This window comes from Triticum urartu, chromosome 3, assembly GCF_003073215.2.
Source record: "Triticum urartu cultivar G1812 chromosome 3, Tu2.1, whole genome shotgun sequence".
Lineage (NCBI taxonomy): Eukaryota > Viridiplantae > Streptophyta > Magnoliopsida > Poales > Poaceae > Triticum > Triticum urartu.
In genome coordinates this window covers 419,650,681-419,722,769 of record NC_053024.1, presented here as the reverse complement: position 1 = coordinate 419,722,769, position 72,089 = coordinate 419,650,681, and positions in this window count along the sequence as shown.

Below are 72,089 nucleotides of genomic sequence, written 5' to 3'. Positions count from 1 at the left end.
AGCCATGCCGCACACTATATGGTACCTATCATTCTTTGAAACAAACGTTACCAGCTGGGGACTTTTCAGGTTCCTTCAATGCGGCAACGGCAGCCCGAAGTTGGGTCTTGCATTCCTCCAGCTCCTGTGACAGTCGAGTATTCTTCTCTGCAAGAACCTGCACAATAAATGATCCTTAAATCAATTGTGCCAACTGTTTCAAGTCTCAGGGGCTACTGATATATATACTCATCAAATTTTCTTACCCGTACATCCTTTACATACTGGTCCGTGGCTCTGGCTAGACCATTTTGAGCAGCACGGATGTACGCATCTCCCGAGTTGAATGCATCAAACGCCTCTCGGGAGAAACAAGCGTCACGAAGTACAGCTCGGCGACGCCTGTGATTCATGGCGCTCTCCACTTCGGAATTCGTAGCGGATATCTTATCCACAACCTCTGTAGAAGGAGTATCTGGCATGTGCCTCGTGTTAGCTTCCGCCTCTGTGTCCGGCCCTGGAGCCCGACTGGTAGAGGCGTGATCGGCGACCTCTTCGGATATGGTCCGGCGAGCGTTCTTCCTTCTAGGAAACACGGGTGTTATTATGTTTTTAAAGACGACAACCACGGAGTGAGGTGTTGCATCATACCTCTGCGCCGGCGTCTCCGTCCGGACCGCCTTCCTTTTTAGCCTATCCGGCTTTGAAACCCCTTGTTGGCGAGTCGCCACGGGCTCGGCATGGCGTCCCGAGGGTCTTCCCTATAAAACACCGTTTGTATACGGTAGGTGAAGTGCATAAAAGGAAATCCTTTTCAAAGGTTGGGACTCCGGTCTCATTTACCTGCGAGGCTGGGAGTAGCCCAGGGTAGTCAGCTATAATGGCCACCATGGTGTCATCACAGCTTAGCTGATAGAAAATCCTATCAATCAGCTCCACGAATATGTCCGGATCCTCTTTGAGGCCAGGGTCGAGGACCCGTTCAGGATCCTCTGGTTGTGGAGGTGGGCTATTGATCTCCCCTACCGCCTTACGCACTTCCTGCGATGAAATGGCAAGGTAAATATTTATCACGAAAACAAGGGTAGGATGGAAGTAAAAAGAGCGGAAGCTCACCCAGCTTCGAGGGTTGTTCATGGAGAATCCATCCTGTGGGTTGATGCGGAGGAACTCCTCTTCTTCCCCCTTATACAGATCGGATAGAATTTTTGCTAGAGCAGCAACTGAGTCTGGTCCCTTCCGCCCGCGGCGAGTGGCATCATCTTCCCCGTTGAAGTGCCACATGGGGTGGCCTCGATATTGAAGTGGCTGCACCCCCCGCATAATGCATATTGCCATAACCTCGGTTATGGTCAGTCCTGATTTGGCCAGCAACTTTATCCGGCCCATCAGATAAAATACGTCTCTATCATCTTCCTCCTGTGGGCTCCGTGGGCGCCAGCTTAGGCGTTTCTTCAAAGGGGCGTTGTCGAACTCAGGAAGACCAATCCAGATAGGATCCGGGAGAGGAACATCCTCCATATAAAACCACTCCGAAGGCCAGTCCTCAGACGTATTTTTCAGGGTACCGGATAGGTATCCGGTCCCGGCGATGCGCCATACTTCGGCTCCGCCCACTTGATATATTGATCCCCTCTGTGTACGGGGCACAAGGCAGAACAACTCCTTCCACAGCGCGAACTGAGCTTCACAACCTAGAAACAGCTTGCAAAGGGCTACGTAACCAGCGATGTGCAGTATGGAGGCAGGGGTGAGGTCGTGCAGCTGGAGGCCGTAGAACTCCAGGAGCCCTCGGAGAAATGGATGGATTGGAAATCCGAGTCCCCTTAATAAATAAGGGACAAGGCATACCCGCTCTCCCTTAGAGGGGTTGGGAAAGCTCTCCGCTTGCTCCCCGCCATTATAGGTGGCGAGCCCGGCTCGAACCGGGACCATATACACTGGACGGAGGAATCCCTGGGTCTGTAGCTTCGCTAATTGACTGTGCGGGGCAGAACACCTCTCCCAATCTCTAGGCTTGGGGCTGCGGGAGCGAGAGGAGGAGCTGCGCTGGCTGGCCATGTTGGGATGGATTTTTTCGGGCGTGCTCCGATGAATGCTCGCTGAGGGAGGATGGTGTGGTTTGGATCTGAGGATCCTCGTCTCTTTAATAGACAGTTCATTCACATAGATGGGGTGGTAAATGTAAAAACACCCTGGCTCCTCACATTCGCTTGACACGTGGAAGATGTCCATTATTGGACGCAGAAGCCAAGAAGCGCAACGTTTATGAGAAGCCGGACACTATTTAGCACGTACTCAGAGTTTGAAGAAGAACCTGCCTTGCAATGCCGAAGACAATCTGCGCGCCGGACTCATCATCATTGAAGCCTGGTTCGGGGGCTACTGAGGGAGTCCTGGATTAGGGGGTATCTGGACAGCCGGACTATATCCTTTGGCCGGACTATTGGACTATGAAGATACAAGATTGAAGACTTTGTCCCGTGTCTGGATGGGACTCTCCTTGGCGTGGAAGGCAAGTTTGGCAGTATGGATATGTAGATCTCCTTCCTTGTAACCGACTCTGTGTAACCCTAGCCCCCTCCGGTGTCTAAATAAACCGGAGGGTTTAGTCCATAGGACCAACAACAACAATCATACCATAGACTAGCTTCTAGGGTTTAGCCTCTTCGATCTCGTGGTAGATCAACTCTTGTAATACTCATATCATCAAGATCAATCAAGCAGGAGTAGGGTTTTACCTCCATCAAGAGGGCCCGAACCTGGGTAAAAATATCGTGTCCCCCGTCTCCTATTACCATCCGCCTAGACGCACAGTTCGGGACCCCCTACCCGAGATCCGCCGGTTTTGACACCAACAGGCCTCCTGAGGTTGAGGCGTTCTTGTGCTCAGTGAGCTTGTGTGTGAGGTGGTCTCTCTTTTTTAGCTCAGCTCTTGTCTCTTTAGCTAAGCCCTCTTTTTTTCCGATCCCCTCTCCACTGTGGTGGCTAGTCCTATTTATAGAGGCCCTGGTCCTCTTCCCAAATATCGAGCGGGAAGGAAGCCAACAATGGCGGGCTAATTTGAAGGGGCACAGCTAGTACAAGCTATCCTGTCAAAAGTAGTCTTCGCCTGCACAAAGTTCTGGTGGTGACACCGTTCTGGGCTCCACAGTGACCTCTGTCTTGCAGTCCTTGGTCTTGGTCTTGTTGCACCGAAATGGCAACCTTTGCCTGATGCCTCGGTACTCCGTGGCTACGCTTGCCCCCTTTTGCACCAAAGAGGAACAAGGACGCTGTGCGCACTGGCGCGCCCGCCTGGCACCCGCTTAGTGTCGATCGTCATGGCTCATGTCAGGAGAACCTTGTGAGGTTCGCCTTGCCTTGATATCTCCACTCCTCGTGAACCTACCTGGCTAGGCCTCTCCAGAGGAGGTCTTGCGTCATCCACCTCGCGAGGCTTGGCCCCTCGCGAGGGTCTTGGGCGCTTCATTGGTGAGGATGGGTCGTACGACCTGCTGGCTTAGCCACGCGGCGGGCCGCAGGCAGGCAAGTCTGGGGACCCCCGTTCCCAGAACACCGACAGATGGCCAATGGATGTAATCTGTGCAATCACCTTAATAGCCTAGCGTTATGATATGTCTCCAACGTATCTATAATTTTTGATTGCTCCATGCTATATTATCTACTGTTTTGGACATTATTGGGCTTTATTATCCATGTTTATATTATTTTTGGGACTAACCTATTAACCGGAGGCCCAGCCCAGAATTGTTGTTTTTTGCCTGTTTTAGGGTTTCAAAGAAAAGGAATATCAAATGGAGTCCAAACGGAATGAAACATTCGGGAACGTGATTTTCTCATCGAATACAACTCAGGAGACTTGGACCCTACGTCAAGACACGTAACAGGAGGCCACGAGGTAGGGGGCGTGCCTACCCCCCCCCCTCCCCGGCGCGCCCTCCACCCTCGTGGGCCCCTTGTTGCTCCACCGACGTACTTCTTCCTCCTATATATACCCACGTACCCCCAAACGATCATATACGGAGCCAAAACCCTAATTCCACCACCGCAACTTTCTATATCCATGAGATCCCATCTTGGGGCCTGTTTCGGAGCTCCGCCGGAGGGGGCATCGATCACAGAGGGCTTCTACATCAACACCATAGCCTGTTCGATGAAGTGTGAGTAGTTTACCTCAGACCTACGGGTCCATAGTTAGTAGCTAGATGGCTTATTCTCTCTTTTTGGATCTCAATACAATGTTCTCCCCCTCTCTTGTGGACAACTATTTGATGTACTCTTCTTTTTGCGATGTGTTTGTTGAGACCGATGAATTGTGGGTTTATGATCAAGTCTATCTATGAATAATATTTGAATCTTCTCTGAATTCTTTTATGTATGATTGGTTATCTTTGCAAGTCTCTTCGCATTATCAGTTTGGTTTGTCCTTCTAGATTGATCTTTCTTGCAATGGGAGAAGTGCTTAGCTTTGGGTTCAATCTTGCGGTGTCCTTTCCCCGTGACAGTAAGGGCAGCAAGGCACGTATTGTATTGTTTCCATCGAGGATAACAAGATGGGGTTTTCTTCATATTGCATGAGTCTATATATCCCTTTAGATCATGTCATCTTGCTTAAGGTGTTAGTCTGTTTTTACTTAATACTCTAGATGCATGCTGGGTAGCGGTCGATGAGTGGAGTAATAGTAGTAGATGCAAGCAGGAGTCGGTCTACTTGTCTCGGACGTGATGCCTATATACATGATCATACCTAGATATTCTCATAACTATGCTCAATTCTGTCAATTGCTCAACAGTAATTTGTTCACCCACCATAGAATACTTATGCTCTCGAGAGAAGCCACTAGTGAAACCTATGGCCCCCAGGTCTATCTTTATCATATCAATCTCCTACTACTTAGTTATTTGCTTTGCTATTTACTTTGCCTTTATTTTACTTTGCATCTTTATCATAAAAATACCAAAAATATTATCTTATCATATCTATCAGATCTCACTCTCATAAGTGGCCCTATAGGGATTGACAACCCCTATTTGCGTTGGTCGCGAGGATTTATTTGTTTTGTGCAGGTATGAGGGACTCGCGTGTAGCCTCCTACTGGATTGATACCTTGGTTCTCAAAAACTGAGGGAAATACTTACGCTACTTTGCTGCATCATCCCTTCCTCTTCGGGGAAAACCAACGCAGTGCTAAAAGAGGTAGCAAGAAGGATTTCTGGCGCCGTTGCCGGGGAGGTCTACGTAAAAGTCAACATACCAAGTACCCATCACATACCCTTATCTCCCGCATTACATTATTTGCCATTTGCCTCTCGTTTTCCTCTCCCCCCACTTCACCCTTGCCGTTTTATTTGCCCTCTCTCTCTCTATCCTCCCTCTCTTTCCCTAATTGTTTTTTTCCCGTTTCTTGTTTGCTCGTATGGTTGGAATAGTTGTTTATTTATTACTAAACAGAGAACCTAAGATCTATGGATCCTCATCCACTTGCTAATCTTTTTAAAGATCCAATTATCATGAACCAATTGCTAGTGAGTTTTGTGCACTAGATTATCTTTATAAAGTTTTGCTTGAAATTCGTGAATCTGAAAAGTGTGATGAATTACATTATGAAGAAATTCACGATAGATCTTTGAATAAAAAGCATGATTGCAATGATTTTACTATAAATTCTCTTGATGTCAATTGTGCTAATAATATGCAAAACCCTAAGCTTGGGGATGCTAGTTTTGGTATGTCCACTACTTGTTGTAATGATCATGATTGGGGTGATTCTTCTTATGATATGGAAAATTTATTTAAGCCCCATGATGAATATGAGATTGATAATAGTGTTTGCAATATTATTGAAAGTGGGTTTGGAAGAGTGTAAACTTTAGATCCCACATATTTGTAGAATGTTCAATCTTATGAAATTTTTGATAAAAGTGGGTTTGGAAAGGTCATGACTTTAGTTAATGTTAATCCCACTATTTTGGAAGAGTGTCAACTTTTCATGCATATGGAACGTGTTGAAAATATTTTGTGTGATAGATATTTTTTTTAATTTGCTTATGATCCCTCATGCAATTATTATGAGAGAGGAAAATATGGTGGTAGAAATTTTCATGTTACTAAATTACCTCTCGTTATGTTGAGATTGCTATTGTTTCTTTCCGCTCCCTTGCAAATGCTAGTTTTTTCTTACCTTGACAATTTGTTTACCTATAAAATGCCTATGCATAGGAAGTATGTTAGACTTAGATGTGTTTTTCACTTGTTTTCTTATGCTCTCATTAAAATTATCAATGCCTAGCTTTAAGGATTTAAAGAAAAGTGCTTGTTGCGAGACAACCGAATATTTATACTTACTGTTATTTAATAAATAAATTATCTAGCCTCTGTTCTGGTTGTGTTTTTTGTGTTTAATTAGTGTTTGTGCCAAGTAGAACCGCTGGGAAGACTTGGGGAAAGTCTTGTTGAACTTGTTGTAAAAAACAGAAACTTTAGCGCTCACGAAAACTGCTGTCATTTTTATTTGGAGAGTGATATTTAGTTAATTATTTTTTCACATTATTAATAGATAAATTCCTCACGTCCAGCAATTTATTTTCGAATTTTTGGTGTTCCAGATCTTGCGCTAGCTACAGATTACTACAGACTATTCTGTTTTTGACAGATTCTGTTTTTCGTGTGTTGTTTGCTTATTTTGATGAATCTATGGCTAGTAAAATAGTTTATAAACCATAGAGAAGTTGGAATACAGTAGGTATAACACCCATATAAATAAATAATGACTTCATTACAGTACCTTGAAGTGGTCTTTTGTTTTCTTTCGCTAACGGAGCTCACGAGATTTTCTACTTTAAGTTTTGTGTTGTGAAGTTTTCAAGTTTTGGGTAAAGATTTGATGGATTATGGAACAAGGAGTGGCAAGAGCCTAAGCTTGGGGATGCCCATGGCACCCCCAAGATAATCTAAGGACACCTAAAAGCCAAAGCTTGGGGATGCCCCGGAAGGCATCCCCTCTTTCGTCTACTTCTATCGGTAACTTTACTTGGAGCTATATTTTTATTTACCACATGATATGTGTTTTGCTTGGAGCGTCTTGTATTATTTGAATCTTTGCTTGTTAGTTTACCACAATCATCCTTGCTGTACACACCTTTTGATAGAACCATACATGATTTGGAATTTGTTAGAATACTCTATGTGCTTCGCTTATATCTTTTGAGTTATATAATTTTGCTCTAGTACTTCACTTATATCTTTTAGAGCACGGTGGTGGATTTTTTTATAGAAACTAGTGATCTCTGATGCTTCACTTAGATTATTTTGAGAGTCTTAACAACATGGTAATTTGCTTAAAATCCTAATATGCTTGGTATGCAAGATTAATAATCAAACTCTCTTATGAGTGTGTTGAATACTATGAGAAGTTTGATACTTGATAATTGTTTTGAGATATAAAGATGGTGATATTAAAGTTGTCCTAGTTGAGTAGTTGTGAATTTTAGAAATACTTGTGTTGAATCTTGTGATTCCCGTAGCATGCACGTATGGTGAACCATTATGTGATGAAGTCGGAGCATGATTTATTTTTTGATTGCCTTCCTTATGAGTGGCGGTCGGGGACGAGCGATGGTCTTTTCCTACCAATCTACCCCCCTAGGAGCATGCGCGTAATACTTTGCTGTGATAACTTGTAGATTTTTGCAATAAGTATATGAGTTCTTTATGACTAATGTTGAGTCCATGGATTATACGCACCTTTCTTCCTTCCACCATTGCTAGCCTCTCTAATACCGCGCACCTTTCGCCGGTATCATACACCCACCATATACCTTCCTCAAAACAGCCACCATACCTACCTATTATGGCATTTCCATAGCCATTTCGAGATATATTGCCATGCAACTTTCCACCGTTCCGTTTATGACACACTCCATCATTGTCATATTGCTTAGCATGATCATGTAGTTGACATAGTATTTGTGGCAAAGCCACCATCCATAATTCTTTCATACTTGTCACTCATGCATCATTGCATATCCCGGTACACCACCGGAGGCATTCATATAGAGTCATATTGTGTTCTAAGTATCGTGTTGAAATTGTTGAGTTGTAAGAAAAATAAAAGTGTGATGATCATCATTATTAGAGCATTGTCCCAGTGAGGAAAGGATGATGGAGACTATGATTCCCCCACAAGTCGGGATGAGACTCCGGCCGAAAAATAAATAAAAGAGACCAAAGAAGCCCAAATAAAAAAAGAGAAATAAAAGAGGCCATAAAAAAGGAGAAAAGGCCCAAAAAAATTGAGAGAAAAAGAGAGAAGGGACAATGTTACTATCCTTTTACTACACTTGTGCTTCAAAGTAGCACCATGATCTTCATAGTAGAGAGTCTCTCATGTTATCACTTTCATATACTAGTGGGAATTTTTCATTATAGAACTTGGCTTGTATATTCCAATGATGGGCTTCCTCAAATTGCCCTAGGTCTTCATGAGCAAGCAAGTTGGATGCACACCCACTTAGTTTCTTTTTGAGCTTTCATATACTTATAGCTCTAGTGCATCTGTTGCTTGGCAATCCCTACTCACTCACATTGATATCTATTGATGGGCATCTGCATAGCCCGTTGATACGCCTAGTTGATGTGAGACTATCTTCTCCCTTTTGTCTTCTCCACAACCACCACTCTATTCCACCTATAGTGCTATATCCATGGCTCACGCTCATGTATTGCGTGAAGATTGAAAAAGTTTTGAGAATGTCAAAAGTATGAAACAATTGCTTGGATTGTCATCGAGGTTGTGCATGATTTAAATATTTTGTGTGGTGAAGATAGACCATAGCCAGACTATATGATTTTGTAGGGATAACTTTCTTTAGCCATGTTATTTTGAGAAGACATAATTGCTTTGTTAGTATGCTTGAAGTATTATTATTTTTATGTCAATATGAAATTTTGTCTTGAATCTTTAGGATCTGAATATTCATACCACAATTAAAAGAATTACATTAAAATTATGCCAAATAGCACTCCGCATCAAAAATTCTGTTTTTATCATTTACCTACTCGAGGACGAGCAGGAATTAAGCTTGGGGATGCTTGATACGTCTCCAACGTATTTATAATTTTTGATTGCTCCATGCTATATTATCTACTATTTTGGACATTATTGGGCTTTATTATCCACTTTTATATTATTTTTGGGACTAACCTATTAACCGGAGGCCCAGCCCAGAATTGTTGTTTTTTCCTATTTTAGGGTTTCGAAGAAAAGGAATATCAAACAGAGTCCAAACGGAATGAAACATTCGGGAACGTGATTTTCTCATCGAATACAACTCAGGAGACTTGCACCCTACGTCAAGACATGTAACAGGAGGCCACGAGGTAGGGGGTGTGCCTACCCCCCCCCCCCAGGCGCGCCCTCCACCCTCGTGGGCCTCCTGTTGCTCCACCGACGTACTTCTTCCTCCTATATATACCCACGTACCCCCAAACGATCAGATACGGAGCCAAAACCCTAATTCCACCGCCGCAACTTTCTGTATCCATGAGATCCCATCTAGGGGCCTGTTCTAGAGCTCCGCCGGAGGAGGCATTGATCACGGAGGGCTTCTACATCAACACCATAGCCTCTCTGATGAAGTGTGAGTAGTTTACCTCAGAACTACGGGTCCATAGTTAGTAGCTAGATGGCTTCTTCTCTCTTTTTCGATCTCAATACAATGTTCTCCCCCTCTCTTGTGGAGAACTACTCGATGTAATCTTCTTTTTGCGGTGTGTTTGTTGAGACTGATGAATTGTGGGCTTTCATATACTTATAGCTCTAGTGCATCCATTGCACACCCACTTAGTTTCTTTTTGAGCTTTCATATACTTATAGCTCTAGTGCATCTGTTGCATGGCAATCTCTACTCACTCACATTGATATCTATTGATGGGCATCTCCATAGCCCGTTGATACGCCTAGTTGATGTGAGACTATCTTCTCCCTTTTGTCTTCTCCACAACCACCACTCTATTCCACCTATAGTGTTATAGCCATGGCTCACGCTCATGTATTGCGTGAAGATTGAAAAAGTTTTGAGAATGTCAAAAGTATGAAACAATTGCTTGGCTTGTCATCGGGGTTGTGCATGATTTAAATATTTTATGTGGTGAAGATAGACCATAGCCAGACTATATGATTTTGTAGGGATAACTTTCTTTAGCCATGTTATTTTGAGAAGACATAATTGCTTTGTTAGTATGCTTGAAGTATTATTATTTTTATGTCAATATGAAATTTTGTCTTGAATCTTTCGGATCTGAATATTCATACCACAATTAAGAAGAATTACATTAAAATTATGCCAAGTAGCACTCTGCATCAAAAATTCTGTTTTTATCATTTGCCTACTCGAGGACGAGCAGGAATTAAGCTTGGGGATGCTTGATACGTCTCCAACATATCTATAATTTTTGATTGCTCCATGCTATATTATCTACTGTTTTGGACATTATTGGGCTTTATTATCCACTTTTATATTATTTTTGGGACTAACCTATTAACCGGAGGCCCAGCCCAGAATTGCTGTTTTTTTGCCTGTTTTAGGGTTTCGAAGAAAAGGAATATCAAACGGAGTCCAAACGGACTGAAACATTCGGGAACGTGATTTTCTCATCGAATACAACTCTGGAGACTTGGACCCTACGTCAAGACACGTAACAGGAGGCCATGAGGTAGGGGGCGCCCCCCAGGCTCACCCTCAACCCTCATGGCCCCCCTGTTGCTCCACCGACGTACTTCTTCCTCTTATATATACCCACGTACCCCCAAACGATCAGATACGGAGCCAAAACCCTAATTCCACCGCCGCAACTTTCTGTATCCACGAGATCCCATCTTGGGGCCTGTTCCGGAGCTCCGCCGGAGGGGGCATCGATCACGGAGGGATTCTACATCAACACCATAGCCTCTCCGATGAAGTGTGAGTAGTTTACCTCAGACCTACGGGTCCATAGTTAGTAGCTAGATGGCTTCTTCTCTCTTTTTGGATCTCAATACAATGTTCTCCCCCTCTCTTGTGGAGAACTATTCAATGTAATCTTCTTTTTGCGGTGTGTTTGTTGAGACTGATGAATTGTGGGTTTATGATCAAGTCTATCTATATTCTCTGAATTCTTTTATGTATGATTGGTTATCTTTGCAAGTCTCTTCGAATTATCAGTTTGGTTTGGCCTACTAGATTGATCTTTCTTGCAATGGGAGAAGTGCTTAGCTTTGGGTTCAATCTTGCGGTGTCCTTTCCCGGTGACAGTAAGGGCAGCAAGGCACCTATTGTATGTTTGCCATCGAGGATAACAAGATGGGGTTTTCTTCATATTGCATGAGTCTATCCCTCTACATCATGTCATCTTGCTTAAGGCGTTACTCTGTTTTTACTTAATACTCTAGATGCATGCTGGATAGCGGTCAATGAGTGGAGTAATAGTAGTAGATGCAGGCAGGAGTCGGTCTACTTGTCTCGGACGTGATGCCTATACACATGATCATACCTAGATATTCTCATAACCATGCTCAATTTTTTCAATTGCTCAACAATAATTTGTTCACCCACCGTAGAATACTTATGCTCTCGAGAGAAGCCACTAGTGAAACCTATGGCCCCCGGGTCTATCTTTATCATATCAATCTCCTACTACTTAGTTATTTTCTTTGCTATTTACTTTGCCTTTATTTTACTTTGCATCTTTATCATAAAAATACCAAAAATATTATCTTATCATATCTATCAGATCTCACTCTCGTAAGTGGCCCTATAGGGATTGACAATCCCTATTTGCGTTGGTTGTGAGGATTTATTTCTTTCGTGCAGATGCGAGGGACTCGTGCGTAGCCTCCTACTGGATTGATACCTTGGTTCTCAAAAACTGAGGGAAATACTTACGCTACTTTGCTGCATCATCCCTTCCTCTTCGGGGAAAACCAACGCAGTGCTAAAAGAGGTAGCACGTTACTTTCTGGCTTATTTATTTCCTAGTTTTCTTTTTCCTTGGTTTGCTAGTGGCCGCAACAACCATGGGCCATATAGGGACCATGGTAACCTTGAGCCTACTATATGCTGTAGGCTCCATGGGCCTTGTCGTGGTGGGCGCACAATAGATGCCAAAGGATGGCTAAAGAGAGGAGGAGGCTCGAGGGCACCGGCGGGCTCCAGAAGCAAGGTCGGCATGAGTGAGCGAGGGACGCAAGACATACCTAGGTTTGGGGCTCTCCGGAGAGATAATACCCCTAGTCCTGCTGAGTGTGGTTTATATGAAATAGTACAGAGTCGCTCCTAGAGCTGCTTGGAGGAGGAAGGAAGATAGGCCAAGGCTGAGGCTGCTCCTTCTCCTTGTGTATGTGTGTGTGCAACTCATGGTTGATGTTCTTCTTGTGTGATCGCCTAGTCTGTGTGCCCGTGTACATGGAGAGCTCCTGGGGTTTTATAGGTCAACCCCCTAGGGTTACAATGGTAAAGATACAAGGCCTTAGGGCCGGGATGTCAGCGCCTGGGAAGCCGGTGCTGGGACCCGTCGGGTTCTCCCGGCGCAGGCCCCATGCGCCAGACGGTACTGTTCTCCGTCTTGTCGGTCATCACGGTGTGGTTGGGCCGACTCGGCTACAATGGCACACTGCCTGGTCGCCGTCAGCTTGCGTCAGCAATGACATAGGGCACACTGTAGCCACACCGGCCTCGGTTAGCGGAGTATGTGGGCTACTATTGCCACGCCCCTGCTGGTCAGAGGAGTGGGTGGGGCACGGTTGCCACGTTCATCCCTTCCGTAGTACACATTGGATGGGATGGGAGCTGACCTGTGTCTGGGTTGAGGAAGACATCACAAGGGTGCTGGCTTGCTAGAGAAGTCTAGGCTCGTCGGGTTCGGTGGCACGCGCCAACCATCTTGGCCGGGTTGTAGTCTTGGCCGAGTTGAGGGGCTTGGTCGGGTTGAGGAACCCGGCCAAGTGCAAGTCGGATTTGGGGGCTCTGCTTGCCCTGACGTTTTTTTGAAAAGGATCCGGGTCCGTTGACTGCCCGGGGTTCACCCCCCCCCCCCCCGATAGTAGTCCCCGAAGTTGTGAAGGCTCGCCGGCTTCAAGCAGGGGGGCTTCGTAGTTCCCCCCATGAGAAGGCGGCTGTTGATGAAACTTGCGACCGCCGGGCCCGACACCACCCACTGTGTGCTGGCTTCCGGAAGCCGGATCGCGGCATCCCAGCATGGGAGGGAAACCAAGGAGTCTGTCGAATCTTGAGCACGATCTCTTGGGTTCGACACGGGCACCACGTTCCGCTCAAGAGCTAAGGGGGTCTGACAGGCCACGCGCGCGACGGTACAGGGTAACGGGTTGGGGGTTGTCACTTTGCGCCCTCGGCCCACACACGTGGATTTATTGCGGCGTCCGCAGGCGGTTGCCCTTCTCGAGGTAGTTAATGTGTGTGGTACATGCACACCTATTGTGGGGAAGTGAGAGGGGCGGGCACAACCGATCCCACTCCCCCACGTTTGGGCCGCGGCTTATAAATCAGGAGGAGGGGCGGCGGTGATCATTCTCGCTCGCGCCCCCATCTTCTTCTTTCTCTCTTGTCCTCGCTTCTGCAGCCGCCTGCGCCATGACGTTCTGCCGTTCTTGAGCGAGACTTTGCCGCCATTATTTCTTCTTGTCTTCTCTCTTGTGCCCCGCACCACTGATGGAGCTACTATCAGGCTCGTGGATGGGATCCACCATCACCACGGGGGACGTTTAGTACTTGCACGACACGCAGCGGCAGCCGTCAGAGACAGAGGTGGTTGTGCGCCTATGAACGGCGAGTAGGAGCCGCGGCCGGAGGGCTCTGAGCGCGTGGTCTTCTTCACGCACTTCAAGCGCGAGTTTGGTCTCCCCGCGAGTGACTTCTTAAGTGTGTTCCTTGAGTTCTCCGGGCTCCAGCCGCATGATGTCTACTACACAACCTTCTTCTTGTAGACGTTGTTGGGCCTCCAAGTGCAGAGGTTTGTAAGATAGTAGCAAATTTCCCTCAAGTGGATGACCTAAGGTTTATCAATTTGTGGGAGTCGTAGGATGAAGATCGTCTCTCTCAAACAACCCTGCAACCAAATAAGAAAGAGTCTCTTGTGTCCCCAACACACCCAATACAATGGTAAATTGTATAGGTGCACTAGTTCGGCGAAGAGATGGTGATACAAGTGCAATATGGATGGTAGATATAGATTTTTGTAATCTGAAAATATAAAAACAGCAAGGTAACTAATGATAAAAGTGAGCACAAACGGTATTGCAATGCGTTGAAAAAAGGCCTAGGGTTCATACTTTCACTAGTGCATGTTCTCTCAACAATAATAACATAATTGGATCATATAACTATCCCTCAACATGCAACAAAGAGTCACTCCAAAGTCACTAATAGCGGAGAACAAACAAAGAGATTATTGTAGGGTACAAAACCACCTCAAATTTATTCTTTCTGATCGATCTATTCAAGAGTCCGTAGTAAAATAACATGAAGTTATTCTTTCTGTTCAATCTATCCTAGAGTTTGTACTAGAATAACACCTTAAGACACAAATCAACCAAAACCCTAATGTCACCTAGATACTTCAATGTCACCTCAAGTATCCGTGGGTATGATTATACGATATGCATCACACAATCTCAGATTCATCTATTCAACCAACACAAAGAACTTCAAAGACTGCCCCAAAGTTTCTACCGGAGAGTCAAGACGAAAACGTGTGCCAACCCCTATGAATAAGTTCACGAGTTCACGTAACTCGCAAGTTGATCACCAAAACATACATCCAGTGTATCACGTGATAACCCATTGTCACCATAGATTAGCACATGCAAGACATACATAAAGTGTTCTCAAATCCTTAAAGACTCAATCCGATAAGACAACTTCAAAGGGAAAACTCAATCCATTACAAGAGAGTAGAGGGGGAGAAACATCATAAGATACAACTACAATAGCAAAGCTCGCGATACATCAAGATCGTGCGAATCAAGAACATGAGAGAGAGACAGATCAAACACATAGCTACTGGTACATACCCTCAGCCACGAGGGTGAACTACTCCCTCCTCATCATGAAGAGCGTCAGGATGATGAATATAGCCACCGGTGATGGATTCCCCCCCCCCCTCCGACAGGGTGCCGGAATGGGTCTGATTGGTTTTCGGTGGCTACAGAGGCTTGCGGCGGCGGAACTCCCGATCTAGGTTTCTTTCTGGGGGTTTCTTTATTTATAGGAATTTTTGGCGTCGCTCTCATGTCAGGGGGGTCTCCGAGTCGTCCACGATATAGGGGCCCACGCCTAGGGGGGTAGGGCGCGCCCCCACCCTCGTGGACGGCTCGGGACTCTTCTGGCCCAACTCTTTTACTCCGGGGGCTTCTTTTGGTCCATAAAAAATCCACAAAAATTGGTAGGTCAATTGGCCTCCATTGGGTATTCCTTTTCTGTAAAACTCAAAAACAAGGAAAAACAGAAACTGGCACTGGGCTCTACGTTAATAGGTTAGTCCCAAAAATCATAGAAAATAGCATATAAATGCATATAAAACATCCTAGATAGATAATATAATAGCATGGAACAATCAAAAATTATAGATACATTGAGACATATCAAGCATCCCCAAGCTTAATTCCTGCTCATCCTCGAGTAGATAAATTATAAAAACAAAATTTTTGATATGGAATGCTTCCTAACATAATTTTCAATGTAATTTTCTTTATTGTAGCATGAATGTTCAGATCCCAAAGATTCAAGATAAAAGTTTAATATTTACATAAAAATAATAATACTTCAAGCATACTAACCAAGCAATTATGTCTTCTCAAAATAACATGGTCAAAGAAAGCTATCCCTACAAAATCTTATAGTCTGGCTATGCTCTATCTTCATCATACAAAATATTTAAATCATGCACAACCCCGATGACAAGCCAAGCAATTATTTCATACGTTTGATGTTCTCAAACTTTTTCAATCTTCACGCAATACATGAGCGTGAGCCATGGACATAGCACTATAGGTGGAATAGAATGGTGGTTGTGGACAAGACAAAAAAGGAGAAGACAGTCTCACATCAACTAGGCGTATCAACGGGCTATGGAGATGCCAATCAATAGATATGAATGTGAGTGAGTAGAGATTGCCATGCAACGGATGCACTAAAGCTATAAGTGTATGAACGCTCAAAAAGAAACTAAGTGGGTGTGCATCCAAATCTCTTGCTCACGAAGACCTAGGGCATTTTGAGGAAGCCCATCATTGGAATATACAAGCCAAGTTCTATAGTGAAAAATCCCCACTAGTATATGAAAGTGACAACATAGGAGACTCTATCATGAAGATCATGGTGCTACTTTGAAGCACAAGTGTGGTAAAAGGATAGTAGCATTGCCCCTTCTCTCTTTTTCTCTCATTTTTTTGTTTTTTGTTTTTTTTGCCTTCTCTTTTTTATGGCTTCTTTTTTTCGTCCGAAGTCTCATCCCGACTTGTGGGGGAATCATAGTCTCCATCATCCTTTCCTCACATGGGATAATGCTCTAATAATGATGACCATCACACTTTTATTTACTTACAACTCAAGAATTAGAACTCGATACTTAGAACAAAATATGCCTCTATATGAATGCCTCCGGCGGTGTACCGGGATGTGCAATGAATCAAGAGTGACATGAATGAAAGAATTATAAAGGTGGCTTTGCCACAAATACGATGTCAACTACATGATCATGCAAAGCAATATGACAATGATGAAACATATCATAACAAACGGAACGGTGGTAAGTTGCATGGCAATATATCTCGGAATGGCTATGGAAATGCCATAATAGGTAGGTATGGTGGCTGTTTTGAGGAAGGCATATGGTGGATGTATGGTACCGGCAAAAGTTGCGCGGTACTAGAGAGGCTAGCAATGGTGGAAGGGTGAGAGTGCGTATAATCCATGGACTCAACATTAGTCATAAAGAACTCACATACTTATTGCAAAAAGCTATTAGTTATCAAAACAAAGTACTACGTGCATGCTTCTAGGGGGATAGATTGGTAGGAAAAGACCATCGCTCATCCCCGACCGCCACTCATAAGGAAGACAGTCAAAAAATAAATCATGCTCCAACTTCATCACATAACGGTTCACCATACGTGCATGCTACGAGAATCACAAACTTTAGAACAAGTATTTATCAAATTCACAACTACTCCACTAGCATAACTCTAATATCACCATCTTCATATCTCAAAACAATCATCAAGTATCAAACTTCTCATAGTATTCAATGCACTTTATATGAAAGTTTTTATTATACCCATCTTGGATGCCTATCATATTAGGACTAATTTCAAAACCAAAGCAAACTACCATGTTGTTCTAAAGACTCTCAAAATAATATAAGCGAAGCACGAGAGTTCGTCAATTTATTCAAAATAAAACTACTGTCGTGCTCTAAAATATATAAGTGAAGCACTAGAACAAACGACAAACTACTCCAAAAGATATAAGTGAAGATCAATGCGTAGTTGAATAATTGTGCAACTATGTGAAGACTCTCTAATAGTTAAGAATTTCATATCTTGGTATTTAATTCAAAAAGCAAGAAAAACAAAATAAAATAAAATGACGCTCCAAGCAAAACACAAATCATGTGGTGAATAAAAATATAGCTCCAAGTAAAGTTACCGATGAACGAAGACGAAAGAGGGGATGCCATCCGGGGCATCCCCAAGCTTAGGCTCTTGGTTGTCCTTGAATATTACCTTGGGGTTCCTTGGGCATCCCCAAGCTTAGGCTCTTGCCACTCCTTATTCCATAGTCCATCAAATCTTTACCCAAAACTTGAAAACTTCACAACACAAAACTCAACAGAAAACTTGTAAGCTCCGTTAGTGTAAGAAAATAAATCACCACTTTTGGTACTATTGTGAACTCATTCTAAATTCATATTGGTGTAATATCTACTGTATTCCAACTTCTCTATAGTTCATACCCTCCGATACTACTCATAGATTCATCAAAATAAGCAAACAACACATAGAAAACAGAATTTGTCAAAAACAGAACAGTCTGTAGTAATCTATAACTCTAGAATACTTATGTAACTCCAAAAATTCTGAAAAAATTAGGACGACCAGGATAAAAAGTATATTGATCTACTGCAGTTGGAATTGGTATTTTATCGCTCTTTGGTAAAAAAATGATAATTATTTTTGTGAGCACATACTTTCTGTTTTTATCAGCAAGATCAAACAACAATCACCCAAGTCTTCCCAAAGGTTCTACTTGGCACTTTATTGAAACAAAAGCTATAAAACATGATTACTACAGTATCTTAATCATGTTAACACACAAAAACAGTAGGGGTAAATATTGGGTTGTCTCCCAACAAGCGCTTTTCTTTAATGCCTTTTAGCTAGGCATGATGATTTCAATGATGCTCGCATAAAAGATAAGAATTGAAACATAAAGAGAGCATCATGAAGCATATGACTAGCACATTTAAGCCTAACCCAATTCTTATGCCTAGGGATTTTGTGAGCAAACAACTTATGGCAAGAATTGACTAGCATAGGAAAGCAAAACAAGCATAGCTTCAAGATTTTCAACACATAGAGAGGAAACTTGATATTATTGCAATTCCTACAAGCATATGTTCCTCCCTCATAATAATTTTTAGTAGCATCAAGAATGAATTCAATAATATAGCTATCACATAAAGCATTCTTTTCATGAGCCACAAGAATAGAATTTTTATTACTCTCCACATGAGTAAATTTCTTCTCATGAATAGAAGTGTGAGCAAACTCAACAAAATAACTATCATGTGAGGCATAGTCCAATTGAAAATTAAAATCATGATGACAAGTTTCATGGTTACCATTATTCTTAATAGCATACAAGTCGTCACAGTAATCATCATAATAGGAGGCATGCTTTCATCATAATAAATTTTCTCATCGAGACTTGGGGGACAAAAAATATCATATTCATCAAACATAGCATCCCCAAGCTTATGGCTTTGCATATCATTAGCATCATGGATATTCAAGGGATTCATACTAACAACATTGCAATCATGCTCATCATACAATGATTTAGTTCCAAACATTCTATAGACTTCTTCTTCTAGCACTTGAGCACAGTTATCAGAATCATTGTTCTCACGAAAGACATTAAAAAGATGAAGCATATGAGGCACCCTCAATTCCATTTTTTGTAGTTTTCTTTTATAAACTAAACTAGTGATAAAATAAGAAACTAAAAGGTTCGATTGCAAGATCTAAAGATATACCTTCAAGCACTCACCTCCCCGGCAACGGTGCCAGAAAAGAGCTTGATCTATTACACAACCTTCTTCTTGTAGATGTTGTTGGGCCTCCAAGTGCAGAGGTTTGTAGGACAGTAGCAAATTTCCCTCAAGTGGATGACCTAAGGTTTATCAATCCGTGGGAGGCGTAGGATGAAGATGGTCTCTCTCTCAAACAACCCTGCAACCAAATAACAAAGAGTCTCTTGTGTCCCCAACACACCCAATACAATGGTAAATTGTACAGATGCACTAGTTCGGCGAAGAGATGGTGATACAAGTGCAATATGGATGGTAGATATAGGTTTTTGTAATCTGAAAATATAAAAACAGCAAGGTAACTAATGATAAAAGTGAGCACAAATGGTATTGCAATGTGTTGAAACAAGGCCTAGGGTTCATACTTTCACTAGTGCAAGTTCTCTCAACAATAATAACATCATTGGATCATATAGCTATCCCTCAACATGCAACAAAGAGTCAAGTCACTAATAGCGGAGACCAAACAAAGAGATTATTGTAGGGTACGAAACCACCTCAAATTTATTCTTTCTGATCGATCTATTCAAGAGTCTGTAGTAAAATAACATGAAGCTATTCTTTCCGTTCAATCTATCCTAGAGTTTGTACTAGAATAACACCTTAAGACACAAATCAACCAAAACCCTAATGTCACCTAGATACTCCAATGTCACCTCAAGTATCCGTGGGTATGATTATACGATATGCATCACACAATCTCAGATTCATCTATTCAACCAACACAAATAACTTCAAAGAGTGCCCCAAAGTTTCTACCGGAGAGTCAAGACAAAAATGTGTGCCAACCCCTATGAATAAGTTCACGAGTTCACGGAACTCGCAAGTTGATCACCAAAACATACATCCAGTGGATCACGTGATATCCCATTCTCACCACAGATAAGCACATGCAAGACATACATCAAGTGTTCTCAAATCCTTAAAGACTCAATCCGATAAGACAACTTCAAAGGGAAAACTCAATCCATTACAAGAGAGTAGAGGGGGAGAAACATCATAAGATCCAACTACAATAGCAAAGCTCGCGATACATCAAGATCATGCGAATCAAGAACATGAGAGAGAGAGAGATCAAAAACATAGCTACTGGTACATACCCTCAGCCCTGAGGGTGAACTACTCCCTCCTCTAGATTGGTTTTCGATGGCTACAGAGGCTTGCGGTGGCGGAACTCCCGATCTAGGTTTCTTTCTGGGGGTTTCTGTATTTATAGGAATTTTTGGCATCGGTCTCACGTCAGGGGGGTCTCCGAGTCGTCCACAAGATAGGGGCCCATGCCCAGGGGGTAGGGCGCGCCCCCACCCTCGTGGACGGCTCGGGACTCTTCTAGCCCATCTCTTTTACTCCGGGGGCTTCTTTTGGTCCATAAAAATCCACAAAATTTGTCAGGTCAATTGGACTCCGTTTGGTATTCCTTTTATGTAAAACTCAAAAACAAGGAAAAAACAGAAACTAGCACTGGGCTCTAGGTTAATATGTTAGTCCCAAAAATCATATAAAATTGCATATAAAACATCCTAGATAGATAATATAATAGCATGGAGCAGTCAAAAATTATAGATATGTTGGAGATGTATCACCGCACCATCTGGGCGCGAATGCCATTCTGCAGCTCTCGGGGTTCGTTACCCTGTGCGAGGGGTATCTGGGCGTCGAGCCCACCGTCGACCTCTAGGTGCGCTTCTTATTTCTGAAGTAGCAGGGGTCGGAGGCCGGAGTCATATCCGCCTGCGGGGCCGTCGTCGTTTCTACGTGGACGCGCGGGGGGTGCCCCAAGATGCCGCTGGAGGATTCTGCCAAGAAATGGCAGAACTCCTTCTTCTACGTCCGCAACCTCGGCGCGGACCACATCAACTTGCCGCCCTTCATCAACGTGATGACGCAGGGGAAGACCAACTGGTCCTTCTTCGCCAAGAATCCGTCGCATGAGGTGCTCAACCTGTGTGCCCGGGTGACCGAGATGGCGATGTGGGAGGGGATCACTGGCATAGACCTCATCGCTGCCTTCATCATGCGTCGGGCCCTGTGCTGCAGTGTGCCACCCACATCGTTGGCCAAATGACCGGCCTTCAAGATCCCACAAGGATGTCGCCTCGGCGCCTGCTGCTAGAGCAGATTGCTAGCCGGGTCAACGATATTTTGAAGGGCGGGCTGACAGAGGAGTGGCGATTTGAGAAGCATCCCTACAGGCACGGGAACCCAGCACCGGCGGGGAGTCCTTGGTCCTTGTACGTTGCTGCTTTTCATCTTCTTCTCCATCCCGACTCGACGCGGGAGGTGCTGCTGAATGCCATCTGGCATCCGTATGACGGAGCGATGACGCAGGTGATGCGGGCCGACTCGGAGGAGGCGGCGGCACTGGGCAAGGACCTGGAGGCGGCCGATGCCGGTGCAGTGCGCCATGCGGGTAAGTTTCCGCGTCTTGATTCCTTGTGATGCTGGTCGGAGGGTGGCGTGGGGATGTTGACGTAGTTTGGTGACACAACAGCGTCGAGGGGAGGAGCCGGCAAAGCGGCTGGGGCTAGGTCATCCCGTGCGCTGGCAGCGGCTAGCCGGCCGCACGGCAAGGGCGACGTGGTGCACTAGAAGCCGGCCTTGAAGCGCACGGCGGACTCGGCGGCTGGCGCCAAGCCGCACACCAAGAAGAAACGTCGCGTCCTGCCGGCGGCGCCGACGAGACCAACTGTCTCGCTTGTGGTTGGGTATGTTCATTTTTTTGACTCTGGTGATTGATACATCTCCAACATATCTATATTTTTTTTTCTTGTTCCATGTTGTTATATTATCAATCTTGGATGTTTTATAATCATTTTATATTCATTTTATATCAGTTTTTGGTACTAACCTATTGACATAGTGCCAAGTGCCAGTTGTTGTTTTTGCATGTTTTTTACATCGCAGATAATCAATACCAAACGGAGTCCAAATGCAGCGAAACTTTTTCTGGATTTTTTTGGACCAGAAGACAACCAATGGGATGAAGAAGCACCTAGGGGCTGCTCCGAGGGGAGCACAACCCACCAGGGCGCGCCTGGAGGCCCAGGCGCGCCCTGGTGGGTTGTGCCCACCTCGGGTGCCCCACGGACCGACTCTTTACTCTATAAACACCCCAATATTCTAGAAACCCTAGGGGAGTCGACGGAAAATCAATTCCAGCCGCCGCAGAGTCCAGAACCACCAGATCCAATCTAGACACCATCACGAAGGGGTTCACCACTTCCATTGGTGCCTCTCCGATGATGCGTGAGTAGTTATTTCTATAACTTCGGGTCCGTAGTTAGTAGCTTGATGGCTTCCTCTATCTTGTTTGATTCTCAATACAATGGTCTCTTGGAGATCCATATGATGTAACTCTTTTGTGGTGTGTTTGTTGGGATCCGATGAACTTTGAGTTTATGATCAGATCTATCTTTTTTTATCCATGAAAGTTATTTGAGTTTCTTTTATCTATTATATGCATGATTGCTTATAGACTCGTATTTCTTCTCCGATATTGGGGTTTTGTTTGGCCCACTTGATGTATTTATCTTGCAATGGGAAGAGGTGCTTTGTAGTGGGTTCAATCTTACGATACTTGATCACAGTGACAGAAGGGGAACTGACACGTATGTATCGTTGCTACTAAGGATAAAACGATGGGGTCTATTTCTACATAAATAGATCTTGTCTAAATCATGTCATCGTTCTTATTGCATTACTCCATTTCTCCATGAACTTAATACACTAGATGCATGCTGGATAGCGGTCGATGTGTGGAGTAATGGTAGTAGATGCAGGCAGGAGTTAGTCTACTAATCTTGGACGTGATGCCTATGTAATGATCATTGCCTGGATATCGTCATGATTATTTGAAGTTCTATCAATTACCCAACAGTAATTCGTTTACCCACCGTTTGCTATTTTTTTCGAGAGAAGCCACTAGTGAAACCTACGGCCCCCAGGTCTTTTTCTCATATTATTTCCTTTGCGATATATTTTATTTGCCTTTTATTTTCAAATCTATTAAACCCAAGAATACAAAAATACCTTGCTGCAATTTATTCTTATTTATTTTATTTGGCATTTGATCTATCAATCTACTATAATTTATTCACGTCTGTTTGCCATTTTCTTGCATCGTTACCCGAAAGGTACTGACAACCCCTTTAATACGTCGGGTTGCGAGTATTTGTTATTTGTGCGCAAGTGTCGTTTCTGTATTGTTGCTTGGTTCTCCTACTGGTTCAATAACCTTGGTTTCATCACTGAGGGATATGCCTACTGTTGCTGTGCTGCATCATCCCTTCCTCTTTGGGGAGATACCGGCGTAGCTTCAAGACGACATCAAAAGGAATTTCTGGCGCCGTTGCCGCGGAGGATCATCTACATATACCAGGTTCCTAATCACAAATCTCATCTCCTCGCAATTTACGTTATTTGCCATTTGCCTCTCGTTTTCCTCTCCCCCACTTCACAAAAATTTGTCGTTTTATCCGCCCTCTTTCTCGTTCGTTATTTTCTTGCAGGATCTGTTTTTGTGTGCAATCTTGTTTGCTATTATTATCGTCATGGATAGTTCTTCCTCTATTGCGTGTACTCCTAAGAATGAGGTTCTCAACTTTAAACAAAGGGGAGGAGAAAAATTAAAAGATGCTTGGTATAGAATTTGCAATGCTCATAATAGATCTATCCATAAGCAATCTACCGTTATTCTTATCCCTTGCTTTTATGTGGGCATCACCACTTGGTTTAGATTCGTCCTTGATACGATTACCGGTGGATTTTTTTATGTGTCCCTCTCTTGATGCTTTCAATGCTATGGGAAATTTAGTGGTTTCACCACCTCTTATGGTTAATGAAACAACTTTGACTCTTGAGCATGTTATGGAAAGATTAGGTGCTACTGAAAAGAAAATGCTTACTGAAGAACATACTGAAAACTTGGATAAAAATATGCATAATTTTTCTACGAAGATTGGGTCAAAAGCGGGAGAAGTTTTTAAGTTGTTAAAGGAAAAGGGGACCGTAATTCAAGAAAGAATTGAAGAAAGTCCATCTCAGATTGATAAACTAGAAGAAATCTTTAGTAATTTGAGCATGGCTTTTGCTTCCGCTAAAACTATTGAAAAAACTCATGTAAAGATTGGCAAGACTACTCAAGTTACTAAGAACAAGGGTGCAACTTCTAGTAATAGTAAAGAGGATCTTAAGATGATTAGCATCCACCCAGATTTTGTTGAAGTTATAATAGATCCCTTTCGCAAGAATGAAATCTTTAAATTTGTCCCTAGGAGTATTGTCATTGAAAATCTTTATGCTAAATCTTTGAAGAATTCTAAGTGTTTGATTGAAGAGTTGAACAAATATGACAAAACTTAGATCCTTGCTTTATGCCTAGCTAAGGGCGTAAAACTATAGCGCTCGTCGGGAGGCAACCCAATGAATAAAATTTATTTTTGCTTTTTGCTTTCTGTTCTTGAGTGTTAGCACAATTATGCTACTGTTATGATTGTGTTTTTTGTTTTTTAATTAGTGTTTGTACCAAGTAAATCCTTTAGGGTCTTCTTGGGTGATAGTTGTTTGATCTTGCTGAAAAAAACAGAAACTTTTGCGCTCGCAAAAATAATTTTCATTTTTAACCAGGGAGCGATAAATTACCAATTCCTTTTGCAGTAGATTAATATACAAATTTCCCAGGCCTTCCTAGTTTCTAAGAGTTTTTGGAGTTACAGAAGTATTCGAAATATCTAGATTTCTACAGACTGTTCTGTTTTAGACAGATTCTGTTTTCTTTGCGTTGTGTGCTTGTTTTGATGATTCTATGGTTTTCTTTGATGAGTTTTTGCCATAGAAAATTTGGAATACAATAGATATAATGCAAGAACAAAATATGAATTGGTTTACTACAGCACTTATAGTAGTGATTTGTTTTCTTATACTAACGGATCTCACGAAGGCTTTTGTTGAGTTTTGTGTGATTGAAGTTTTCAAGTTTTGGGTTATCTTATGATGGATGAAGGAATAAGGAGTAAGAAGAACCTAAGCTTGGGGATGCCCCGACATCCCAAGCTATTATCCAAAGAGAGAAAGCAACTAAGCTTGGGGATGCCCTAAGTGGCATCCCCTCTTTCTTCTAACGATCATCGGTATTTTACTCGGAGCTATATTTTTATTCGCCACATACTATGTGTTTTGCTTGGAGCATCTTGTATCATGTGAGTCTTTCCTTGTTTTATTTTTTGTTTTTAGTCTTGATCCCTTGCTGTACACACCTATTTGAGAGAGCCAAAATTATGCCATGACTTGTGAAAATTGCTCTCTATGCTTCACTTAAAGTTTTATGAGCTATGGATTGGCTCTGGTGCTTCACTTATACCTTTTTGAGCATGGTGTGCTTTAGTATGTTTGAAGAAATTCTCTCTTGCATCACTTAGATTTATTTGAGAGTTAGTAAAATTTTCAAGAAATTCTCTCTTGCTTCACTTAAATTGATTTGGGAGAATGAAATATTATGCTCATGATCTTCACTTATATTTGTTTGAGCTTATCAAAAGCAACACATGAAAATTAGTCCCGAAGTGATACATATCCAAGAAGGATATAATAAAAACTTTCATGAAGATCATTGGATAAAATAAACATGATTCTTAGTAATAGTTTTGAGATATGATGATGTGATATGTGAGTCATCTTGATGAATAATTATGCTTTAGTAAGAATATTGGTGTTAAGGTTTGTAATTCCCTATGCAAGCACGACAGTCAATAGTTATGCAATGAAATTATATCCTACTTGTGGTGCATTATTCGGTGTTAATTATGCTTAATGCTTGCTTATGAGATTATTCGTTTCTTGGTTGGTCACTTCCCAATCTTTTGCTAGCCTTCATTTTACACCATGTATGATCACTACTTGTGCATCCAAAATCCTTTAAACCAGTTTCGCCACATGAGTCCACTATATCTACCTATATGCGATATTCTTTTGTCGTTCTAAGAAAATTTGTATGTGCCATCTCTAATATTCAAAATAAATTTCTCTTTTGTGTGCTCGTACCGCTCGCAAGGCGGTGAGGGGTGTCTAATATTTTCCATGCTAGATGTGTTATTCTCACGATGAGTGTTTATTCACTTGTCATTGCACGAGAGTAAGGCAAAGGTATTAGGGATGCCTAGTCCCGAAATGAAAAATGAATTTACTTTAAGTTGTCAAATAATAAATTCCTTGGAAAGTGTTGGTATGGAAGGCACTCGTGGATACGGTTAGCCATGGAAAGTGAAACTATGGTGGAAAAAGGAATAAACTTTAATTTCTGTTTGGGAACCGCCTATGATATATCTAGCATGGAAAGTGTTGTGAACTCAAAGTCATTTTCGTTGGTGGGAAAAGTATGCCTCTCAAAAAATTTTTATCTCTCAATTTTCGCTTTGAGCTCTGGCACCTCTACAAATCCCTACTTCCCTCTGCAAAGGGCCCTTCTTTTACTTTATGCAATTTTTATTTTTGAATTTGAGTCTCCATCTTATCTTATAAAAGCACCAACTAGGAGGCACTATGATCGTACTTGAGCATTGGGTGTAGTTAATATGCGAGTGTGTTTCATGAATGGATCAATGATTGAGGATGACGGGCTAGGGATAGCTTATTTTAGCGTTGATATTTTGAAAGACGCGGTCGCCTGTTGATATGCTTGAGTATTTAAGTTATCATTTCAAAACTAGACTATTGCTTTGAATAATATAAAAGTCCAAATGTCCATGATATAAAGAAAAGAATGTGATATGACATGTTAGGCAGCATTCCACATCAAAAATTCTGTTTTTATCATTTACCTACTCGAGGACGAGCAAGAATTAAGCTTAGGGATGCTGATACGTCTCCAATTTATCTATAATGTTTTATTGTTCCATGCTGTTATATTATCAATCTTGGATGTTTTATAATCATTATATAATCATTTTATATCATTTTTTTGGTACTAACCTATTGACATAGTGCCAAGTGCCAATTGCTGTTTTTTGCATGTTTTTTACATCGCAGATAATCAATACCAAATGGAGTCCAAACGCAGCAAAACTTTTTGTGGATCTTTTTGGACCAGAAGAGAACCAATGGGCCGAATAAGCACGTTGGGGCTGCTCCGAGGGGAGCACAACCCGCCAGGGCGCACCCTGGTGGGTTCTGCCCACTTCGGGTGCACCCCGGACTGCCTCTTTACTCTATAAATACCCCAATATTCTAGAAACCCTAGGGAAGTCAATAGAAAATCAATTCTAGCCACCGCAGAGTCCAGAACCACCAGATCCAATCTAGACACCATCACGAAGGGGTTCACCACTTCCATTGGTGCCTCTCCGATGATGCGTGAGTAGTTATTTCTATAACTTCGGGTCCGTAGTTAGTAGCTTGATGGCTTCCTCTATCTTGTTTGATTCTCAATACAATGGTCTCTTGGAGATCCATATGATGTAACTCTTTTGCAGTGTGTTTGTTGGGATAGGATGAACTTTGAGTTTATGATCAGATCTATCTCTTTTTATCCATGGAAGTTATTTGAGTTTCCTTGCATGATTTCTTATAGCCTATTTCTTCTCCGATATTTTGGTTTTGTTTGGCCAACTTGATCTATTTATCTTGCAATGGGAAGAGGTGCTTTGTAGTGGGTTCGATCTTACCGTGCTTGATCCCAGTGACAGAAGGGGAACCGACACGTATGTATCGCTGCTACTAAGGATAAAATGATGGGGTCTATTTCTACATAAATAGATCTTGTCTACATCATGTCATCATTCTTATTGCATTACTCTCTTTCTCCATGAACTTAATACACTAGATGCATGCCGGATAACGGTCAATGTGTGGAGTAATAGTAGTAGATGCAAGCAGGAGTCGGTCTAGTAATATTGGACGTGATGCCTATGTAATCATCATTGCCTGGATATCATCATGATTATTTGAAGTTCTATCAATTGCCCAACAGTAATTCATTTACCCACCGTTTGTTATTTTTCTCAAGAGAAGCCACTAGTGAAACCTACGGCCCCCGGGTCTCTTTCTCATATTATTTGCCTTTTATTTTCAGATCTATTAAACCCAACAATACAAAAATACCTTGCCACAATTTATTCTTATTTATTTTATTTGGCGTCCAATCTATCAATCTACTACAATTTATTCACGTCCATTTGCCAGTTTCTAGCGTCGTTACCCGAAAGGGATTGACAACCCCTTTAATATGTCGGGTTGCGAGTATTTGTTATTTCTGCGTAGGTGCCGTTTACGTGTTGTTGCTTGGTTCTCCTACTGGTTTGATAACCTTGGTTTCATCACTGAGGGAAATACCTACTGTTGCTGTGCTGCATCATCCCTTCCTCTTTGGGGAAATACCGACGTAGCTTCAAGCAGACATAAGTGATCCATCGAACAACTTTTTTTTCTTATGCGCTCATTTCATCGAGCTTCAGGTCGCCAATGGCGCTGGCGGCGACGAAGGCCGCGTCTGGGGGCGGCGTTGTGTTCCGGAGGACCCAGTCCAGCGTCATCGACTGGGATAAGGAGATGTCCGACCCGGACCTTAGCCTGGACCCAGCCGACACCAAGCGCCTGGCCTGGCGGGACCGGAATAGGGCCGAGGCGGCGTCGGCCCAGGCTTGGGCCAGGGCCGTGTCAGCAAGGGAGCGGGCCGCCGGAGGGCCGGCATGGCCTGAGATGACGGTGGGCATAGAGTCGGCGACCACGGTTCATGTGCCGCCATCGAAGGGGGAGCGCGGCCAGGATGGCCGGGCGGAGATGGTGGTGGACGACCGAGAGGTCATGGTGATCAGGGATGGCACCCCACCGTGGACCGACGTGGTCGAGCGGGTGGAGGTGGTGGGAGGAGGCGGCGGGGCCGCCTTGGAGGAGGCGCCGCGGGCGACGGCGGATTGGGCGCCTCAGGTGCCGATGGGTGGGGCATCGGACAACGCGGCGCCACAAGTGGCACCGGCCGTCGTGCCGTACTGGATGTCGGCTGTGGAGGAGGCGGTGAGCGGCGAGCATTCCTTAGTGATCAGGCCAGGGGCTCGTTAGGCCGTTGGGTCACAGCCAGCTCGGGATGGGTCCAGCCAAGCCGTCTTCGGGCCCCTAACGTAGGAGGAGGCGGCGATGGCCACCATGAGTTGTGTCTCTGCGGGTGAGGTAGTCTGGATAAGGGGGTCCTCGGGCGTCCGGGCTATGCAACGTGGGTCGAACTAATGGGCCGTGAAGATACAAGATAGAAGACTTTCCCCCGTGTCCGGTTGGGACTCTCCTTTGCGTGGATGGCAAGCTTGGCATTCGGATATGAAGATTCCTTTCTCTGTAAACCGACTTTGTACAACCCTAGGCCCCTCCGATGTCTATATAAACTGGAGGGTTTAGTCCACTGAGGCAATCGTAATCATACATGCTAGACATCTAGGGTTTAGCCATTACGATCTCGTGGTACGACAACTCTTGTAACCCCTATAATCATCAAAGTTAATCAAGCAGGACATAGGGTTTTACCTCCATCAAGAGGGCCCGAACCTGGGTAAACATCGTGTCCCCTGCCTCCTGTTACCCTCGATCCTTAGACACATAGTTCGGGACCCCCTACTTGAGATCTGCTGGTTTCGACACCGACATTGGTGCTTTCATTAAGAGCTCCACTGTGCCGTCGTTGAAAGGCTCGATGGCTCCATCGATCATCTACAACAATGCTACCGAGAAGGATATTTTTCTCCCCGGTCAGACCTTCGTATTTGGTGGCTTCGCACTGCGCGCCAACTTGGTTGGCCACCAGGAGCAGATCGATGGCTACGCCCCTGGTCACCAGATCAATTTTGGAAATCTAAACTACTGCTCCGGACTTGATCTTCCAAGGGTTCGCGACTCCAACCACTGCTCCGGACTTACATCCGGAGCGCGTCAACAGGTCCGAAGATGGGAGTCTAGAGCCCGCCGGACTCGCAGCGGCTATAGAGCTCAACACTGGAGAACCAGAGAGGATAGCACCACTTGCAGTCATCACAAAACCAGGCTCTTCTCCGGACACTAGCTCCAAACCCTCGAAGTCCACGTCATGCAAGCTCGGCCAGTGAACTTCGGTCCCCGTCCAAACCTCGCTCTTAAACGAGGCTCTGGACTTAATGCGATCCCTCGCCATCAAAGAGGAACCGCTTCCGAACTGCGCCTAGCCCAGACTAGGGGCCAAAAATAGGGAATTCTACTTCCCACACGCCACCCACTTTATAGCCACTGTCGAGGATCTAACCGACATGCTCGACTATGCCTCTAAAGACATCGATGGTATGGACGACGATGCCGGCGAGGAGCAGGCCCAAAACCCGCCGTTCACCGGACGCTGGACGACCACTTCCTCATATGATGTGTACATGGTGGGCACACCTAAAGAAGGCGACGACGATGATGAGAATGATCCATTCAAGGACGAACCTCCTGTGATACCACCACAGCGTCGACGTCAGCGGCGCCGCTCTAAATCGCGTCATTGAAAAGACAGCAATACCGGCACCGGAGACGATAACACTCCGGAGAATGCCAAAGACCAAGAAGACCTCATCAAACCAACATCCGAACAGGATGATCGGGAGGACGGGCAAATTGACCCTGACGATCAAGCAGGGAACGAAGACTCAGATGATAGCAACAATCTACCACTCTCCGAGGACGACGTGAGCCTCAGCGACGAAGATTTCATCGTGCTAGAGGAACCCCTCGAACAAGAGCGCTTTAAGCGCCGGCTAATAGCCACTTCAAGAAGCCTCAAGAAAAAGCAGCAGCAGCTTCAAGCTGACCAAGATCTACTCAATGATAGATTGACTAATGTCCTGGCAGCCGAGGAATACGGCCGCGAACGCCCAACAAAGAGTTACCCGAAGCGTAAACTGCTACCCCCGATTCAACGATGAGGCGCTGGAGCCCATACCACCCGCGCGTAACGCGGCTGACGGACCCGACTGAGCACCACGTGGCCGAGACAAAACGGCAACTCAAGCCAAACACCAGCCCGCACCACCTTGCCATAAAAGCCGAGAAACAACAGCTAGGGGATACACTTATGACCTACGTCAGGACCTGGACAATAGAAGGTCAATCTACGAATCAAGGGGGCATTCCCAAGTGCGAGAAGATGGTCATCAGGCCTGGCGCGACAAACAAAACCCCACCAGGGCCGAAAACTGCATACAGACTTCATCCGAACTGTGCCATGACGTTGCCCGATACAGAGGCGCTGCACATCCCCTATGCTTCACCGATGAGGTAATGGAGCACCAGTTCCCAGAAGGGTTTAAACCCGTCGACATCGAATCATACGATGGCACAACAGATCCTGCGGTATGGACTGAAGATTTTCTTCTCCACATTCACATGGCACGCGGTGATGATCTACATGCCATCAAGTACCTCCCCCTAAAACTCAAGGGGCCAGCACAGCACTGGCTGAACAGCCGACCAGAAAACTCTATTGGTCGCTGGGAAGACTTGGAGGACGCATTCAGAGACAACTTCCAAGGTGCCTATGTTCGGCCTCCAGACGCCGGTGATCTTAGTCACATAATCCAACAACCCGGAGAATCAGCTCGGCAGCTCTGGACCAGGTTCTTAATCAAAAAGAACCAGACTGTGGATTGTCTAGATGCCGAAACCCACGCGGCCTTCAAGCATAGTGTCCGAGATGAGTGGCTTGCCCGACACCTCAACCAAGAAAAGCCGAAGTCCATGGCAGCCCTTACCGCACTTATGACCCGCTTTTGCGCTGGAGAGGATAGTTGGCTTGCTCGTAGAAGCAATAGCACCAGCGACCCTGGCACCTCCGAACCCAGGGACGACAATGGCAAGCCACGACGCAACAAGCACAAGCGTCAAAACAATAACGAAGGAACCTAAGACACGACAGTCAATGTCGGATTTAGTGGCTCCAAACCCGGTCAACGGAAGAAGCCATTCAAGGCAAATAGAGATGGCCTATCTAGTTTAGACCGAATACTTGATAGGCCTTGCCAGATTCATGGCATCCCCGATAAGCCCTCCAATCACACTAACAGAAATTGTTGGGTCTTTAAACAGTCCGGCAAACTCAACGTCTAACACAAGGGGAAAAGGACGCCCAGCGACGACGATGACCAAGAGCCTCGTCAACCGAACACAGGGGGACAGAAGCAATCCCCCCGAGGTAAAAACAATGAATATGATATATGTCACACATATCCCTAAGAGGGAGCGCAAGCGCGCATTACGGGACGTCTATGCCATAGAGCTGGTCGCCCCATAATTCAACCCATGGTCGGCTTGCCCGATCACCTTCGATCGAAAGGACCACCCAACCAGTATCTGTCATGGAGGTTCGGCAGCTCTGGTCCTTGATCCAATCATCGATGGATTCCATCTCACGCCAGTCCTCATGGACGGCCGCAGTAGTCTCAATCTACTTTATCAAGACACTGTCCCCAAATGGGCATTGATCCGTCAAGAATCAAGCCCACTAAAACTACCTTTAAAGGAGTAATACCTGGTGTAGAGGCCCCCTGCACAAGCTCAATCACACTGGAAGTCGTCTTCGGCTCGCCGGACAACTTCCGAAGCGAAGACTTCACCTTCGATATCGTCCCGTTCCGCATCGGCTATCACACACTGCTCGGACGAACCGCTTTCGCCCGCTTTAACACGGTCCCACACTACGCCTGTCTAAAGCTTAAGATGCCCGATCCATGCGGCGTCATTACAATTAATGGAAATACGAAACGCTCCCTCCGTACTGAAGAGCATACCGCGGCCATTGCGGCCGAAGTACAAAGCAGCCCTGTCAAGCCGCACAACTGATCGGCTATTAAGCCGCCGGACTCTATTACACAAGGCCGGCCAATTCCGCATGCTAACAGCTCGGAAATTCCAGAGCTGAATTAGCAGCTTTGCCTCCATCAATCGCCATGTATATCCGCGAAAGCCGTACCGCGCGTGCATAATTACGCACTCAAAGCACCTTGGGCATCAGCGGAGGCACAATACGGACAGGCCTATAGTACGGCTCGACCCTATGTAGCCTCCCCCTTTTCCTTAATTATTTTTTATCTTTTACCATAGGTGCATCAAAACCTGCTCATCATATGGACTCGCAAGGACTCTCTCTGAGCCCGGTTCCGTACAAATAGTCGGAAACCATTCCTCTCAAGGAATCTTTTCTTACTCAGGAGAAAGCAGCGCAGACGTGCGGCAGGAAGGTGCAAAGGACTTCGTAGGCCACAACTTCACTCAAGAACTTGTATAAAGCTTTTCCCTTAGCCTTAGACCCCCGGCATGTAAAATGACCTTGGTGATTATGGCACCCTTTGTAAGATTACATTTTGACGTATCAACCAGACTCCAGTAAACCAGATTCTTCTTCGGTATCGACTTTACTTATAGACTTTATTCCGTCTCTTTAGTTGTCTCACACACACACCTCGCACAAATTGCCAGGGGCTCTATATGTCAACACATGTATTGCCAAACAAAAAGTCCGAACAGTATCATAGCACAATTCGGTGTCCCGAGCTCAGCTATATGCATCTGCTCTGAATCATGTCTTTGGTCAATAGTTGGGTTGCCCGGCTCCTGTGTTTGCTACCTTACGTTCCGTCTGATCGGCTAGGGTAGTAAAGGGAGAACTACCGTGATTGTGTTTTTGGTTCGTCCGTTAAGCACCTCAGTAGAGAAAGCTGAAAACTGACTGTCATGATGCGGCGAGAGCTGGTCAGCCACTTGGCAACTTATTAAAATCTTTAGCGATTTTTTCTGTATTACACGAAGGACTGTTCTTCGGTCACATATGCAACGCATCCGCATTGGGATAGCCGCATACACACCAGGGGCTACTTTGTAGACCCATCATCAAACTCCTATGGCTAAGTGAGAGCAATAAAACTGCATAGTCTGATTGCTTGGTTCACCACGTTGACACCTCCTTCATGGACCAAGACATTGGGATAAGTGTAGTCATGCGCAATTCCGAACACCCTAGTAGTATCTACATGGGGGTTGAAGCTGACGACTGGGAACTCTTAGATATAAAAACGGCCGCACAGGAGGACAAAACTCTTCATAATGGCAACAATATATTACAAAAGCCTTAGTTCAAACACAAACACCCGAATAGTTCGGACTCGTTCACTCGAACACTACATCGTTCGAGCATTGGCCTTCTACAACGCGGGCACCTTTTAGTGCGTCCTCAAAATAGCAATGCGGTGTGCGATGGTCCTTGCTTTTGGGCGGGCCCTCAACTACCACCTTTTCGGCCTTGATCTTCGCCCAATGCATCTTAACACGGGCGAAGGCCATTCGCGCTCCTTCTATACAGGACCGCCTCTTGACGGCGTCGATTCGGGGCAGCGCATCGACGAGGCACCGCACAAAGCCGAAGTAGCTGTCCGGAATGGCTTCAGTTGGCCACAACCAGACTTTGACGTCCTTCATGGCCGTGCTGGACATCTTGTGCAGCTCTGCCCTTTGTGCCATTTGGTCATTTAGCAGCGCGGGACGCTCCTGCCCTGCAAATGGCAACCAAAAAAGCTTCTCCATTGCGTACTCCTCCTGGGTCCGGAAGAATTGGGCGGTGTCTGCAGCACTCTTCGGCAGATCCGCATATGCGTCTGGAGAACTCCATTGTCGATTAAGGAAGGCATACCCCCGATCCCCAAATTTAGCCTGTAACGGAAAGGGCTTACCAGTCGCTATATGTCCGTCTTGACGTACTTCCTCGTGCACCGCACGGGATTCGGACCGCGCCTCCTTGGTGTTTTGAAGGGCCTTGACGAGTTCCGTTCCCTTCGCCTTATTTTCCTCTTCTAAGGACTCGCACTTACGGGCGGTGTCCTTGAGCTTTTGCTCCACCTCGGTCACCCAGTCCTCAAAACGGCGCCAAGCGGCCTGTTCGGCCGTTAAGTCCGCAACCGCTTTATTAGTGACCGCCTTGCTTACCCTAGCTTGCTCCTTGGCTTGGGTAAGCTTAGCCCTAAGGGTTTCAACCGCGGCAACACCATCTGCACAAACACACGCATTATAGCTCTGGAAATCCCACAGAATACGGACATAAACAGGCATAACATAAGAGTGTCTCATACCTTACGCCTGGTCGAGCCGCTTGTTAACAAGGACTAGGTCCTCATTAGCTCGCTCTAGTTTCCATTTGAGTTCGGAAATTTCCGCTGATTGGGCAGTCGACGCTAACAGGGAGGCCTGTTTTAATCCAAATAAATAGCATGTTACCACCTGACAACTGACTATTGATCCTCTGCTCGCTTTTCTTTCAAAGAACCGAACAGAGTCTCGGGGGCTAGTGTCTATATACAGGCATATTTCTCGTAAAAATGATCAAAAATATTACATTGCATACCTCGAAGCCTGCTAGTAGGCTGGAGAAGGCTTCGTTCAGCCTGCTCTTGGCGGACTGAATCTTCTCAGCCACCGTACCCATCAGGATGCAGTGCTCATTCAGGATGGATGCACTTTGCAGTGCGTCCACCATGGTATTCGGCGCCTTTGGATTAACAGAGGCCGCCGCTCCCTTCCCCTGCAGGGGGTCGCTCATTAGACTCCGAAGCCGTATGGGTCTCTGGAGTAGTATGCGGTTGTGGGTCGGATAGACCGTGGCCCCCGTCACCGGTCTCCATGGGGCCATACCCCCCACTTCTTAGACAACCGAGGTGTTGCCCTCCGGCGCCGTTAAGTCGCCCCCCCCCCTCGCGCGTCTCTTCGAGGCCCGGGGAGAGCCTATGCGATGACACCTCAGTGTCATCCGCCCTAGGCGGCGGGGAAGCTAGTGAAGGCAATTCGCTCTCCATCATCTCCGGCGGCAGACCCCCCGAGGATGAGGATTGCTGGGGGAGACTATGGGCTGGACTAAAAAAATAAAACTTAGAGTTATCATCATAGTCCATAGAAATTGGATGTATGTGAAAAAATCCTGGACTACTTACGAGTCGGCTTGGGGTTTGGTCTGGCGACGGTGCTTCGGGATGGCCCCGGCGTCTTATTTCGAGTCATTGGAGAGGTAATCTTGTCCCTCTTGGATGCTTCAGATGGGCGCCCTCTTCTGTCCCTTGCGGGGAGGATCTTCTTATTCCTCCTCCTCCTCCTCCTCCTCGTCGTCGTCGCCCTCGTGAGAGGACCGGGCATCAGCTTCTCTGGACACTGCGTCTAAAGAGTCCTCCTCTATCTTCTTCTTCTTCTTGTCCTTCTTTACCGGCGCCTGGTATGGTGCCGAGACCAGCATCCTCATTAGTAGAGGACCGGTTGGGTTTTCGAGGAGCGGAGCCGGACACCGGGTCTGCTCTGCCTTCTTGGTCCAGACCTGTTTGGAGATGGACTACTTAATACTTCTCCTTCAGATGGACGCACCAATTGGTGTTCAGAGGTTTTAGAATTTACCTCGGAGGCTGGATGATTGCAGTCGAGGCCGGTGTCGTCCGATGACTTTGGCCACGACTTCTTCTTCTTAAAAAGCAGCTTCCAGACCCCCTTATGTGTTGTGCCGTAGAACCCTTGTAGGGTCTGCGGCCCTTCCGGATTGAACTCCCACATCTTGAGGGGCCGCTGCTGGCAGGGAAGTACCCGGCGGATCAACATTACTTCGATCACATCAGCAAGGGTAATGTCCTTCGCTATCATGCCTTGGACATGTTTCTGTAGTAGCAGCACCTCATTGACCGACCCCCAGTCCAGACCCTTGTCGCTCCAGGATGTGAGCCTTAGCGGGGGTCTGGATCTGAAGGCTGGAGCGGCTGCCCACTTTGGGCCGCAGGGTTCCGTGATATAGAACCATTCCTGTTGCCATATCCTGACGGTGTCCACAAAGACTCCCTTTGGCCAGTTGACTTTGGGGAGCTTGCTCACCATGGCGCCATCGCAGTCCGCGTGTTGCCCGTCGACAACCTTCGGCTTCACACTGAAAATCTTGAGCCCTAAGCTGAAGTGTGGGGGGCGCGGATGAAGGCCTCACACACGACGATGAATGTTGAGATGTGGAGGAATGAATTTGGGGCCAGATCATGAAAATCTAGCCCGTAGTAGAACATGAGACCCCTCACGAAGGGGTGGAGCGCAAATCCGAGTCCGCAGAGGAAGTGGGAGATGAACACCACCCTCTTGCCGGGCTCCGGAGTGGGGATGACCTGCGCTGGATTGGGACACCTGTGCTTGATTTCCACGGTTAGATACCGCGCCTCCCGCAGCTCCTTGATGTTCTCCTCCGTGACGGAGGAAGCCATCCACTTGCCGTGAGAGTCATCCATGGTCGGAGGAGTTGCGGAGGGGAGAAAAGCTTGAAACTTGGGCGCCGGAGCTCGAGGATGGGGAGGTAGAGAGAGAGAGAATGAGGCATGGGACGGAAGAGTTGGATTCTATCCACTTATATGGACTGTGAAAATCAAGCGTCCTCCCTCCCTTGAGCCCTAAAACTCGCCTGTTCCCAAGGGGTCGTGCGAACAGCACAGTTAGATTACCAAAACTCATATTGATGAGAATCCCACAATAAGGGGACACGATCTCTGCTTTGACAAGACGTGTCGATAGGAGTTGCGTGCTAAAACGCGAGGCGGGAGGCCCAAAAACGGTTCGAAATGATAGCAGAGCTAAGCGTGACATTTCACTGGAAAAAGCTGTCGATGGATATATCTTATTTTAAGTAGTATGCTTTTATGGTTGGAGGGTTAACCTGTTAAATAGATCCGGACATAGTTCTTGTAGATCAACTACTTTAAAGTATTCGGAGGAGGAACCCGCCTTGCAATGCCGAAGACAATTTGGGCACCGGACACATCGTCATTAAAGCCTGGTTCAGGGGCTACTGAGGGAGTCCTGGATAAGGGGGTCCTCGGGCGTCCGGGCTATGCAACGTGGGCCGGACTAATGGGCCGCAAAGATACAAGATAGAAGACTTTCCCCCGTGTCCGGATGGGACTCTCCTTTGCTTGGATGGCAAGCTTGGCATTCGGATATGAAGATTCCTTTCTCTGTAAACCGACTTTATACAACCCTAGGCCCCTCCAGTGTTTATATAAACTGGTGGGTTTAGTCCATAGAGGCAATTAATCATAGAGGCTAGACATCTAGGGTTTAGCCATTACGATCTCGTGGTAGATCAACTCATGTAACCCCTATACTCATCAAAGTCAATCAAGCAACACATACGGTTTTACCTCCATCAAGAGGGCCCGAACCTGGGTAAACATCACGTCCCCTGCCTCTTGTTACCCTCGATCCTTAGACGCACAATTCGGGATCCCCTACCCGAGATCTTCAAGTGTTTACACCGACAGCGGGCGTGTGGAGTGGGTTCAGGCCTTCGCTCAGGCCGAAGCATAGCGGGCACGGGAGCTGGAGCGCGCCGTGCTGGTAAGTTCTTCCCTTCGTCTTCAGCTTTCTTCTTGCGACTGATCAATGGGGGCGTGCCAGTGCACCCACTGGGTGTAGCCCCCGAGATTTGGGCCAACGACGTAGTAGCTGGGTCGAATCTTAAGTGCTCCGTCTTGTGCTCACTCTTGTTTTTTACAACAACTGGATGCTTATAGGGTATGTGTCTACAACTGGCTCTTAGACAAGAACCATCAGCTCTTGGCGCAGCTCGCCGCTAGGGAGGAGGCGCTCTGCCTTGCCAAATGTAAGTTCTTCGTGTGCTCTTAGTGGGGTGGCGCTAGCGCACCCACTGGGTGTAGCCCCCGAGATTCGGGCCCAACTACATAGTAGTTGGGTCGAATCTTAAAGTAGTCTTGACTTTGTTTTGATTCCGAGTCTTTGTTGTGCAGCCGCCGCAACTGAGGTGCCGGCTTGGCGGACTCGGTTGATCCGAGCTAGCCATCAGCGCGACCTGGCCGTTGCTTGTGCCAGCCGGCTTCGGGTCGAGGTGTGGGAGCTGAAGGCGGAGGCGGCGGAGGCCCTGCAGGTGCTTGCCGAAGCCGGCTGGCTGCAGGAGCAGTTGGCCGGTGACAAGAGCCAGCTTCATGCCGAGGTGGAGCGCCTCAATGCGGAGGCGGCCAAGGCGACGGAGGCCCAATGGGCTCTCGTCGAAGCCGGCCAGCAGCGCGATCGGCTGGCCGACGACAAGGGCCAACTCCAAGCCAAGGTGGGGCGCCTGTAGACGGTGGCGGCCACGACGGCGGAGAGTCACCGAGCGGAGCTCCTCCTCCTCAAGGAGGAGCATGAGAAGGCAACTGCCGCCAAGGATGCCGAGCTGAAGGTGGCCGTCGCTAAGGTTGCCGAGCTGGAGAAGGCACTCCAGGACCGCGACCGTGCCGGCAACCGGGAGCGGCACGGTATGTTGCTCGAAGCGCATCACCTGGACGAGACCTTCACCAGTAAGTGATTCCTTTTGATTCTGCTGTGTTGTGAAATGGGCTTCCTTTTATTTTTGTTGCTGACTTTGCCTACTCTTCTTCTTGACACGACACTTCTCAGAGACGCACAGGGTGGCGGAGCAGGCCATTTGCTTTTAGCGGTCGCCGCAGCAGGGCGTGGGCGCCGGGGTTGACCCGAACGTCGCCCGGACCTTCACGGAGATCATGAACACCGCCGAAGCTCACCTGCAGGTCTAGGGTGAGAAGATGGCGCAGGTCTCCGAGGTCTCCGAGGCTAGTGCGGGGATGACAGCGGCCCTCTGTCCTGGCGCCGCTGCACTGAATAGCTTCACACAGCTGGCGTGGTGGCTGGAGGTCGGGCCAGCGCGGCTTCACGCGTGGCGCATCTCCGCCGCACGTGCCGGTGCCGATATATTGCTCAGGTTTATCATGTCCTGGTACCCGGTCCTGGATCTGGACAAGCTGATGGGCCAACGAGCTGGCATGGAGCGCCAGTTGCAGGCGGAGGCTGGCCGGATCGCCGCCATGTCCAGCAACATACCTAGGTTCTAGCTGCATGACGAGTCCTAGGTGGAGCGGACAGATGACGGCGGGGTCATTCCTCCTAATGACTTTGGCCTACGGCTAGACGTCCCAGAAGGCAGCTTTGCGGAGTCGGTCATTATGAGGACAAGGACGCCAGGTTGGAAGACACCGGTGCCTCGGTGAACCCGGAGGCCACCAAGGGGGAGCCAACAGCTACGCGACCCGGCGCTGGGGCCGTCTAAAGCTGAAGCCTCCCTGTGTTTACCTTTCCAGTATTTTGTGAAGTAGCAGGTCCACCCACCCACTGGGGTGTTTAGGTGAATGTAATGAACTTTGGCCTTGGGCCTGTTTTACCACGGTGTAAATATTCTCGCGAGTGTTTATGCCTTTGTTTTCTGTTTTTCGAGCCGTTTTCTTGCTTGCTTCCCCTTCGGGCTCCCCCCCATGAGTCGAACAGCCGGGTTCCGGTCTGTGACAAGGAGTTCGGCCCTTGGAAGGAGTGCCCAGTACTTGGTACCTTCAAACGTTGAGCGCGAGCGAAACACCCACTAGGTCGGCAGCCAGCGAAGCCGGCTGGCGAGTAGCCGGTCGTGCGACAAGTTAATGTGGCGGGGCTAGGTTAACCAATCCGGCGGACCCAACTTAGAGTTTTGCAGTGTGTTGGTGCTTTGGCCCATAGTTCTTGCCAGCCAGCAGCCGAAGTCGGTACTGCGGCGTTGGGCGAAGTGGAAGGCCGCGGCAATTCGAACACATCGAGATGTGCTTAGGAGGACAGCGGGTGCCAGCCGGCCCCCGAGCCCCCGGGTTGAGCGGGTCAACCCGACGGTGGGGGTTTACAAGAAAATTTGCATGGATGTGTGGAACACAATAACTTGGCAGGAAAGGGCAGCCCCCGAGCGTCGTTCGGGGATCCCATAGTTTTTCATATGGTTATAAGAGGTAGTGATACACGTGCACACAACTAACTGTAAAACAGATGGAGGAGTTCTGCATTCCATGATCGGCTCGTCTCTTCGCTGGCGGTTTCTCTCTTGCGCTTGTTCGTCTTGCGAGCATCGATGAGGTAGTAGGCATTGCAGTCACACAGGGATTTGCTGACGATGAAGGGGGCCTCCCATGGGGAGGCCAACTTGTGCTGGCCGGCTTGCTGCTGGACAAGCCGGAGGACGTGGTCTCCCTCGGTGAATGCGAGGGGCTTGATCGTCTTGTTGTGGTAGTGCCTTAGACCTTTGCTGATAGATGGCGGATCGGCTGAGCGCCAAAAGGCGTGCTTCTTTGAGAAGGTCGATGCTGTCTTCACGGGCTTCCTTGGCTTGGGCTTCGGTGTACATCACGACTCGCGGAGAGTTGAACTCGATGTCGGTTGGGATGACGGTTTCTGCTCCGTAGACGAGGAAGAACGGGGTGAACCCGGTCGACCGGTTTGGCATTGTACGGAGACTCCAAAGTATGGCTGACAGCTCGTTCGGCCAGCTGCCGGGTGAATGAAGGAGGGGTTTGACAAGCCGCGGCTTGATGCCGGACAGGATGAGGCCGTTGGACCGCTCAAACTGGCCGTTGGACTATGGATGGGCCATGGAGGCCAGGTCAAGGCGGATGCCGGAGACGGAGCAATACTGCGTGAGTGCGCCTTTGTGATGATGATGTGTGGGACGTCTTAGCGCACCGCGATGTCTTTGATGAATCGGACGGCCATTGGCCCGTCCAGCTTCTTGATTGGTCGCGCCTCCATCCACTTGGTGAACTTGTCCGCCGCTACCAGCAAGTGCATCATGCCGCCTCGAGTGGTCTTGGAAGATCCTACCATGTCAAGCCCCCAGACCACGAAGGTCCAGGTGATCGGGATGGTCCGTAGTGCTGAAGCCGGCTGGTGGCTGCGCTTACTGAAGCGCTGGCACCCCTCACACTTGAGGACAAGCGACTCGGCGTCTTGGAGGGCCGTGGGCCAGTAAAAACCATGGCAAAAGGCTTTGGCCACCAGGGACCTGAAGTGGGCGTGGTGCCCGCACTCACCCTGGTGTATGTCGAGGAGGATCTCTATGCCCTTGTCTTGCTCGATGCACCGCTGGAAAACGTCGGTCCTGCTGCGCTTGAAAAGCTCGTTGTTGATGATGCTATAGGCGGACGCCCGATGCTGTATTTGACGGGCCTCCGTCTCGTCCATGGGGAGGATTCTGTTCTCCAGGAACTCTGAGATTGGCAGTGCCCATGATGGAATCGTTACCACGGTGAAGACGGCCACTATGGCGGGTTCTGGGGTTGCAGCCCCCGGGTCGGGGACAACGACGGCCGGGTTGAGTACGGCAGCCCCCGTGTCGGGTTCAGCAGTCCCCACGGTCGGGTTCCACAGCCCCCAGGGTTGGGTCGAAGACGACATCGGCTGGGTCGGACGCGGTAACCCCCGGACCGGGATCGGCTATCCCCGGGCCGGGTTCCGCAGCTTCCGGGTCTGAGTTGGAGACGACATCGGCTGGGTTGGACACGGTAGCCCCCGGGCCAGGATTGGCAATCCCGGGGCCGAGTTCCGCAGCTTCCGTGTCCGAGTTGGAGACGCCAGCCCCTGAGCTTGGGCCGGCGGCCCCTGGGTCCGGGTTAGGGAGGCACGCGGCCGGGTCATCTGGGATGAAGATGGACTCAGAGTCTGGATATGGCTTGATGAACGGCTTGTGCAGGTGCTCGAGGGAGACGCCGGACGGTATGGCCTGCCTGGATGAGCCAATCTTTGCTAGTGCATCGGCGGCTTCATTTTCTGCGCGCGGGACGTGGAGGAACTCACAGCCATCGAAGAAGCCAGTGAGTTGCTAGACGAGGAAGCGGTAGCTGGCCATGTTGGCATCTCAGGCGTCCCACTCGCGAGAACACTGCTATGCCACCAGGTCCGAGTCACCGTAGCATAGGATGCGCCAGATGCCGAGTTCCTTGGCAAGTCGGAGGCGATGCACAAGGGCTTCGTACTCGGCAATGTTGTTGGAGGCGGCGAAGTGGATCTTGTCGGATTTCGGGTTCCGGCAGACCCTTGAGGTCCGAACACTGGGGTGCGCACGGAGATTTCGCCTCCTACCTACCTGCACCCCCCCCCCCCCCGCCTTGCCAGGATCTAAACTATGGAAAGGACAACACAAGAGACACAGGGTTTATACTGGTTCGGGCCACCATTGTGGTGTAATACCCTACTCCAGTGTGTGGTGTGGTGGATTGCCTCTTGGGCTAATGATGAAGAACCATACAAGGAAGAACAGCCTCGCGAGGGTTTGTTCTTGGCTGGGGCGATGAACTGCTGGGAGGAGCTCAGTCACCCTTCTCTCTCTCTCTCTCTCTTTCTGATCTTCTCTATCCTTCCAAACCCTCCGCCCCCTTTGCTCTGTGGGTGGCTGGTCCTATTTATAGAGGCCCTGGTCCTCTTCCCAAATATCGAGCGGGAAGGGAGCCAACAATGGCGGGCTAATTTGAAGGGGGACAGCTAGTACTAGCTACCCTGACAAAAGTAGTCTTCGCCTACGCAAAGCTCTGGTGATGACGCCATCTTGGGCTCCACGGTGACCTCCGTCTCGTAGTCCTCCTGGTCTTGGTCTCGTTGCACCAAAATGGCAACCTTTGCCTAATGCCACGGTACTCCGCGGCTGCGCTTGCCCCCTTTGCACCAAAGAGGAAGGAAGGACGCTGCGCGGGCTGGCACCCGCCTGGCGCCCCCGGTCGTCATGGCTTGCGTCACGGGCACCTCGTGAGATACCCGGCCTTGATCTCTCCGCCTCCTCGTGAGCCAGCCTGACGAGGCCGCGCCTGAGGAAGCTCCGTGTCGTCCGCCCCGCGAGGCTTGGCCCCTCGCGAGGGTCTTGGGTTTGTGTTGGTGGAGATGGGCCGCTCTGGGCCCCCCTTTGAGCCACGCCGCAGGCCGCAGGCAGGCAAGTCTGGGGACCCCCGTTCCCAGAACGCCGACAGATCTGGAGCGCGTACCGAAGCCGGTGGCCCTTCGGAGAGGACAACACAATGCCGTCTCCTAAGCCGGAGTGCATTTTGGAGCTCTCGAAGTGCATGCGCCAGTGCGTCGAGTACGGCGGCGGCGGCAGGTACTGGGTCTCTGTCCAGTCGACGAGGAAGTCAGCCAGGGCTTGGGACTTGATCATAGTGCGAGGCTCGTAGAGGATGGTGTGCCCGACTAGATCGATCGCCCACTTGGTGACCTGGCCAAAGGCAACCTGACAGCCCATGATCTCGCCAATGGGTGTCGTGCTGACCACGGTGACAACGTGCTCTTGGAAGTACTACTTCAGCTTCTTGGCGGTAAAGTACACGCCATAACACATCTTCTGGTAGTGCGGGTAGTTATGCTTAGAGGCCGAAAGCACCTCGCTTAGGTAGTACACTAGGTGCTGGACAGACTAGATCTTACCCTTCTCTCGTTGCTCGACCACCAGCACCATGCTGACCGACTGTGAGGTGGCGGCAATGTATAGCAACAGCGGTTCCTTGTCGGCTGGTGCGGCCAGGACGGGTGCGGTGGAGAGCATGTGTTTGAGATCCCGGAAAGCTTCGTCTGCCTGGTCATTCCACTCAAATGGCATCGTCTTGTTCATCAGCTGATATAGGGGCAGGGCCCTCTCGCCCAACCGGCTGACCGAGGCCAAGCAACCGGTGAATTTCTGGACATCACGCAGCCGGGTGGTTTGCACATGCACTCGATGGCCTTGATCTTCTCAGGATTCGCCTCAATGCCGCGCTCCGAGACAAGGAAGCCGAGTAGCTTTCCGGCCAGTACGCTGAAAACACACTTCTCCGGGTTGAGCTTGATCTGGAACTCATGCAGATTGGCAAGGGTCTCCCTTAGGTTGTCGAGGAGTGTGAGGTGCTGCTTGGTCTTCATCGTGATGTCATCCACGTAGACGTGGATGTTGCGGCTGAGTTGCGCCAGCAAGCGTTTCTGCATGTAGAGCTAGAAGGTGGCGCCGGCATTCTTCAAGCCGAACGACATGGTGATGTAGCAATATGCCTCGAAGGGCATGATGAGGGACGTCTTCAGGGCGTCAGCTAGGTCTAGCTTGATCTGATGATAGCCAGAGTAAGCATCCAGGAATCATAGGAGCTCGCAGCCGGCGGTGGAGTCGATGACTTGATCGATCCGTGGGAGGGTGAAAGGATGCTTGGGGCAAGCCTTGTTCAGGCCGGTGTAGTCTATGCACAGGCGCCAGGTGTTGTTCTTCGTTAGGACGAGAACTGGGTTGGCTAGCCACTCGGGGTGGAACACTTCCATGATGAAGCCGTTCGCCAGGAGCTTGGCGACCTCTTCACCGACGGTTCTTCTCTTCTCTTCTAAAAAGTGACGTAGGGGTTTATGGACAGGCTTGGCATCCTTTCAGACATGAAGTTTGTGTTCGACGTACTTCCTCGGGATACCCGGCATGTCCTTTGGTGTCCATGCAAAGATATCCCGATTCTCACAGAGGAAGTTGACGAGCTCGCCTTCCTATTTGCTATCGAGGCGGGTGCCCACGATGACGTAATTGATGCAGCTGGGGTCCTCCAGGTTCAGCTTGACCTTCTTGGTCTCCTTGGAGGGCTGGAACGAGGCCTCGCCAGCCGGGTCCTTAGCTGAAGCCGGCACAACCGGTGTCTCGTTGCCCAGCGCGATGATCTGGTCGAGCTGGCGCCGCTCCTCGGCTATGACCAGCGACTCAGCCAGTTTGGCGTCGGCTTGGGTGCATTCAATGGACTTGTGGTAGTGATGAGGCCCTTCAGACCCCGACAGCTTCATCTTCAGGTAGGCGTAGTGGGGGACCACCATGAACTCGGCGAGCGTAGGCCGCCCCAGCAGCGCGTGGTACGCGCTGGACAGGTCCACTACCTCGAATCAGATCGGCTCGCATCGGAAATGGTTGCTTGTGCCGAATAGGACATCGAGACGGATCCGACCGATGTGGGAGCAGGAGAGGCCGAGTATGATGTCGTGGAAGACCCTCCGGGATGGCTCCTGGTCCTTGGCCTCGAGGCAAAGCTTGGTCATGGTGTCATAGTAGAGGATGTTGATGCTGCTGCCTCCATCAATGAGGACACGCGAGAACTTGCTGGTGCGCCGGGGCGCAATGATGGTGGGGTCGAGGACGAGGGCGTAGCCACCCGGGTTCGGCATGACGGCTGGGTGGTCCTCACGGGACCAGCTGATCAAGCATTTAGACCAGTGTATGTATTCAGGCTTGGCCGGGACGACGGTGTTCACCTCCTACCGGAGCAGGCGCTCGCTACGCTTGTCGTCGCCAAGGCTAGTGAGGACGACATAGATTGCGTTCTGGTTGGGGTATACATTGTCGCACATCGCACCGTTGGCCGGGAGTGGGGGCGAAGGAGGTGGAGGCGGAGCCGGCGGCCCCACTCCTGGAGCCGGAACCGAAGGAGGCGAGATGTCACCCCTCATGATGCGCTTGGTGATGGCGCACTGTCGAAGCATGTGCGTGGATGGCCACTCGCCACTGTGGTGCTTGCAGGGAGCGTCAAGCATCTCCTCGAAGCTCATGGTGGGTTTCCACACCATCTTGCCGGTTTGCCGGCCGGCTCGGCTGCGGGTGCCTGTTCGGCGGCTGCGATGAAGCGGTTGACGTAGCGCTGGGCCGGCTAGTCGGCCCTGCATTTGTTGTTCTGCTGGTTGTTTTGCTGGAGGCTGCTCTCGCCGGACGGCTTGGGAGGTGGTATTGGCTTTGCCTTGATGAATTCGTCCAGCACCACCTGAATCTTCATGGCGGAATCGGCGTTGGCGTACTTGTCCTCGATAACCATGAGCGCATCCATGGTGGTCGGCTCGGAGCGTAGGAGCTTGTGCTTGAGGAGGGTGTCGTCCCGGCACCCGCTCATGAAGTACTGGATGGCCTGAACCTTGTGGACGCCTTCGCAGCTGTTCCCGAGCTCGGTCCAGCATGCGAGGAACTCGCGGACGGTTTTCGTCGGTCCCTGCACGCACATGGAGACCTGACTGGGTGGCCGGCGCACTTGTAGGTATGGTGAAGTTGCGCACGAAGGCCTGCTCAAAGTTGACCCATGCATTGATGTTGCCAGCCGGCAGGCTATTCAACCATGTGCGCGCCGAGCCCTGGAGCATGAGTGGGGCGTAGCAACGGCGAGGCGGCAATTTCCGCCCTCGATGCCGGTGGCGGTGGTGTTGAAGATGAACCAGTCCTCCGGCTTGACGTTGCCGTTGTACTTGGGGGTGTCGCGGGGGAGCGTGAACCCTTTATGGAAGGGCTCATCCCGAATGCGTGGACCGAAACAAGCTGGCCCAACTGCGTTGTCCTCCTCCAGCTCCAAGGAGAAGGCGAGCTAGTCAAGGCGGTGACGAGCGTCGATGTCATCAATGGCGCGCGGCCCTATCCGGCTAGCGACCGGGCTGAGGGGAGCCGAGTCTACTGAAGTCAGACAAACGTGACAGCCGGATTGCGGGGGAGGATCCTGTTGGCACCGGTCTTCCGGGGTCGGCTCGTCACCCAAGCGGCCGGTATTCCGGTGTCGGCTCGTCACCCAAGCCGCTGGCGGTCATCCGGACGAGGTTGCGCCGGGTCCGGGTGCTGCCAGAATGAGCTTTGCTGGGTGGCAAAGACGTTGTGTTCTCCTGCTCGGCGTCGTTGGCATGATGTGAGACGGTTCCCCCGGGCTGAAGGAGGCGGTTGAGGCGGTCCTGCTGCTTGTTGGTGGCGCTGAGGAGCTCGTTCACGCGCTGCAGGCGGTCCTTCGGCTCTTCACCCTGCAGCTACTCCAGGCCGACAGCGCCCCCCTGCGCGGCGCTCATATTCTTCACGGGGGTGTCGTAGATGGGTGGGATTGCGCCGAGGGCGCGGCCAATGGTGCCGCCATGGGCCCGCACCTCAACGACTCGGCATGGCTCTATGGCGGTTGGCGTGAGGCCGTATGTGGCATCACACTCCTGCTGAGCGGAATCCAGATGACGCGGCGTGGCAGCGAGTGTTTCAGACATGTCCAATAGGCGCTTGGGCCCTTCCTCGAGCCGAGCTAGGGTCTCAGCGGTGTTGGTGGCGTCAGCGTCAGTAGCGATGGGAACGCGGAGGCTCTACATCGTGGCGCGCAGCGGGTCAGGCACGTTGGTGTGATCCGCGGTGGCCTTGGCTTCGGCGGCCTTCCTTGTAGCGCTAGACAAGGAAGAGCCAGTGGTGAACACCTTTACTTGGACGCAGAGGTCTGCCGCCCCGGCGGAAACGTCGCCGCTAAGGGGTATGGGAGCATTGGACATGTAGAGCACCCCGTTAGGGTACACGTTGGCCGCGGATGCATCGGAGATGCGCAGCGCGGCGAAGGAGGCGGCGAGCACGTCGATGACGTCGGCTGCTAGTGCGATGGGCTCATTAGAGTCGGAGAGGAGCCCCGTCTGGAACATGTCTCCAGCTGGGACCTCGAGTCGCCCCACTGTGAGAGCCAACTGTCATGGTGGGCGCACAGAAGATGCCAAAGGATGGCTAAAGAGAGGAGGAGGCTCGAGGGCACCGGCGGGCTCCAGGGGCGACGTCGGCATGAGCGAGCGAGGGACGCAAGACATACCCAGGTTCGGGGCTCTCCGGAGTAATACCCCTAGTCCCGCCGAGTGTGGTTTATATGAAACAGTACAGAGTTGCTCCTAGAGCTCCTTGGAGGAGGAAGGAAGACGGGCCAAGGCTCAGGCTGCTCCTTCTCCTTGTGTATGTGTGTGTGCTACTGGTGGTTGATGTTCTTCTTGTGTGGTTGCCTAGTCTGCGTGCCTGTGTACATGGAGGGCCCCTGGGGGTTTTTATAGGTCAACCCCCTCAGGGTTACAATGGTAAAGATACAAGGTCGTAGGGCCGGGATGTCGGTGCCTGGGAAGCCGGTGCTGGGACCCGCCGAGTGCTAGGGTTCTCCGGGCGCGGGCCCCGTGCGCCAGAGGGCATTGTTCTTTGTCTTGTTGATCGTCACGGTGTGGTTGGGCCGACTGAGTTACACTGGCGCACTGCCTGGTCGCCGTCAGCTTGCGTCAGCAGTGATGCAGGGCACATTGTAGCCACGCCAGCCTAAGTCTGCGGAGTTGGTGGGCTACTGTTGCCATGCACCTGGTGGTCACAGGAGTGGGTGGGGCACTGTTTCCACATTCATCCCTTTTATGGGGACTTGCTCCATCGTACACCGTGGATAGGACGGGAGCTGACCCATGGCCGGGTTGAGGAAGACGCCACGAGGGAGCTGGCTTGCTGGAGAAGTCTTGGCTCGTCGGGTTCGGCAGGATGCGCCAGCCGTCTTGGCCGGGTTGTAGTCTTGGCCGTGTTGAGGAAACCGACCAAGTGCAAGCCGGATTGAGGGGCGCTGCTGGCCCCGATGTTTTTTGAAAAGGATCTGGGTTCCGTTGCCTGCCCGGGGTTCATGCCCCCGACAGGCCTCCTACGGGTCGTGGATAAATGGGCCTCCAATGGTCCGTAGAATAGGTGGGCCTCGGACCGTCGCATAAATGGCCCCACATGGGTCGTAAATGGGCGTAATTGGTATCGGGCCAGCACGGTAACGGGCCATTAACAGGCCGGAAGACAGCAAAGGCTTAATTCTATCATAGGCATAATAGGTCGTTAATGGGCCAGAATATAGGATGGGCTGGAAACAACGCAATGGGTTAACAGGCCACAAATAGGCCGATTCTAACCACAGGCCAAATTTGGCCCATTAGGGGAACATGCCAGTAACGGGCCGGAAGTAATCGAGGGCCGGAAAGGAGCCCAAAAATGTATGGGCCGTTAGTACATGGGATGGAAACGGCCCATGTGAATCATGGGCCGTTAATGGGTACAAAGAAATTTACCGTTCATTACGGGCCAGAGTCACCATGGGCCACTAAAGGGCCTAAAGATACGGAAGGCCTCATATGGGTCGAAAGACGTCGTGGGCCATACATGGGCCGAAAGACGTCATGGGCCATACATGGGCCAAAAGTGAAACGGGCTGGTGTTATATTCAACGGCCCACATGAAGTTGTTGGGCCAATTTTGGGAAGGCCCTAACGGGTCGTGAGTTACCGGGCCGTAAAATGGGCTATATGCGAACAGACCGTTAACAGGCTTTTCATGGGCCGGCCCGCTAAATTTTGACCAAGTCAAATGGGTTGGCCTTTGTAAGCTAAATGGGCCAGTGTTGGGCCATCGCACGTGTCGACATATCATAGGCCTCTATCTGACCCAATGATAAGCCGACACGTGTTTCCTTCGGCCAATGAGAATTTTACACGTGGAAACCCCCATTGGTTCGGGCTGTTAACGGGTTACCGGATCCAAAATCGGACCCGATAGCTTAACGGTGACCAGTTACGGTGGATGCCACGTGTCGGTTACCCTTGACAAAAGCACTTCCATGGCACGTCATTTATCGCCATGGAAGTGAACACTTCCATGATGATAATTTTGGTATTGTCATGGAACACTTCTACGACATCACAGGTATGACTATCTTGATTCTATCATAAAATCATCATGGATGTACATACATGACAGAAAACGTGACCTCCTGTGACAAACACGTATCATCACAGAAGTGTATTTTTTTAGTGATGTCCTCCTCCTTGATCGCATCGCGGATGGAATTGAAGCATCACTTTATGTGTCTGGTCCTGTTTTGATACCTTGGTTCCTTGGCTAGAGCAATGGCACCAATGTTGTCACAGAATAGAGTCATTGGGTCCAGTGTACTGGGCACAACTCCAAGATCCGTCATGAACTGTATCATCCAAACACCTTCCTTCGCTGCCTCCGAGGAAGCTATGTGCTCCACTTTGCATGTAGAATCAACTACCACGCTTTGCCTGGAACTGCACCAGCTTACCGCTCCCCCATTTAGAGTATATATGTATCCGGTTTGAGACTTAAAGTCATTCGGATCAGTGTCAAAGCTTACATCGATGTAACCATTTACGACGAGCTCTTGATCACCTCCATAGATGAGAAATATTTCCTCAGTTCTTTTCAGGTACTTAAGGATATTCTTGACCGTTGTCCAGTGTTCCACTACTGGATCACTTTGAAACCTTCCGGCCATACTTATGGCAAGGCTGACATCAGGTCTTGTGAACAACATCGCATACATGATAGAGCTTATGGCAGAAGCATAGGGGAGGACACTCATCTTTTCTCTTTCCTCTGTAGTCATTGGGCATTGAGTCTTACTCAACTTCACACCTTGCAAAACAGGCAAGAACCCCTTCTTGGACTGATCAATTTTGAACTTATTGAAAATCCTATCAAGGTATGTGCTTTGCGGAAGTCCTATTAAGTGTCTCGATCTATCTCTATAGATCTTGATGCCTAATATGAAAGCAGCTTCTCCTAGGTCCTTCATTGAAAAACCCTTGTTCAATGTTTTCCAAAAGTTCTATATTGTTTCCAATCAGCAATATGTCATCCACATATAATATTAGAAATGCTACAGAGCTCCTACTCACTTTCTTGGAAATACAACCTTCTCCCTAAACTTGTATAAACCCAAACGCTTCGATCACCTCATCAAAGCGAAGATTCAAACTCCGAGATGCTTGCACCAGTCCATAAATGGATCACTGGAGCTTGCACACTTTGTCAGCATTCTCTGGATCGACAAACCTTCTGGTTGCATCATATACAACTCTTCTTTAAGGAAACCATTAAGGAAAGTTGTTTTGACATCCATCTGCCAGATTTCATAATAGAAAAATGCAGCTATTGCCAACATGATTCTGACGGGCTTAACCATTTCTATGGGTGATAAAGTCTCATCGTAGTCAACTCCTTGAACTTGTGAAAACCACTTTTCCACAAGTCAAGCTTTATAGACGGTGACATTACTGTCCGCGTCCGTCTTCTTCTTGAAGATCCATTTATTCTGAATGGCCTTTCGCCCTTAAGGTAATACTTCCAAATTCCATACTTTGTTTTCATACATAGACCCCATCTCGGATTTCATGTCCTCTAACCATTTGTCGGGATCCGGGCCCACCATCGCTTCTCCATAGCTCGTAGGTTCATCGTTGTCGAACAACATGACCTCTAAGATAGGGTTACCATACCACTCAGGAGTAGTGCGTACCCTTGTCGACCTACGAGGTTCGATAGTAACTTGATCCAAAACTTCATGATCACTATCATTATCTTCTTCTTCAACTGTTATAGGTGCTAGAGAAACATCTTTCTGCGTTGCGCTACTCTCTAGTTGAAGTAAAGGTTCAACAACCTCATCAAGTTCTATCTTCCTCCCACTCAATTCTTTCGAGAGAAACTCTTTCTCGAGAAAGGACATGTTCTTAGCAACAAACACTTTTCCCTCAGATCTGAGATAGAAGGTATACCATCGTCTCCTTTGGGTATCCTATGAAGATGCATTTTTCCACTTTGAGTTCGAGCTTTTCTGGCTGAAGCCTTTTGACATAAGCATCACAGCCCCAAACCTTAAGAAACAACAGCTTAGGTTTCTTGCCAAACCATAGTTCATACCGTGTCGTATCTACGGACTTAGATGGTGCCCTATTTAAAGTGAATGTAGTTGTCTCTAATGCATAACCCCAAAACGATAGTGGCAGATTGGCAAGAGACATCATAGAGCACACCATATCCAAAAAGGTATGATTACGATGTTCGGACACACCATTACGCTATGGTGTTCCAGGTGGCGTTAGTTGTGAAACAATTCCACCTTGTCTTAAGTGATTCAAAGTCAAGTGACTCCAAAAGTCCATCAGCATGGTGTTTCTTCATGCGCCTTACTCCAATATGACCTAAGCAGCAGTGCCACAAGAAAGTGGTACTATCATTATCAACTCTACATCTTTTGGCATCAATGTTATGAACATGTGTATCATCACTATCAAGATTCAATAAGAATAAACCCCTCACAATGGGTGCATGACCATAAAAGATATTACCCGCATAAATAGAACAACCATTATTCTCTGATTTAAATGAGTAACCGTCCCGCATTAAACAAGATCCAGATATAATGTTCATGCTCAACGCAGACACTAAATAACAATTATTTAGGTTTATCACTAATCCCAATGGTAATCGAAGAGCGAGCGTGCCGACGGCGAGCACATAAACCTTGGAACCATTTCCCACGCGCATCGTCACATTGTTCTTCGCCAACCTTCATCTATTCCATAGTTCCTGTTTAGAGTTGCAAATGTGTGCAATCGCACCGGTATCAAATAACACCCAGGCACTACAACGGGAGATGGTAAGGTACACATCAATAACATGTATATCATATATACCTTTGTTGACATTGGCCCCCTTCTTGTCGGCCAGATACTTGGGGCAATTCCGCTTCCAGTGGCCAGTTCCCTTGCAATACAAGCACTCAGTTGCCGGTTGGGTCCAGCTTTTGGTTTCTTCACGGGAGGAGGAGCAACTTCTTTGCCACTCTTCTTGAAGTTTCCCTTCTATCCCTTGATTTTCTTGAAACTAGTGGTTCTATTGACCATCAACACTTGATGCTCCTTCTGGATGTCTATCTCAGCAACTTTCAGCATCGCAAACCGCTCAGAGACTGACGTGTTCATCCCTTGCATGTTATAGTTAAACACAAAGCTCTTGTAGCTAGGTGGTAGGGATTGCAGAACTCTATCAGTGACCGCCTCAGGCGGGAGCTCAACTCCCAACTTAGCCAGATGGTTGTAATACCCAGACATTCTGAGTATGTGCTGACTGACAAAGTCGTTCTCCTCCATCTTGCAGACATAGAACTTATCGGAGGTCCCATACCTCTCGATCCGGGCATTTTTCTCAAAAATAAACTTCAACTCCTGGAACATCTCATATACTCCATGAAGTTCAAAACGCCTTTGAAGTCCCCGTTCTAAGCCATACAACACAACACACAGAACTATTGAGTAGTCATCAACACACGATTGCAAGGCGTTCACAATGTCTAGAGTTGCTGGAAGGGGTGGCGCACCAAGCGGTGCATCAAGGACATAAGACTTTAGGCACCGTGAGGATAATCCTCAGATTACGGGCCCAGTCCACAAAGCTGATTCCATCATCTTTCATCTTAGCTTTCTCTATGAACACATTGAAATTTAGGGGAGCTACTGCACGAGCCATTGATCTACAACATAATTTGCAAAGATAACTTAGACTTTTGTTCAAGATAAAGAGTTCAATTAATCATATTACCTAAGAACTCCCACTCAAATCAACATCCCTCCGGTTGTCCGAGTGTAACATGATCCAAATTCACAAACCCAAGTCTGATCATCACATGAGATGAGGTGGTTTCAATGGTGAACATCTCCATGTTGATCATATATACTATATGACTCATGTTCGACCTTTCGGTCTCTTGTGTTCCAAGGAAATGTTTGTACATGCTAGGCTCTTCAAGTTTAACCCAAGTGTTCCGCATGTGCAAAACTGGCTTGCACCCATTGTATGCGAACGTAGAGTCTATCACACCCGATCATCACGTGGTGCTTCGAAATAACAAACTTTTGCAACGGTGCACACTTGGGGAGAACACAATTTTATCTTGAATTTTTAGTGAGAGATCACCTTATAATGCTACCATCGTCCTAAGCAAAATAAGATGCATAAAAGGATTAACATCACATGCAAATAATAAGTGACATGATATGGCCATCATCTTGTGCTTTTGATCTCCATCTTGAGAGCACCGACATGATCTCCATCATCACTGGCATGGCACCATGATCTCCAACATCGTGTCGCCATCGGGGTTGTCACGCCAACCATGCCTCTACAACTATTGCTACCATTTAGCGAGAAAGTAAAACATTAAATAGTGCTTAATGATTGACACGTAGGTCATACAATAATTGAAGACAGCCCTATGGCTCCTGCCGGTTGCCGTATTCATCGACATGCAAGTCGTGATAATCTATACATAACATGATCATCTCATACATCAAATATATCTCATTATGTCTTTGGCCATATCATATCACAACATACCCTGTAAAAACAAGTTAGACGGCCTCTACTTTGTTGTTGCATGTTTTACGTGGCTGCTATGGGTAACTAGTAAGAACCGTTCTTACCAACGCAAAGCCACATAGGTATTATTCAAGTTGCTATTTAACCTTCTACAAGGACCATCTTTGTCGAATCCAATTCAACTAAGGTGGGAGAGACAGACACCCGCCAGCCATCTTTATGCAACAAGTTGCATGTGAGTCGATGGAATCGGTCTCATGTCCGTGGACCTGTGAAGTTGGTTCGGGCTGCTTCATCCCACAATACCGCTGAATCAAAATAAGACTAAGGAAGTAAGCAATCTGAACATCAAAGCCCACAAACTCCTTTGTGTTGTACTTGTGATGTCATCTTCGCATAGACCTAGCTCACGATGCCACTGTTGGGGAACGTTGCATGGGAAACAAAAAAATGTACGCTCACCAAGATCAATCTAGGAGATGCACATCTACGAGAGGAGAGATTTGATCTACATACCCTTCTAGATCTCTAAGCGGAAGTGTTAAGAAACATGGTTGATGTAGTTGAATGTCTTCGCGATCCATCCACAAACTCCCGATCAAGTGTCGAACAGATGGCACCTCCGAGTTTAGCACAGGTGAAGCTCAGCGGCATCCTCTCCTTCTTGATCCAGCGAGCGAGAGAGATGGGGTAGATGAGATCGGGACCAACACGACGGTATGGTGGTGGTGGGGCAGCGGAATTCCAGCAGGGCTTTGCCAAGCGCGTACCGGTGAAACATGGGAGGAGTTGGGAGAGGTAACGGGCAAGGCTCCAAGGGGTGGCTGGGCCCAATGCCGAGGGTGGTGGTGGCTTGCCCTCCAAGTCCCTAGGGCGTTGGCCAAAGGGGGAGGAAGGAAATCCCTCCTTTCCTTCCCCACCTATCGCTATCCCCTTTTTAGAGATCCTGATCTTATCCCTATGGGATATGATACTATTCCTTTTAAGGGAGGATCTTGGTGTGCCTAGACCAGGGTTATGGGGACTTTAATCACTACCCACGTTCATGTGGGTCCCCCATGTAGGTGGGCCAACTTCGGAACATTCTAGAACCTTCCTGGTACAATACCGAAAAACTCAAACTTTTTCCGGAACCCCGATAACAACTTTCCATATATGAATATTTACCTCTGGACTATTTTGGAGCTCCTCGTGATGTCTCTTATCCCATCCGGGATTCCAAACAACCTTCAGACTTTCCACTATTAATATCTCAATACTACCCTAGCGCTACCGAACGTTAAGCGTGCGACCCTACGGGTTCGGGAATATGCAGACATGACCGAGACTCCTCTCTGTTCAATAACCAATAGCAGAACTTGGATGCCCATATTGGTTCCTACATATTCAACGAAGATCTTTATCGGTTGAACCACAATGTCAAGGATTCAATCAATCCCATATGCAATTCCCTTTGGCCGGTGATGTCGCTTGAACTATGTCGGTATTTCCCCAAAGAGGAAGGGATGATGCAGTACAACTACGGTAGGTGTTTCCCTCAGTTATGAAACCAAGGTATCAATCCAGTAGGAGAACCAAGCAATACTATGTAGATGGTACCTACACACAAAGAGCAAATACTTGCAACCCGACGCGTAAGAGGGGTTGTCAATCCCTCCACAGTAAAAAGATAGATAGATTTGTGTTAGATTGGATACATAGCTCTCGACAAAACAAAAAATAAAATAAGTAATCAAAAGTATAGCAAGGTATTTTGGGGTTTTTGGAATAATAGATCTGAATATAAAATCGAATAAAAATAGATCTCAAAGAAAATATGATAAAGGATAGACCCGGGGCCGTAGATTTCACTAGTGGCTTCTCTCGAGAAAATAGCATATGGTGGGTAAACAAATTACTGTTGGGCAATTGATAGAAGATCAAATAATTATGATGATATCCAAGGTAATGATCAATATATAGGCATCACGTCCAAGATTAGTAGACCGACTCCTACCTACATCTACTACTATTACTCCACACATTGACCGCTATCCAGCATGCACCTAGTGTATCAAGTTCATGGAGAAATGGAGTAATGCAATAAGAACGACGACATGATGTAGACGAGATCTATTCATGTAGGAATAGCCCCCATCTTGTTATCCTTAATAGCAATGATACATGCGTGTCTTGCTGCCCCTTCTATCACTGGGAAAGAACACCGCAATATCGAACCCATCACAAAGCACATCTTCCCATGGGAAGAAAAATCGATCTAGTTGGCCTAACTAAACCAAAGATTCTAAGAAGAAATACGAGGCTATAAATAATCATGCATATAAGAGATCAAAGCAGACTCAAATAATATTCATGGATATAGATCTGATCATAAACTCAAAGTTCATCGGATCCCAACAAACACATCGCAAAAGGAATTACATCAAATAGATATCCAAGAGACCATTGTATTGAGAATCAAAAAGAGAGAAGAAGCCATCTAGCTACTGCCTACGGACCCTTAGGTCCATGGTGAACTACTCACGCCTCATCGGAGAGGCACCAATGAGATGACGAACCCCTCCGTGATGGTGTCTAGATTGGATCTCATGGTTCTGGAACTTGCGGCAGTTGGAATTGTGTTTCATTGACTCCCCTAGGATTTCTAGAATATTTGGGAATTTATAGGGCGAAGAGGCGGTGCAGGGGGGCTCCAAGGTGGGCACAACCCACCTGTGTGCACCTGGGCCTCCTGGCGCGCCCAGGTGTCTTGTTCTCACCTCGGGCCTCCCCTCTAGTACTTCTTTGGCCCACTGGTTGTCTTCTAGTCCAAAAAAATCTCCAAAAAGTTTCGCTGCATTTGGACTCCGTTTGGTACCGACATTCTGTGAAGTAAAAACAAGCAAAAAACAACAACTGGCATTGGGCACTATTTCAATAGGTTAGTCCCAAAAAATGATTGCAAAACATCCAAGAATGATAATATAACAACATGGAACAAGCAAAAATTATAGATGCATTGGAGATGTATCATCATCCCCAAGCTTAATTCATATTCGTCCTCGAGTAGGTAAACGATAAAAACAGAATTTTTGATGTGGAATGTTGTCTAACATGTTCATCACATATTCATTTCTTTTATAGCATGGACATTTGAAATTTTATATGGTTCAAAGCAATAGTCTAGTTTTGACTTGAAGATTTCAATACTCAAGCATATCAACAAGCATCCATGTCTTTCAAAATATCAACACTAAATAAAGTTATCCCTAGCCCATCATGCTCAATCATTGATCCATTCATGAAACACACTCGCATATTAGCTACATCCAATGCTCAAGTACGATCATAGTGCCCCTTAGTTGGTGCTTTATAATATAAGATGGAGACTCAAATAAAAATAAAAATTGCATAAAGTAAATAGGTAGGCCCTGCGCAGAGGGAAGTAGGGATTTGTAGAGGTGCCAGAGCTGAAAGCTTAAATTGGGAGACAAATTTTTTTGAGAGGTATACTTTTGCCATCAATGAAAACAACCGATTAATTCCCAACACTTTCCATGCTAGATATATCATAGGCGATTCCCTAACATAAAATAAAGTTTATTCCTTTTCCACCATACTTTCACACTCCACGACTAGTCGTATCCATGGGTGTCATCCATACCAACAGTTTCCAAGGAATTTATTATTTGACAACATAAAGTAAATTTCTTTTTCATTTCGGGACTGGGCATCCCTATTACCGGTGTACTCTCGTGAAATGACAAGTGAATAAACACTCATCTTGATAATAACACATCTATCCTGGAAAATATTGGCCACCCCCTACCGCTTCATGAGCGATACAAGCACACAAAAAGGAAATTCATTTTGAAAATTAGGGATGGCACATACAAATTTGCTTAGAACGGCATAGAAATACCGCATATAGGTAGGTATGGTGGACTCATATGGCAAAACTGAGTATAAGGATTTTGGATGCACAAGTAGTATTTCTGCTTAGTACAAGTGGAGGCTAGCAAAAAGATTCCAACGCAACCAACTAAGAAACGAAAAATCACATAAGCGAGCATTAAGCATAACTAACACCGAATAATGCACCACAAGTAGGATATAATTACATTGCATAATTATTGACTTTCGCGCTTGCATAGGGAATCACAAACCTTAACACCAATATTCTTACTAAAGCATAATTACTCACCAACATGACTCACATATCACTATCATCATATCTCAAAACTATTACAAAGAATCAAGTTTATTTTGTCCAATAATCTTCATGAAAGTTTTTATTATATCTATCCTGAATATCTATCACTTTGGTACTAGTTTCATATATTGCAATTACTTTTGACAAGCTCAAACAAATCTAAGTGAAGAACATCAGCATAAAAAAATTTGTCTCTCAAAATAATATAAGTGAGGTATGAGAGAATTTCTTTCAAATTACCAACTCTCAAATAAATCTAAGTGAAGCGTGAGAGTATTTATTCAAAAATATTAGAGCACACCGTGCTAAAAAAGATATAAATGAAGCACTAGAACAATTCCATAGCTCAAAAAAATCAAGTGAAGCATAAAGAGCAATTCTAACAAATCATAGCATAATTTTGGCTCTCTCAAATACATGTGTCCAGAAAGGATACGTGTGACAAACTAAAAAGTAAAACAAGCAGACTCATATAATACAAGACACTCCAAGCAAAACTCATGATATGTGATGAATAAAAATATAGCTCCAAGTAAAATAGCGATGGTCATTAGAAGAAAGAGGGGATGCCTTCCGGGGCATCCCCAAGCTTAGTTGATTGGTTCTCCTTTAATATTAACTTGGGGTGCCATGGGGAATCCCCAAGCTTAGGCTATTTTCACTACTTATTCCTTCATCCATCATGATCTCACCCAAACTTGAAAACTTCAATCACACAAAACTTAACAAAACCTTCGTGAGATCCGTTAGTATAAGAAAACTAATATTTACTTTAAGTATTGTTGCAAATCCATTCAAATTTTGTTATTGCATTATATCTACTGTATTCTAACTTGGCCATGGCTTATACCCCCCCGATAGAATCCAAAGATTCATCAAATAAGCACATAATGCAACGAAAACAGAATCTGTCAAAAACAGAATAGTCTGTAAAGATGCGAATAATTCCCACACTTATGTAACTCCAAAAATTCTGAAAAATTAGGAAAATGTAGGCAATTTTTATATCAATCTTGTGTACAAAAATCACGATTTTATCGCACCTCTATGATTTTAAAAAATTCTGTTACTCGGTGCAAAAGTTTCTGCTTTTAACAAGATCAAATCAACTGTCACCCAGCATGATCGCAAAGGCTTTACTTGGCATAAACACTAACTAAAACATAAAAAACACAAATATAACAGTAGCATAATTGTGCAAACACTCAAGAACAGAAAGAAAACGTCAAAAATAAATTTTATTCATTGGGTTGCCTCCCAACAGGCGCTATCTTTATAGCCATTAAGATAGGCTTGAGATTTCAACGATGCTCACACGAAAGATAAGAATTGAAACACAAAGAGAGCATCATGAAACATATGACAAACGCATTTAAGTCTAACATACTTCCTATGCATAGGAATTTTATAAGAAAACAAATTATCAAGACAAGAAACATCTAACATATGCAAAGAAGAGGAATAAAAGATTGACGATATCAACATAACGAGAGGTAATTTAGTAACATAAAAATTTATACAACCGTATTTTCCTCTCTCATAATAATTACATTAGGATCATAATAAAATTCAACAATATAACTATCACATAAAATATTGTCTTCATAATCCACATGCATGCAAAGTTGACACTCTTCCAAAATAGTGGTATTATCGTCAAATAAAGTCATGACCTCTCCAAGCCCACTTTTATTAAAGATTTCATTAGATTGAGCACTCTCCAAATATGTGGGATTATTTTTAGCTAAAGTTGATACCCTTATAAACCCACTTTTAATATTATCGCAAGCATATTCATCAAGAGGTTTATATAATTTTTCAAGATCATAAGAATCATTATCATCCCAATCATGTTAATTGCAATAAGTAGTGGACATGATAAAACAAGCATCCCCAAGCTTGGGGTTTCGCATATCACTAACAGAATTGACATTAATAGAATTTATAATAACACCATTGCAATCATCCTTTTCATTCAAGAAGCTGTCATGAATCACTTTATAAATTTCTTCGTTTAACACTTCATCGCAATTTTCAGATTCATGAATATCAAGCAAAACTTCATAAAGATAATCTAGTGAATCCTAGCAAATAGTTCATCATAACTGAATCCTTTGAAAATATTAGCAAGTGGATGAGGATCCATATCAATGGATATTTAGCAAGCAAAGATGCAAGCAAATAGAAGACACATGGCAACACAAGCAAACAAAAGATCAAAGGAGAAAAAGGCAAACGAAAAATAAGGCAAATTTTTGTGAAGTGGGGGAGATGAAAATGAGAGGAAAATGGCAAATAATGTAAATTGCAAGGAGATGAGATTTGTAATTATGAACCTGATAGATCTTGACTAGATCCTCCTCAATAACGGTGCCGGAAATTCCTTTTGATGTCGCTTGAACTACGTCGGTATTTCCCCAAAGAGGAAGGGATGATGCAGTACAGCTACAGTAGGTATTTCCCTCAGTTATGAAACCAAGGTATCAATCCAGTAGGAGAACCAAGAAACACTATGTAAACAGTACCTGCACACAAGAACAAATACTTGCAACTCGGAAGTAAGAGCGGTTGTTAATCCCTCCACGGTAAAAAGATAGATAGATAGGTAGATTGGATAAATAGCTCTCGATAAAACACAAAATAGAATAAGTAATAAAAAAGTACAGCAAGGTACTTTTGGGTTTTTTGAATAATAGATCTGAAAATAAAAGCGAATAAAAATAAATCTCAAAGCAAATATGATAAAGGATGGACATGGGGCCGTAGATTTCACTAGTGGCTTCTCTTGAGAAAATAGCATACAGTGGGTAAACAAATTACTTTTGGGAAATTGATAGAAGATCGAATAATTATGATGATATCCAAGGCAATGATCAATATATAGGCATCACGTCCAAGATTAGTAGACCGACTCATTGCTGCATCTACTACTATTACTCCACACATCGACCACTATCCAGCATGTGTACTAAGTTCGTGGAGAAACGGAGTAAGGAAATATGCATATAAGAGATCAAAAGACTCAAATAATTATGCATATAGGAGATCAAAGAAGACTCAAATAATATTCATGGATATAGATCTGATCATAAACTCAAAGTTCATCGGATCCCAACAAACACACCTCAAAAATAATTACATCAAATAGGTCTCCAAGAGATCATTGTATTGAGAATCAAAAAGAGAGAAGAAGCCATCTAACTACTGCCTACAGACCCTTAGGTCTATGGTGAACTACTCACGCATCATCAGAGAGGCACCAATGAGGATGATGAACCACTCCGTGATGGTGTCTAGATTGGATCTCATGGTTCTGGAACTTGCGGCAGCTGGAATTGTGTTCCGTCAACTCCCCTAGGGTTTCTGGAATATTTGGGAAATTATAGGGTGAAGAGGTGTTGCAGGGGGCTCCAAGGTGGGCACAACCCACCTGGGCATGCCTAGGCCTCCCCTCTGGTACTTCTTTGGCCCACTTGGTGTCTTCTGGCCTAGAAAAAATCTCCAAAAAAATTCGCTGCGTTTGGACTCCGTTTGATACTGATATTCTGCAAAGTAAAAAACAAGCCAAAAACAAGAACTGGCACTGGGCACTATGTCAATAGGTTAGTACCAAAAATGATATAAAGTTGCTATAAAATGATTATAAAACATCCAAGAAAGATAATATAACAGCATGAAACAAGCAAAAATTATAGATATGTTGGAGACGTATCATCCAGCGATATGTTGCTTGCCCGAGATTCGATCATCGGTATCTCCATACCTAATTCAATCTCGTTACCGAGAAGTCTCTTTACTTGTTCCATAATACAATATCCCGTGGCTAACTCTTTAGTGACATTTCTTGCAATCTCATTGTGATGCTATATTACCGAGGCCCTGAGATACCTCTCCGTCATACAAAGTGACAAATCCTGGTCTTGATCCATGCCAACTCAACAGACACCCTCGGAGATAACTGTAGAGTATCTTTATAGTCACCCGGTTATGTTGCGATGTTTGATACACACAAGGTGCTCCTCCGGTGTCAGTGAGTTGCATGATCTCATGGTCATAGGAACAGATACTTGACATGCAGAAAACGATAGCAATAAACTTGATATGATCATATGCTACGTTTATAGTTTACATCTTGTCCATCACATCATTACCTAATGATGATGTGATGTCATTATCAAATGACAACTCATGTCTATGGCTAGGAAACCATAGCCATCTTTGATCAATGAGCTAGTCCGGTAGAGGCTTACTAGGGACATGTTGTTGTCTATGTATCCACACTTGTATTTGAGTTTCCAATCAATACAATTATAGCATGGATAATAAACGATTATTATGAACAAGGAAATATAATAATAACCACTTTATTATTGCCTCCAGGGCATATTTCCAACAAAATCATCACCAAAGGCCAACTTCACCATCCCTGCGGCCAGCATGATGAGGTGGTAGTAGTCCACCCTCGGGGCTGAGGGTTTGTACTAGTAGCCATGTGTTTAATCTCTCTCTCTCTCTCTCTCTCGTGTTCCTAATTTGGCACGATCTTGATGTATCGCGAGCTTTGTTAATATAGTTGGATCATATGGTGTTTCTCCCTATCTATCTTGTTGTGATGAATTGAGTTTTCCCTTTGATATTTTGTTATTATCAAACTGAATACTTTTATGGATTTGAGAGCACTTGATGTATGTCTTGCTACGAATACCCATGGTGATAATGGGGTATCATATTGATTCACGTGATATATGTTTTGGCACTCAACTCGCGGATTCCCGAGGTGACATTGGGGTAATATATGCATAGGGGTTGATGCATGTTTTCGTCCTTGTTTCTCCGGTAGAAATCTTGGAGCACTCTTTGAGGTTCTTTGTGTTGGATTGAGTATTATGAATCTGAAATTGTTTGATGGATATCGTATAATCAACTCACAAATACTTGCGGTGACATTGGAGTATCTTGGTAACATTAGAGTTGGTTGATGTGTATCATATGGTGTTATTTTAGTATAAACACTTAGATAGATCGACCAGAAAGGATAACTTGGTGTTATTTTAGTACGAACTCTTGGATAGATTGATCGGGAAGGATAACTTTGAGGTGGTTTTGTACCCTACAAGCAACTTCTTCTTATGTTCTCCACTAGATAAGAACTCTGGAGTGATTATTCATCGCACGTTGAGGGATGGTTATATATGATCCAATTATATAAGCATTGTTGAGAGATTGCACTAGCAAAAGTACGAACCCTAGGCCTCATTTTCAAGCATTGCGATACTCTTTGTGCTCACTTTTTTTACTTGCTACTTGATGTTTTTTATTGTTACTATTACAAAAATCAATATCTGTTAGCATTCTACGCTTGTATCACCATCACTTCGCCGAACTAGTGCACCTATACAATTTACCATTGTATTGGGTGTGTTGGGGACACAAGAGACTCTTTGTTATTTGGTTACAGGGTTGTTTGAGAGAGACCATCTTCATCCTACGCCTCAAACGAATTGATAAACCTTAGGTCATCCACTTGAGGGAAAACCGCTACTGTCCTACAAAACCCTACGCTTGGAGGCCCAACACGAGTCTACAAGAATAAGTTGTGTAGTGGACATCACACACATGTCCAAAAATACTGGAATAAATTACCAGTGGAGTACTGCTTGATTTTCTCAGTAATTAGCACTGGAATAAATTTGGTTCCAAAACTACATGTACAGGAATTTGGAAGATTGCTTGATTTTCTTAGTAATTAACACTAGAATAACTTATTTTCCAAAAATACATGCACAGGAATTCGGAATATTGCTTGATTTTCCTAGTAATTAATACTAGAATTAATTTGTTTCCAAAAATACAAGAATCAATTAACAACGGGATTATTATTTTTCCAAAAATCACCTTGATCAAGTGGGGAAGGAGCAGCGTCGGGGAAGGAGCAGCAGCGGCAGTGGCCCTCAATCACGCGGGCGGCCATCTTGCGGCGGGGGAGTGATGTCTACTATGCAACTTTATTCTTGTAGACACGTGTTGGGCCTCCAAGAGCAGAGTTTTGTAGGACAGTAGCAATTTTCCCTCAAGTGGATGACCTAAGGTTTGTCAATCCGTGGGAGGCGTAGGATGAAGATGGTCTCTCTCAAACAACCCTGCAACCAAATAATAAAAAGTCTCTTGTGTCCCCAACACACCAAATACAATGGAAAATTGTATATGTGCACTAGTTCGGCGAAGAGATGGTGATACAAGTGTAATATGGATAGTAGATACTGATTTTTGTAATAAGAACAATAGAAAACAGCAAGGTAGCAATTGATAAAACGGAGCACGAACGGTATTGCAGTGCTTGAAAATGAGGCCTAGGGTCCGTACTTTTGCTAGTGAAATCTCTCAACAATGCTAATAAAATTGGATCATATAACCATCCCTCAATGTGCGATGAATAATCACTCCAAAGTTCCTATCTAGAGAAGAACATAAGAAGAAATCGTTTGTAGGGTATGAAACCACCTCGAAGCTATTCTTTCTGATCGATCTATCAAGAGTTCGTACTAAAATAACACCAACTAATTTTGGATTCATAATACTCAATCCAACACAAAGAACCTCAAAGAGTGCCCCAAGATTTTTACCAGAGAAACAAAGACAAGAACGTGCATCAACCCCTATGCATAGATTACCACAATGTCACCTCGAGAATCCGTGAGTTGAGTGCCAAAACATATACCAAGTGAATCAATACGATACCCCATTGTCACCACAGGTATTCATAGCAAGACATACATAAAGTGTTCTCAAATCCATAAAAGTATTCAATCCGATAAAACAAAATCTCAAAGGGAAAACACAATTCATCACAACAAGATAGAGAGGGGAAAACACGATATGAACCAATTATATCAACATAGCCCCCGATACATCAAGATCGTGCCATCAAGAACACAAGAGAGAGAGAGAGAGAGATTAAACACATAGCTACTGGTACAAACTCTCAGCCTCGACGGTGGACTACTCCCTCCTCATCGTGGTGGCCACCGGGATGATGAAGATGGCCACCTGTGATGATTCCCCCTCTGGCGGAGTGCCGGAACAGGGTCTAGATTAGTTTCTCGTGGCTACAGAGGCTTGCGGCGGCGGAACTTCCGATCTAGGGTCTCTCCGAGGGTTTTTGGAATATTTGACTATTTATAGGGCAAAGAGGGGGTGCAGGAGGCCAACGAGGTGGGCACAACCCACCAGGGCACCCCCAAGGTGCTGCTCTGGCCCATTGGATGTCTTCTAGTCCATAAAAAATCCACAAAAAGTTTCACGGTGTTTGGACTCCGTTTGATATTGATTCCCTGCAATGTAAAAAGCAAGCAAAAAATAGCAACTGGCACTGGCACTGGGTCAATAGGTTAGTCCCAAAAAATGATATAAAGTTGCTATAAAATGATTGAAAAACATCCAAGAATGATAATATAACAGCATGAATACTTCATAAATTATAGATACGTTGGAAACGTATCGGGGAGTTGGGCAAGTCCCCGGCCGCCGCTGCTCCTTCCTGATACGTCTCCAACGTATCTATAATTTATGATGTATTCATGCCATGTTTACAAGAATTCTATATGGTTTTGGTATGATTTGAATGGAACTAATCCGGACTTACGTTGTTTTTTTGTTAGGAAACGTAGTAATAATTCAAAATTTTCCTACGTGTCACCAAGGTCAATCTAGAAGATGCTAGCAACGAGAGAGAGAGGGAGTGCATCTTCATACCCTTGACGATCGCTAAGCGGAAGCATTACAAGAACGCGGTTGATGGAGTCGTACTCGCGGCGATTCAAATCGCGGAAGATCCGATCCAAGCGTTGAACGAATGGCGCCTCCGTGTTCAACACACGTACAGCCCGGGGATGTCTCCTCCTTCTTGATCCAGCAAGGGGAGAGGAGAAGTTGAGGGAGAACTCCGGCAGCATGACGGTGTGGTGGCGGTGGAGCTCATGGTTCTCCGGCAGAGCTTCACTAACAACTATGAAGGAGGAGGAGGAGGAGGAGGAGGAGGTGTTGGAGGAGGGAGGGGTTGCACCAGTGGGGGGGTGCGGCTGCACCCCCCCCCCCCCCCCCCCACCCACTATTATAGGGGGAGGGAAGAGGGGGCCGGCCCCCCCTAGATGCATCTAGAAGGGGGGTCGGCGGCCAGGGGGGAGACTTGCCCCCCAAGCAAGGTGGGAGGCACCCCCTCCCCTTAGGGTGTCCAACCCTAGGCGCCTTGCGCCCTTGGGGGCGCTCCAGCCCACTAGGGGCTGGTTCCCCCCCATATTCAGCCCATTAAGTCCCTCGGGGCAGGTGGCCCCACCCGGTGGAACCCAGGATACCTTTCGGTGGTCCGGGTACAATACCGATAACCCCCGAAACTATTCCGGAGACTGAAACTGGACTTCCCATATATAAATCTTCACCTCCGGACCATTCCGGAACTCCTTGTGACGTCCGGGATCTCATCCGGGACTTCGAACAACCTTCGCTAACCACATACTATTTCCCATAACAACTCTAGCATCACCGAACCTTAAGTGTGTAGACCCTACGGGTTCGAGAACCATGCAGACATGACCGAGACATTTCTTTGACTAATAACCAACAGCGGGATTGGGATACCCATGTTGGCTCCCACATGTTCCACGATGACCTCATCGGATGAAGCACAATGTCGGGGATTCAATCAATCTCGTATACAATTCCCTTTGTCCATCGATATGTTACTTGCCCGAGATTCGATCGTCGGTATCCCCATACCTCGTTCAATCTCGTTGCCGCCAAGTCTCTTTACTCATTCCATAATGCATGATCACATGGCTAACTCCTTAGTCACATTGAGCTTGTTATGATGATGCATTATCGAGTGGGCCCAGAGATACCTCTCTATCATACAGAGTGAAAAATCCCAGTCTCGATTCATGCCAACCCAACAGACACTTTCGAAGATACCTGTAGTGCACCTTTGTAGTCACCCAGTTACGTTGTGACGTTTGATGCACCCAAAGCACTCCTATTGTATCCCGGAGTTGCACAATCTCACGGTCTAAGGAAACGATACTTGAAATTAGAAAAGCTCTAGCAAACGAACTACACGATCTTGTGCTACGCTTAGGATTGGGTCTTGTCCATCACATCATTCTCCTAATGATGTGATCCCGTTATCAACAACATCCAATGTCCATGGTTAGGAAACCACAACCATCTATTGATCAACAGACTAGTCAACTAGAGGCTCACTAGGGACATGTTGTGATCTATGTATTCAACATGTATTATGCTTTCTGGTTAATACAATTATACCATGAACAATAGACAAGTATCATGAACAAGGAAATATAATTATAACCATTTTATTATTGCCTCTAGGGCATATTTCCAACAGTCTCTCACTTACACTAGTGTCAATAATCTAGTTACATTGTGATGAATCTAAGACCCATAGAGTTCTGGTGTTGATCATGTTTTGCTCGTGGAAGAGGTTTAGTCAACGGATCTGCGACATTCAGATCCGTGTGCACTTTACAAATATCTATGTCTCCATCTTGAATATATTCATGAATGGAGTTGAAGCGACGCTTGATGTGTCTGTTCTTCTTGTGAAACATGGGCTCCTTGGCAAGGGCAATAGCTCCAGTGTTGTAACAGAAGAGAGTCATCGGGCCCGATGCATTGTGAATAACTCCTAGATCGGTGATGAACTCCTTCATCCAGACTGCTTCATGTGCTGCCTCCAAGGCAGCTACGTACTCTGCTTCACATGTAGATCCCGCCATGATGCTTTGCTTGCAACTGCACCAGCTGACTGCCCCACCATTCAAAATGTACACATATCCGGTTTGTGACTTGGAGTCATCCAGATCTGTGTCAAAGCTAGCATCGACATAACCCTTTATGACGAGCTCTTCATCACCTCCATAAACGAGAAACATATCCTTAGTCCTTTTCAGGTACTTCAGCGTATTCTTGACCGTTGTCGAGTGTTCCATACCGGGATCACTTTGGTACCTCCCTACCAAACTTACGGCAAGGTTCACATCAGGTCTGCTACACAACATGGCATACATAATAGAGCCTATGGCTGAGGCATAGGGGATGACACTCATCTTTTCTCTATATTCTGCCGAGGTCGGGAGTTGAGCCGTGCTCAATCTCACACCTTGCAATACAGGAAAGAACCCCTTCTTGGACTGATCCATATTAAACTTCTTCGATATCTTGTCAAGGTACGTGCTTTGTGAAAGACTAATGAGGCGTCTCGATCTATCCCTATAGATCATGATGCCTAATATGTAAGCAGCTTCTCCAAGGTCCTTCATTGAAAAACACTTATTCAAGTAGGCCTTTATGCTTTCCAAAAGTTCTATATCATTTCCCATCAATAGTATGTCATCCACATATTATATGTGAAATGCTACAGAGCTCCCACTCACTTTCATGTAAACACAAGCTTCTCCATAAGTCTTCATAAACCCAAACACTTTGATCATTTCATCAAAGCGAATGTTCCCACTCCGAGATGCTTGCACCAGCCCATAGATGGAGAGCTGGAGCTTGCATACCTTGTTAGCATTCTTAGGATCGACAAAACCTTCTGGCTACATCATATACAATTCTTCCTTAAGGAAACCATTAAGGAATGTCGGTTTGCTGTCCATTCGCCATATCTCATAATCGTAGAATGCGGCAATTGCTAACATGATTCAGACAGACTTCAGCTTTGCTACGGGTGAGAAGGTCTCATCGTAGTCAACCCCTTGAACTTGTCGATAACCCTTAGTGACAAGCCGAGCCTTATAGACAGTCACATTACCATCCGCATCAGTCTTATTCTTAAAGATCCACTTATTTTCTATGGCTTGCCGATCATCGGGCAAGTCTGTCAAAGTCCATACTTTGTTTTCATACATGGATCCTATCTCAGATTTCATGGCTTCAAGCCATTTGTTGGAATCCGGGCCCGCCATCGCTTCTTCATAGTTCGAAGGTTCACCGTTGTCTAACAACATGATTTCCAGGATAGGGTTGCCGTACCACTCTGGTGCGAACGTGTCCTCATGGACCTACGAAGTTCAGTAGCAAATTGACCCGAAGTTTCATGATCATCATCATTAAATTCCTCTCTAGTCGGTGTAGGCATGACAGAAACATCTTCCTGAGCTGTGCTACTCTCCATTTCAAGAGGGGGTACCTCATCAAGTTCTGCTTTCCTCCCACTTACTTCTTTCGAGAGAAACTCTTTCTCCAAAAAGGATCCATTCTTGGCAACAAAGATCTTGCCTTCGAATCTGAGGTAGAAGGTACACCCAATAGTTTCCTTAGGGTATCCTATGAAGACGCACTTTTCTGATTTGGGTTTGAGCTTTTCAGGTTGAAGTTTCTTGACATAAGCATCGCATCCCCAAACTTTCAGAAACGGCAGCTTAGGTTTCTTCCCAAACCATAATTCATATGGTGTCATCTCAACGGATTTCGACGGAGACCTATTTAAAGTGAATGCGGCAGTCTCTAAAGCATAACCCCAAAATGATAGTGGTAGATCGATAAGAGACATCATAGATCGCACCATATCCAATAGAGCGCGATTACGATGTTCAGACACACCATTACGTTGAGGTGTTCCAGGTGGCATGAGTTGTGAAACAATTCCACATTTCCTTAGGTGCCTGCCAAACTCGTGACTAAAATATTCTCCTCCATGATCTGATCGTAGGAACTTTATTTTCTTGTCACGTTGGTTCTCTACCTCGCTCTGAAATTCCTTGAACTTTTCAAAGGTCCCATACTTGTGTTTCATTAAGTAGACATACCCATATCTACTAAAGTCATCAGTGAGGGTGAGAGCATAATGATAGCCACCGCGAGCCTCAATGCTCATTGGACCGCACACATCAGTATGTATGATTTCCAACAAGTTGGTTGCTCGCTTCATTGTCTCGGAGAATGGAGTCTTGGTCATTTTGCCCATGAGGCATGGTTCGCACATGTCAAATGATTCATAATCAAGAGACTCCAAAAGTCCATATGCATGGAGTTTCTTCATGTGTTTGACACCAATGTGACCAAGGCGGCAGTACCACAAGTATGTGGGACTATCATTATCATCCTTACATCTTTTGGCATTCACACTATGAATATGTGTAACACCACATTCGAGATTCAATAAAAATAAACCATTGACCAACGGGGCATGACCATAAAACATATCTCTCATATAAATAGAACAACCATTATTCTCAGATTTAAATGAGTAGCCATCTCGCATTAAACGAGATCCAGATACAATGTTCATGCTCAAAGCTGGCACTAAATAAAAATTATTAACGTTTAAATCTAATCCCATAGGCAAATGTAGAGGTAGCATGCCGACGGCGATCACATCGGCCTTGGAACCATTCCCGACGCGCATCGTCACCTCGTCCTTTGCCAGTCTCCGCTTATTCCGCGACTCCTGTTTTGAGTTACAAATATGAGCAACCGCACCGATATCAAATACCCAGGAGCTACTACGAGCACTGGTAAGGTACTTATCAATAACATGTATATCACATATACCTTTGGTGTTGCCGGCCTTTTTATTCGCTAAGTACTTGGGGCAGTTCCGTTTCCAGTGACCATTTCCCTTGCAAGAAAAGCACCGAGTCTCAGGCTTGGGTCCATTCTTTGGCTTCTTCCCGGCAACTGACTTACCTTGTGCAGCAACTCCCTTGCCGTCCTTCTTGAAGTTCTTCTTACCCTTGCCTTTCTTGAAACTAGTGGTCTCATTCACCATCAACACT